The sequence below is a fragment of the Heterodontus francisci genome, unplaced genomic scaffold (assembly GCF_036365525.1).
Source record: "Heterodontus francisci isolate sHetFra1 unplaced genomic scaffold, sHetFra1.hap1 HAP1_SCAFFOLD_176, whole genome shotgun sequence".
NCBI lineage: Eukaryota > Metazoa > Chordata > Chondrichthyes > Heterodontiformes > Heterodontidae > Heterodontus > Heterodontus francisci.
The window spans coordinates 3,435,389-3,507,477 of record NW_027141945.1 but is presented as its reverse complement, the minus strand read 5'-3'; positions in this window follow the sequence as shown (position 1 = coordinate 3,507,477).

Below are 72,089 nucleotides of genomic sequence, written 5' to 3'. Positions count from 1 at the left end.
GGAGCTGTGAGACTGTGGCAGTAAACAGAACTGAACCCGGGACACTGGAGCTGTGAGACTGTGGCAGTAAACAGAACCGAACCCGGGACACTGGAGCTGTGAGACTGTGGCAGTAAACAGAACCGAACCCAGGTCACTGGAGCTGTGAGACTGTGGCAGTAAACAGAACCGAACCCAGGTCACTGGAGCTGTGAGACTGTGGCAGTAAACAGAACCGAACCCGGGTCACTGGAGCTGTGAGACTGTGGCAGTAAACAGAACCGAACCCAGGACACTGGAGCTGTGAGACTGTGGCAGTAAACAGAACTGAACCCAGGACACTGGAGCTGTGAGACTGTGGCAGTAAACAGAACTGAACCCAGGACACTGGAGCTGTGAGACTGTGGCAGTAAACAGAACTGAACCCAGGACACTGGAGCTGTGAGACTGTGGCAGTAAACAGAACCGAACCCGGGACACTGGAGCTGTGAGACTGTGGCAGTAAACAGAACCGAACCCAGGTCACTGGAGCTGTGAGACTGTGGCAGTAAACAGAACCGAACCCAGGTCACTGGAGCTGTGAGACTGTGGCAGTAAACAGAACCGAACCCAGGTCACTGGAGCTGTGAGACTGTGGCAGTAAACAGAACCGAACCCGGGTCACTGGAGCTGTGAGACTGTGGCAGTAAACAGAACCGAACCCAGGTCTCTGGAGCTGTGAGACTGTGGCAGTAAACAGAACCGAACCCGGGTCACTGGAGCTGTGAGGCTGTGGCAGTAAACAGAACAGAACCCAGGTCACTGGAGCTGTGAGACTGTGGCAGTCCCCAGAACCGAACCCAGGACACTGGAGCTGTGAGACTGTGGCAGTAAACAGAACTGAACCCAGGACACTGGAGCTGTGAGACTGTGGCAGTAAACAGAACCGAACCCAGGACACTGGAGCTGTGAGACTGTGGCAGTAAACAGAACCGAACCCAGGTCACTGGAGCTCTGAGACTGTGGCAGTAAACAGAACCGAACCCGGGACACTGGAGCAGTGAGACTGTGGCAGTAAACAGAACTGAACCCGGGTCACGGGAGCTGTGAGACTGTGGCAGTAAACAGAACCGAACCCAGGTCACTGGAGCTGTGAGACTGTGGCAGTAAACAGAACCGAACCCGGGACACTGGAGCAGTGAGACTGTGGCAGTAAACAGAACCGAACCCGGGACACTGGAGCTGTGAGACTGTGGCAGTAAACAGAACCGAACCCGGGACACTGGAGCTGTGAGACTGTGGCAGTAAACAGAACCGAACCCGGGTCACGGGAGCTGTGAGACTGTGGCAGTAAACAGAACCGAACCCGGGACACTGGAGCTGTGAGACTGTGGCAGTAAACAGAACCGAACCCGGGTCACGGGAGCTGTGAGACTGTGGCAGTAAACAGAACCGAACCCGGGACACTGGAGCTGTGAGACTGTGGCAGTAAACAGAACCGAACCCGGGTCACTGGAGCTGTGAGACTGTGGCAGTAAACAGAACCGAACCCGGGTCACTGGAGCTGTGAGACTGTGGCAGTAAACAGAACCGAACCCGGGTCACTGGAGCTGTGAGACTGTGGCAGTAAACAGAACCGAACCCGGGACACTGGAGCTGTGAGACTGTGGCAGTAAACAGAACCGAACCCGGGTCACTGGAGCTGTGAGACTGTGGCAGTAAACAGAACCGAACCCGGGTCACTGGAGCTGTGAGACTGTGGCAGTAAACAGAACCGAACCCAGGACACTGGAGCTGTGAGACTGTGGCAGTAAACAGAACTGAACCCAGATCACTGGAGCTGTGAGACTGTGGCAGTAAACAGAACCGAACCCGGGACACTGGAGCTGTGAGACTGTGGCAGTAAACAGAACTGAACCCAGGTCACTGGAGCTGTGAGACTGTGGCAGTAAACAGAACTGAACCCGGGACACTGGAGCTGTGAGACTGTGGCAGTAAACAGAACCGAACCCAGGTCACTGGAGCTGTGAGACTGTGGCAGTAAACAGAACTGAACCCGGGACACTGGAGCTGTGAGACTGTGGCAGTAAACAGAACCGAACCCGGGTCACGGGAGCTGTGAGACTGTGGCAGTAAACAGAACAGAACCCGGGACACTGGAGCTGTGAGACTGTGGCAGTAAACAGAACCGAACCCGGGTCACTGGAGCTGTGAGACTGTGGCAGTAAACAGAACCGAACCCGGGTCACTGGAGCTGTGAGACTGTGGCAGTAAACAGAACCGAACCCGGGTCACTGGAGCTGTGAGACTGTGGCAGTAAACAGAACCGAACCCGGGTCACTGGAGCTGTGAGACTGTGGCAGTAAACAGAACCGAACCCAGGACACTGGAGCTGTGAGACTGTGGCAGTAAACAGAACTGAACCCAGATCACTGGAGCTGTGAGACTGTGGCAGTAAACAGAACCGAACCCAGGTCACTGGAGCTGTGAGACTGTGGCAGTAAACAGAACTGAACCCGGGACACTGGAGCTGTGAGACTGTGGCAGTAAACAGAACCGAACCCGGGTCACGGGAGCTGTGAGACTGTGGCAGTAAACAGAACAGAACCCGGGACACTGGAGCTGTGAGACTGTGGCAGTAAACAGAACCGAACCCGAGTCACGGGAGCTGTGAGACTGTGGCAGTAAACAGAACCGAACCCGGGACACTGGAGCTGTGAGACTGTGGCAGTAAACAGAACCGAACCCGGGTCACTGGAGCTGTGAGACTGTGGCAGTAAACAGAACCGAACCCAGGTCACTGGAGCTGTGAGACTGTGGCAGTAAACAGAACCGAACCCAGGTCACTGGAGCTGTGAGACTGTGGCAGTAAACAGAACCGAACCCGGGTCACTGGAGCTGTGAGACTGTGGCAGTAAACAGAACCAAACCCATGTCACTGGAGCTGTGAGACTGTGGCAGTAAACAGAACCGAACCCAGGTCACTGGAGCTGTGAGACTGTGGCAGTAAACAGAACCGAACCCAGGTCACTGGAGCTGTGAGACTGTGGCAGTAAACAGAACCGAACCCGGGTCACTGGAGCTGTGAGACTGTGGCAGTAAACAGAACTGAACCCGGGTCACTGGAGCTGTGAGACTGTGGCAGTAAACAGAACTGAACCCGGGACACTGGAGCTGTGAGACTGTGGCAGTAAACAGAACTGAACCCGGGACACTGGAGCTGTGAGACTGTGGCAGTAAACAGAACCGAACCCGGGACACTGGAGCTGTGAGACTGTGGCAGTAAACAGAACTGAACCCGGGAAACTGGAGCTGTGAGACTGTGGCAGTAAACAGAACTGAACCCGGGTCACTGGAGCTGTGAGACTGTGGCAGTAAACAGAACCGAATCCGGGACACTGGAGCTGTGAGACTGTGGCAGTAAACAGAACCGAACCCGGGACACTGGAGCTGTGAGACTGTGACAGTAAACAGAACCGAACCCAGGTCACTGGAGCTGTGAGGCTGTGGCAGTAAACAGAACCGAACCCAGGTCACTGGAGCTGTGAGGCTGTGGCAGTAAACAGAACCGAACCCAGGTCACTGGAGCTGTGAGACTGTGACAGTAAACAGAACCGAACCCAGGTCACTGGAGCTGTGAGACTGTGGCAGTAAACAGAACCGAACCCAGGTCACTGGAGCTGTGAGACTGTGGCAGTAAACAGAACCGAACCCAGGACACTGGAGCTGTGAGACTGTGGCAGTAAACAGAACCGAACCCGGGTCACTGGAGCTGTGAGACTGTGGCAGTAAACAGAACTGAACCCGGGACACTGGAGCTGTGAGACTGTGGCAGTAAACAGAACCGAACCCAGGTCACTGAAGCTGTGAGGCTGTGGCAGTAAACAGAACCGAACCCAGGTCACTGGAGCTGTGAGACTGTGGCAGTAAACAGAACCGAACCCAGGACACTGGAGCTGTGAGACTGTGGCAGTAAACAGAACCGAACCCAGGTCACTGGAGCTGTGAGACTGTGGCAGTAAACAGAACTGAACCCGGGTCACTGGAGCTGTGAGACTGTGGCAGTAAACAGAACCGAACCCAGGTCACTGGAGCTGTGAGACTGTGGCAGTAAACAGAACTGAACCCAGGACACTGGAGCTGTGAGACTGTGGCAGTAAACAGAACCGAACCCGGGACACTGGAGCTGTGAGACTGTGGCAGTAAACAGAACCGAACCCAGGTCACTGAAGCTGTGAGGCTGTGGCAGTAAACAGAACTGAACCCGGGACACTGGAGCTGTGAGACTGTGGCAGTAAACAGAACCGAACCCAGGTCACTGAAGCTGTGAGGCTGTGGCAGTAAACAGAACTGAACCCGGGACACTGGAGCTGTGAGACTGTGGCAGTAAACAGAACTGAACCCAGGTCACTGGAGCTGTGTGACTGTGGCAGTAAACAGAACTGAACCCGGGAAACTGGAGCTGTGAGACTGTGGCAGTAAACAGAACCGAACCCAGGTCACTGGAGCTGTGAGACTGTGGCAGTAAACAGAACCGAACCCAGGTCACTGGAGCGGTGAGACTGTGGCAGTAAACAGAACCGAACCCAGGTCACTGGAGCGGTGAGACTGTGGCAGTAAACAGAACCGAACCCAGGTCACTGGAGCGGTGAGACTGTGGCAGTAAACAGAACCGAACCCAGGTCACTGGAGCGGTGAGACTGTGGCAGTAAACAGAACCGAACCCAGGTCACTGGAGCTGTGAGACTGTGGCAGTAAACAGAACTGAACCCGGGACACTGGAGCTGTGAGGCTGTGGCAGTAAACAGAACCGAACCCAGGTCACTGGAGCTGTGAGACTGTGGCAGTAAACAGAACCGAACCCAGGTCACTGGAGCTGTGAGACTGTGGCAGTAAACAGAACTGAACCCGGGACACTGGAGCTGTGAGACTGTGGCAGTGAACAGAACCGAACCCGGGTCACTGGAGCTGTGAGACTGTGGCAGTAAACAGAACCGAACCCAGGTCACTGGAGCGGTGAGACTGTGGCAGTAAACAGAACCGAACCCGGGACACTGGAGCTGTGAGACTGTGGCAGTAAACAGAACCGAACCCAGGTCACTGGAGCTGTGAGACTGTGGCAGTAAACAGAACCGAACCCAGGTCACTGGAGCGGTGAGACTGTGGCAGTAAACAGAACCGAACCCGGGACACTGGAGCTGTGAGACTGTGGCAGTAAACAGAACCGAACCCAGGTCACTGGAGCTGTGAGACTGTGGCAGTAAACAGACCCGAACCCGGGTCACTGGAGCTGTGAGACTGTGGCAGTGAACAGAACCGAACCCGGGTCACTGGAGCTGTGAGACTGTGGCAGTAAACAGAACCGAACCCAGGTCACTGGAGCGGTGAGACTGTGGCAGTAAACAGAACCGAACCCGGGTCACTGGAGCTGTGAGACTGTGGCAGTAAACAGAACCGAACCCGGGACACTGGAGCTGTGAGACTGTGGCAGTAAACAGAACTGAACCCGGGACACTGGAGCTGTGAGACTGTGGCAGTAAACAGAACTGAACCCGGGACACTGGAGCTGTGAGACTGTGGCAGTAAACAGAACCGAACCCGGGTCACTGGAGCTGTGAGACTGTGGCAGTAAACAGAACCGAACCCGGGTCACTGGAGCTGTGAGACTGTGGCAGTAAACAGAACCGAACCCAGGTCACTGGAGCTGTGAGACTGTGGCAGTAAACAGAACCGAACCCGGGACACTGGAGCTGTGAGACTGTGGCAGTAAACAGAACCGAACCCGGGTCACTGGAGCTGTGAGACTGTGGCAGTAAACAGAACCGAACCCGGGTCACTGGAGCTGTGAGACTGTGGCAGTAAACAGAACCGAACCCAGGTCACTGGAGCTGTGAGACTGTGGCAGTAAACAGAACCGAACCCAGGTCACTGGAGCTGTGAGACTGTGGCAGTAAATAGAACTGAACCCGGGACACTGGAGCTGTGAGACTGTGGCAGTAAACAGAACCGAACCCGGGTCACTGGAGCTGTGAGACTGTGGCAGTAAACAGAACCGAACCCGGGTCACTGGAGCTGTGAGACTGTGGCAGTAAACAGAACCGAACCCGGGTCACTGGAGCTGTGAGACTGTGGCAGTAAACAGAACCGAACCCGGGTCACTGGAGCTGTGAGACTGTGGCAGTAAACAGAACCGAACCCGGGTCACTGGAGCTGTGAGACTGTGGCAGTAAACAGAACCGAACCCGGGACACTGGAGCTGTGAGACTGTGGCAGTAAACAGAACCGAACCCAGGTCACTGGAGCGGTGAGACTGTGGCAGTAAACAGAACCGAACCCGGGTCACTGGAGCTGTGAGACTGTGGCAGTAAACAGAACCGAACCCGGGACACTGGAGCTGTGAGACTGTGGCAGTAAACAGAACTGAACCCGGGACACTGGAGCTGTGAGACTGTGGCAGTAAACAGAACCGAACCCGGGTCACTGGAGCTGTGAGACTGTGGCAGTAAACAGAACCGAACCCGGGTCACTGGAGCTGTGAGACTGTGGCAGTAAACAGAACCGAACCCAGGTCACTGGAGCTGTGAGACTGTGGCAGTAAACAGAACCGAACCCGGGACACTGGAGCTGTGAGACTGTGGCAGTAAACAGAACCGAACCCGGGTCACTGGAGCTGTGAGACTGTGGCAGTAAACAGAACCGAACCCAGGTCACTGGAGCTGTGAGACTGTGGCAGTAAACAGAACCGAACCCAGGTCACTGGAGCTGTGAGACTGTGGCAGTAAATAGAACTGAACCCGGGACACTGGAGCTGTGAGACTGTGGCAGTAAATAGAACTGAACCCGGGACACTGGAGCTGTGAGACTGTGGCAGTAAACAGAACCGAACCCGGGTCACTGGAGCTGTGAGACTGTGGCAGTAAACAGAACCGAACCCGGGTCACTGGAGCTGTGAGACTGTGGCAGTAAACAGAACCGAACCCGGGACACTGGAGCTGTGAGACTGTGGCAGTAAACAGAACCGAACCCAGGTCACTGGAGCTGTGAGACTGTGGCAGTAAACAGAACCGAACCCAGGTCACTGGAGCGGTGAGACTGTGGCAGTAAACAGAACCGAACCCAGGTCACTGGAGCGGTGAGACTGTGGCAGTAAACAGAACCGAACCCAGGTCACTGGAGCGGTGAGACTGTGGCAGTAAACAGAACCGAACCCAGGTCACTGGAGCGGTGAGACTGTGGCAGTAAACAGAACCGAACCCAGGTCACTGGAGCTGTGAGACTGTGGCAGTAAACAGAACTGAACCCGGGACACTGGAGCTGTGAGGCTGTGGCAGTAAACAGAACCGAACCCAGGTCACTGGAGCTGTGAGACTGTGGCAGTAAACAGAACCGAACCCAGGTCACTGGAGCTGTGAGACTGTGGCAGTAAACAGAACTGAACCCGGGACACTGGAGCTGTGAGACTGTGGCAGTGAACAGAACCGAACCCGGGTCACTGGAGCTGTGAGACTGTGGCAGTAAACAGAACCGAACCCAGGTCACTGGAGCGGTGAGACTGTGGCAGTAAACAGAACCGAACCCGGGACACTGGAGCTGTGAGACTGTGGCAGTAAACAGAACCGAACCCAGGTCACTGGAGCTGTGAGACTGTGGCAGTAAACAGAACCGAACCCAGGTCACTGGAGCGGTGAGACTGTGGCAGTAAACAGAACCGAACCCGGGACACTGGAGCTGTGAGACTGTGGCAGTAAACAGAACCGAACCCAGGTCACTGGAGCTGTGAGACTGTGGCAGTAAACAGACCCGAACCCGGGTCACTGGAGCTGTGAGACTGTGGCAGTGAACAGAACCGAACCCGGGTCACTGGAGCTGTGAGACTGTGGCAGTAAACAGAACCGAACCCAGGTCACTGGAGCGGTGAGACTGTGGCAGTAAACAGAACCGAACCCGGGTCACTGGAGCTGTGAGACTGTGGCAGTAAACAGAACCGAACCCGGGACACTGGAGCTGTGAGACTGTGGCAGTAAACAGAACTGAACCCGGGACACTGGAGCTGTGAGACTGTGGCAGTAAACAGAACTGAACCCGGGACACTGGAGCTGTGAGACTGTGGCAGTAAACAGAACCGAACCCGGGTCACTGGAGCTGTGAGACTGTGGCAGTAAACAGAACCGAACCCGGGTCACTGGAGCTGTGAGACTGTGGCAGTAAACAGAACCGAACCCAGGTCACTGGAGCTGTGAGACTGTGGCAGTAAACAGAACCGAACCCGGGACACTGGAGCTGTGAGACTGTGGCAGTAAACAGAACCGAACCCGGGTCACTGGAGCTGTGAGACTGTGGCAGTAAACAGAACCGAACCCGGGTCACTGGAGCTGTGAGACTGTGGCAGTAAACAGAACCGAACCCAGGTCACTGGAGCTGTGAGACTGTGGCAGTAAACAGAACCGAACCCAGGTCACTGGAGCTGTGAGACTGTGGCAGTAAATAGAACTGAACCCGGGACACTGGAGCTGTGAGACTGTGGCAGTAAACAGAACCGAACCCGGGTCACTGGAGCTGTGAGACTGTGGCAGTAAACAGAACCGAACCCGGGTCACTGGAGCTGTGAGACTGTGGCAGTAAACAGAACCGAACCCGGGTCACTGGAGCTGTGAGACTGTGGCAGTAAACAGAACCGAACCCGGGTCACTGGAGCTGTGAGACTGTGGCAGTAAACAGAACCGAACCCGGGTCACTGGAGCTGTGAGACTGTGGCAGTAAACAGAACCGAACCCGGGACACTGGAGCTGTGAGACTGTGGCAGTAAACAGAACCGAACCCAGGTCACTGGAGCGGTGAGACTGTGGCAGTAAACAGAACCGAACCCGGGTCACTGGAGCTGTGAGACTGTGGCAGTAAACAGAACCGAACCCGGGACACTGGAGCTGTGAGACTGTGGCAGTAAACAGAACTGAACCCGGGACACTGGAGCTGTGAGACTGTGGCAGTAAACAGAACCGAACCCGGGTCACTGGAGCTGTGAGACTGTGGCAGTAAACAGAACCGAACCCGGGTCACTGGAGCTGTGAGACTGTGGCAGTAAACAGAACCGAACCCAGGTCACTGGAGCTGTGAGACTGTGGCAGTAAACAGAACCGAACCCGGGACACTGGAGCTGTGAGACTGTGGCAGTAAACAGAACCGAACCCGGGTCACTGGAGCTGTGAGACTGTGGCAGTAAACAGAACCGAACCCAGGTCACTGGAGCTGTGAGACTGTGGCAGTAAACAGAACCGAACCCAGGTCACTGGAGCTGTGAGACTGTGGCAGTAAATAGAACTGAACCCGGGACACTGGAGCTGTGAGACTGTGGCAGTAAACAGAACCGAACCCGGGTCACTGGAGCTGTGAGACTGTGGCAGTAAACAGAACCGAACCCGGGTCACTGGAGCTGTGAGACTGTGGCAGTAAACAGAACCGAACCCAGGTCACTGGAGCTGTGAGACTGTGGCAGTAAACAGAACCGAACCCGGGTCACTGGAGCTGTGAGACTGTGGCAGTAAACAGAACCGAACCCAGGTCACTGGAGCTGTGAGACTGTGGCAGTAAACAGAACCGAACCCGGGACACTGGAGCTGTGAGACTGTGGCAGTAAACAGAACCGAACCCGGGACACTGGAGCTGTGAGACTGTGGCAGTAAACAGAACCGAACCCAGGTCACTGGAGCTGTGAGACTGTGGCAGTAAACAGAACCGAACCCAGGTCACTGGAGCTGTGAGACTGTGGCAGTAAATAGAACTGAACCCGGGACACTGGAGCTGTGAGACTGTGGCAGTAAACAGAACCGAACCCGGGTCACTGGAGCTGTGAGACTGTGGCAGTAAACAGAACCGAACCCGGGTCACTGGAGCTGTGAGACTGTGGCAGTAAACAGAACCGAACCCGGGTCACTGGAGCTGTGAGACTGTGACAGTAAACAGAACCGAACCCGGGTCACTGGAGCTGTGAGACTGTGGCAGTAAACAGAACCGAACCCGGGTCACTGGAGCTGTGAGACTGTGGCAGTAAACAGAACCGAACCCGGGACACTGGAGCTGTGAGACTGTGGCAGTAAACAGAACCGAACCCGGGTCACTGGAGCTGTGAGACTGTGGCAGTAAACAGAACCGAACCCGGGACACTGGAGCTGTGAGACTGTGGCAGTAAACAGAACCGAACCCAGGTCACTGGAGCTGTGAGACTGTGGCAGTAAACAGAACCGAACCCGGGTCACTGGAGCTGTGAGACTGTGGCAGTAAACAGAACCGAACCCAGGTCACTGGAGCTGTGAGACTGTGGCAGTAAACAGAACCGAACCCAGGTCACTGGAGCTGTGAGACTGTGGCAGTAAATAGAACTGAACCCGGGACACTGGAGCTGTGAGACTGTGGCAGTAAACAGAACCGAACCCGGGTCACTGGAGCTGTGAGACTGTGGCAGTAAACAGAACCGAACCCGGGTCACTGGAGCTGTGAGACTGTGGCAGTAAACAGAACCGAACCCGGGTCACTGGAGCTGTGAGACTGTGGCAGTAAACAGAACCGAACCCGGGTCACTGGAGCTGTGAGACTGTGGCAGTAAACAGAACCGAACCCGGGTCACTGGAGCTGTGAGACTGTGGCAGTAAACAGAACCGAACCCGGGACACTGGAGCTGTGAGACTGTGGCAGTAAACAGAACCGAACCCGGGTCACTGGAGCTGTGAGACTGTGGCAGTAAACAGAACCGAACCCGGGTCACTGGAGCTGTGAGACTGTGGCAGTAAACAGAACCGAACCCGGGACACTGGAGCTGTGAGACTGTGGCAGTAAACAGAACCGAACCCGGGACACTGGAGCTGTGAGACTGTGGCACTAATACTTGTTACAAAAACAATACTCTGTTACATTGAGAGGCTGATTGACAGCGTCTCCAGACAGAGTTCATAAAAACAGCGAGTGCTGGAAATACTCAGCAGGTCGGGCAACATCTGTGCAGAGAGAAACAGAGTTAATAAAAACAGAGAGTGCTGGAAATACTCAGCAGGTCGGGCAACATCTGTGGAGAGAAAAACAGAGTTAATAAAAACAGAGAGTGCTGGAAATATTCAGCAGGTCGGGCAACATCTGTGGAGAGAGAAACGGAGTTAACGTTTCAGGTCTGTGACCCTTCATCAGAACTAACAGATATAAGAAATGTAAAAGATTTTAAGCAAGTAAAGCGGGGGTGGGGTAAGAGATAACAAAACAGAAGGTGTTGATAGGACAAGGTCACAGACTAACAGACCAGAAGGTCATGGAGCAAAGACAAACAATATGTTAATGTTTTGCTGAAAGACACTTTAATGTAAAGCTGTGTTATCTTGTACCTCCTGGAGGCAGACACTCTGCTCTCTGACCCATGGTGACTGCACTGTGACCCAGAATATGGTGACTTCACATCTTCTTTCTTTCAGTAGGAGATATTCAATTCAGGAATGTTTTAGCATGGTATAGGATGTGTTCATTTGACACCTGTTAGCTTTGACCATTTGTCCTTTGTCCTTGTCAGACAGTTTCAACACACAAAGACCAAGATTTGTTTTCTTTCAATGCCATTTTGGATACATTGTTCATTTTGTAAATTAAAGGCTGATTTTTTTTCCTGAAAGACAAAGATGGTTTCTGGAGCTCTTTGGAGTTATTTTCACGATTGTTGTATTATCACAGCTGTGGTTTGTGTGACAACTCCATGTGGATGTTAAACTGCAAGGGTGATTGCACTGTCAAAGGACTCTCCAGTCCTTAAACTGTCAGTGTATCCTGCATTGCAAGGTGCTGTCACCGTGCAAGAGGTGATTGAATTACAAAGGACTATGAAACTGTCAGTGTATCCTGCATTGCAAGGTGCTGTCACCGTGCAAGAGGTGATTGAATTACAAAGGACTATTAAACTGTCAGTGTATCCTGCATTGCAAGGTGCTGTCACCGTGCAAGAGGTGATTGAATTACAAAGGACTATGAAACTGTCAGTGTATCCTGCATTGCAAGGTGCTGTCACCGTGCAAGAGGTGATTGAATTACAAAGGACTATGAAACTGTCAGTGTATCCTGCATTGCAAGGTGCTGTCACCGTGCAAGAGGTGATTGAATGACAAAGGACTATTAAACTGTCAGTGTATCCTGCATTGCAAGGTGCTGTCACCGTGCAAGAGGTGATTGAATTACAAAGGACTATTAAACTGTCAGTGTATCCTGCATTGCAAGGTGCTGTCACCGTGCAAGAGGTGATTGAATTACAAAGGACTATGAAACTGTCAGTGTATCCTGCATTGCAAGGTGCTGTCACCGTGCAAGAGGTGATTGAATTACAAAGGACTATTAAACTGTCAGTGTATCCTGCATTGCAAGGTGCTGTCACCGTGCAAGAGGTGATTGAATTACAAAGGACTATGAAACTGTCAGTGTATCCTGCATTGCAAGGTGCTGTCACCGTGCAAGAGGTGATTGAATTACAAAGGACTATTAAACTGTCAGTGTATCCTGCATTGCAAGGTGCTGTCACCGTGCAAGAGGTGATTGAATTACAAAGGACTATTAAACTGTCATTGTATCCTGCATTGCAAGGTGCTGTCACCGTGCAAGAGGTGATTGAATTACAAAGGACTATTAAACTGTCATTGTATCCTGCATTGCAAGGTGCTGTCACCGTGCAAGAGGTGATTGAATTACAAAGGATTATTAAACTGTCAGTGTATCCTGCATTGCAAGGTGCTGTCACCGTGCAAGAGGTGATTGAATTACAAAGGACTATTAAACTGTCATTGTATCCTGCATTGCAAGGTGCTGTCACCGTGCAAGAGGTGATTGAATTACAAAGGACTATTAAACTGTCAGTGTATCCTGCATTGCAAGGTGCTGTCACCGTGCAAGAGGTGATTGAATTACAAAGGACTATTAAACTGTCAGTGTATCCTGCATTGCAAGGTGCTGTCACCGTGCAAGAGGTGATTGAATTACAAAGGGTAATATCTTTGCAAGAGGCTTCTGCTTTCCATCACGTAGCTATTGAACTGCAAGAGTGTTCACACTACAAGAAGATATTACAGTGTAAGAGGCCATTGTAATGTAAAGTGTTATTGTATTAATTATGGATGCTGTATTGTAAGCCCCCAATGTACTGCTTCAGGTTATTGCATTGCAAAGGGCAATTGCACTCCGATGAGCTATTGCTCTGTAAAAGTCCATTACTTTGCCAGTGTGCAATGTTATCAATGGGCGATTGCATGACTTAGCCCTATTGCATTGCAAGTAGTTGTTTCAGTGCATTGCCAAACATTCTTGGTTTTCTTGCGTTGCATGTGGATGTTGTATTGAAAGGGGCCATTGCATTGAAAGGGGCTCTGACATTGCAAGGATAATAGTCTGCAAGGGAGGGACTGTTGGACTGCAAGCGCTATTGCAATGAAATGCGTGTTGCATTGCTGGAGTTTTTGCTCTGCAAATACTTCTTGTATTGCAAGGTGCCTTTGCATTTTCATTGCAAGTGGATGTTGCACACCACGCTCCATTGCAAACTCAAAGACCTTTGCATTGGAAGGAGTTATTGCACTACCAAAGGTCCCTGCATTGCAAGCTGCTATTGCACTGCAAGAGGCTATTGCAATACAAGGATCATGCACACTAATGGTTCCATTACATTGCAACTGGATGTTACATGGCAAGTGTCTATTGTATTGAAAGTCACAATTGCAAAACAAATAGCTATTGCACTGCAGGGAAATTTTGTATTGCGAGATGGTTTCCATTGTGAGAGGATATTATATTTCAATAGGGTATCAAAAGGCAATTTGCTCTTGGACTGCACCTGGCTTTTGTACCATAAGCATGTTATGCAAAGCATAGAACTGTTGCACTGTAAGGGGAAAATACATTGTCAGGGTCTATTGCACATCAAAGAGCTTTTGCACTGCAAGAGGCTATTGAATTGTCATGGTCTGTTGTGTTCAAAAGGCTATAGCATTTCTTCACGTTATTGCTATGTCACTCTTAGAGACTATTACATTGCATGTTGTTTTTACACTGTGAGTGGAGATTGCACTGCATGGGGCGATTGCTTTGTTAGTGGATGTTGTACTGCAAAGGCTATTGTACTACAAGTTTTTGTGTTGCATTGTAAGGGTCTAGTGCACCATAACTTCAATGGGATTTCAAATGCTTGTTGCATTGCAACATTCTATGACATCTCAAGGTGTTTTTTGCACTACAAGGGGCTGCAGCACTGCATGGGAAATTTGCATTACAATTGGATTTTAGATAGCAAGTCCCATTGCATTACATGGGCAAATGCACAGGAAAGGCCTCTGCATTGCAAGATGCTATTGTGCTGCTAGAGGTTCCTGCACTGCGAGGGACAATTACCCTGTCAGAGGTTCCTGTACTGCGAGGTACAATTACCCTGTCAGAGGTTCCTGTACTGCGAGGTACAATTACCCTGTCAGAGGTTCCTGTACTGCGAGGTACAATTACCCTGTCAGAGGTTCCTGCACTGCGAGGTACAATTACCCTGTCAGAGGTTCCTGTACTGCGAGGTACAATTACCCTGTCAGAGGTTCCTGCACTGCGAGGTACAATTACCCTGTCAGAGGTTCCTGTACTGCGAGGTACAATTACACTGTCAGAGGTTCCTGTACTGCGAGGTACAATTACACTGTCAGAGGTTCCTGCACTGCGAGGTACTATTACACTGCAATAGGCCTTTGCATTCCAATAGTCAAGCATGCTAAAAAGGTCCAGGGCATTGTAAGTGAATGGTGTGTTAAACGTTTCTATTACTTTGCACTTATAAATGTCTATGGCACTGCCAGAGTGAGCGTGTTAATATTAATCTGTGTTCTCTGTCAGTGTGTTAATATTACTGAGGACAGTGGGGATGTTTTACACTTCACAGGGTGTATCTGACTGTGGGTCATGATGTACACAGTGTGTCAGTGAGTGTGTTAATATTAATCTGTGTTCTCTGTCAGTGTGTTAATATTACTGAGGACAGTGGGGATGTTTTACACTTCACAGGGTGTATCTGACTGTGGGTCATGATGTACACAGTGTGTCAGTGAGTGTGTTAATATTAATCTGTGTTCTCTGTCAGTGTGTTAATATTCCTGAGGACAGTGGGGGTGTTTTACACTTCACCGGGTGTATCTGACAGTGGGTCATGATGTACACAGTGTGTCAGTGAGTGTGTTAATATTAATCTGTGTTCTCTGTCAGTGTGTTAATATTCCTGAGGACAGTGGGGGTGTTTTACACTTCACAGGGTTTATCTGACTGTGGGTCATGATGTACACAGTGTGTCAGTGAGTGTGTTAATATTAATCTGTGTTCTCTGTCAGTGTGTTAATATTCCTGAGGACAGTGGGGGTGTTTTACACTTCACAGGGTTTATCTGACTGTGGGTCATGATATACACAGTGTGTCAGTGAGTGTGTTAATATTAATCTGTGTTCTCTGTCAATGTGTTAATATTCCTGAGGACAGTGGGGGTGTTTTACACTTCACAGGGTGTATCTGACTCTGGGTCATGATGTACACAGTGTGTCAGTGAGTGTGTTAATATTAATCTGTGTTCTCTGTCAGTGTGTTAATATTACTGAGGACAGTGGGGGTGTTTTACACTTCACAGGGTGTATCTGACTGTGGGTCATGATTTACACAGTGTGTCAGTGAGTGTGTTAATATTAATCTGTGTTCTCTGTCAGTGTGTTAATATTCCTGAGGACAGTGGGGGTGTTTTACACTTCACAGGGTTTATATGGCTGTGGGTCATGATGTACACAGTGTGTCAGTGAGTGTGTTAATATTAATCTGTGTTCTCTGTCAGTGTGTTAATATTACTGAGGACAGTGGGGGTGTTTTGCACTTCGGAGGGTGTAACTGACTGTGGGTCATGATATGCACAGTGTGTCAGTGAGTGTGTTAATATTAATCTGTGTTCTCTGTCAGTGCGTTAATATTGCTGAGGACAGTGGGGGTGTTTTACACCTCACATTGTGTATCTGACTGTGGGTCATGATATACACAGTGTGTCAGTGAGTGTGTTAATATTAATTTGTGTTCTCTGTCAGTGTGTTCATATTGCTGAGGACAGTGGGGGTGTTTTACACTTCACAGGGTGTATCTGACTGTGGGTCATGATATACACAGTGTGTCAGTGAGTGTGTTAATATTAATCTGTGTACTCTGTCAGTGTGTTAATATTGCTGAGGACAGTGGGGGTGTTTTACACTTCACAGGGTGTATCTGACTGTGGGTCATGATATTCACAGTGTGTCAGTGAGTGTGTTAATATTAATCTGTGTTCTCTGTCAGTGTGTTAATATTCCTGAGGGCAGTGGGGGTGTTTTGCACTTCACAGGGTGTATCTGACTGTGGGTCATGATATACATAGTGTGTCAGTGAGTGTGTTAATATTAATCTGTGTTCTCTGTCAGTGTGTTAATATTGCTGAGGACAGTGGGCGTCTTTTACACTTCACAAGGTGTATCTGGCTGTGGGTCATGATATACACAGTGTGTCAGTGAGTGTGTTAATATTAATCTGTGTTCTCCGTCAGTGTGTTAATATTGCTGAGGACAGTGGGGGTGTTTTACACTTCACCGGGTGTATCTGGCTGTGAGTCATGATGTGCACAGTGTGTCAGTGAATGTGTTAATATTAATCTGTGTTCTCTGTCAGTGTGTTAATATTCCTGAGGACAGTGGGGATGTTTTACACTTCACAGGGTGTATCTGACTCTGGGTCATGATATACACAGTGTGTCAGTGAGTGTGTTAATATTAATCTGTGTTCTCTGTCAGTGTGTTAATATTCCTGAGGACAGTGGGGGTGTTTTACACTTCACAGGGTGTAGCTGACTGTGGGTCATGATATACACAGTGTGTCAGTGAGTGTGTTAATATTAATCTGTGTTCTCTGTCAGTGTGTTAATATTCCTGAGGACAGTTGGGGTGTTTTACACTTCACAGGGTGTATCTGACTGTGGGTCATGATATACACAGTGTGTCAGTGAGTGTGTTAATATTAATCTGTGTTCTCTGTCAGTGTGTTAATATTCCTGAGGACAGTGGGGGTGTTTTACACTTCACAGGGTGTATCTGGCTGTGGATCATGATATACACAGTGTGTCAGTGAGTGTGTTAATATTAATCTGTGTTCTCTGTCAGTGTGTTAATATTGCTGAGGACAGTGGGGGTGTTTTACACTTCACAGGGTGTATCTGACTGTGGGTCATGATTTACCCAGTGTGTCAGTGAGTGTGTTAATATTAATCTGTGTTCTCTGTCAGTGTGTTAATATTCCTGAGGACAGTGGGAGTGTTTTACACTTCACAGGGTTTATCTGACTGTGGGTCATGATATACACAGTGTGCCAGTGAGTGTGTTAATTTTAATCTGTGTTCTCTGTCAGTGTGTTAATATTCCTGAGGACAGTGGGAGTGTTTTACACTTCACAGGGTTTATCTGACTGTGGGTCATGATATACACAGTGTGCCAGTGAGTGTGTTAATTTTAATCTGTGTTCTCTGTCAGTGTGTTAATATTCCTGAGGACAGCGGGGGTGTTTTACACCTCACAGGGTGTATCTGACTCTGGGTCATGATGTACACAGTGTGTCAGTGAGTGTGTTAATATTAATCTGTGTTCTCTGTCAGTGTGTTAATATTACTGAGGACAGTGGGGGTGTTTTACACTTCACAGGGTGTATCTGACTGTGGGTCATGATTTACACAGTGTGTCAGTGAGTGTGTTAATATTAATCTGTGTTCTCTGTCAGTGTGTTAATATTCCTGAGGACAGTGGGGGTGTTTTACACTTCACAGGGTTTATCTGGCTGTGGGTCATGATGTACACAGTGTGTCAGTGAGTGTGTTAATATTAATCTGTGTTCTCTGTCAGTGTGTTAATATTACTGAGGACAGTGGGGGTGTTTTGCACTTCAGAGTGTGTAACTGACTGTGGGTCATGATATGCACAGTGTGTCAGTGAGTGTGTTAATATTAATCTGTGTTCTCTGTCAGTGTGTTAATATTGCTGAGGACAGTGGGGGTGTTTTACACCTCACATTGTGTATCTGACTGTGGGTCATGATATACACAGTGTGTCAGTGAGTGTGTTAATATTAATCTGTGTTCTCTGTCAGTGTGTTAATATTGCTGAGGACAGTGGGGGTGTTTTACACTTCACAGGGTGTATCTGACTGTGGGTCATGTTATACACAGTGTGTCAGTGAGTGTGTTAATATTAATCTGTGTTCTCTGTCAGTGTGTTAATATTCCTGAGGACAGCGGGGGTGTTTTACACTTCACAGGGTGTATCTGACTCTGGGTCATGATGTACACAGTGTGTCAGTGAGTGTGTTAATATTAATCTGTGTTCTCTGTCAGTGTGTTAATATTACTGAGGACAGTGGGGGTGTTTTACACTTCACAGGGTGTATCTGACTGTGGGTCATGATTTACACAGTGTGTCAGTGAGTGTGTTAATATTAATCTGTGTTCTCTGTCAGTGTGTTAATATTCCTGAGGACAGTGGGGGTGTTTTACACTTCACAGGGTTTATCTGGCTGTGGGTCATGATGTACACAGTGTGTCAGTGAGTGTGTTAATATTAATCTGTGTTCTCTGTCAGTGTGTTAATATTGCTGAGGACAGTGGGGGTGTTTTACACCTCACATTGTGTATCTGACTGTGGGTCATGATATACACAGTGTGTCAGTGAGTGTGTTAATATTAATCTGTGTTCTCTGTCAGTGTGTTAATATTGCTGAGGACAGTGGGGGTGTTTTACACTTCACAGGGTGTATCTGACTGTGGGTCATGATATACACAGTGTGTCAGTGAGTGTGTTAATATTAATTTGTATTCTCTGTCAGTGTGTTCATATTGCTGAGGACAGTGGGGGTGTTTTACACTTCACAGGGTTTATCTGACTGTGGGTCATGATGTACACAGTGTGTCAGTGAGTGTGTTAATATTAATCTGTGTTCTCTGTCAGTGTGTTAATGTTCCTGAGGACAGTGGGGGTGTTTTACACTTCACAGGGTGTATCTGACTCTGGGTCATGATGTACACAGTGTGTCAGTGAGTGTGTTAATATTAATCTCTGTTCTCTGTCAGTGTGTTAATATTACTGAGGACAGTGGGGGTGTTTTACACTTCACAGGGTGTATCTGACTGTGGGTCATGATGTACACAGTGTGTCAGTGAGTGTGTTAATATTAATCTGTGTTCTCTGTCAGTGTGTTAATATTACTGAGGACAGTGGGGGTGTTTTACACTTCACAGGGTGTATCTGACTGTGGGTCATGATGTACACAGTGTGTCAGTGAGTGTGTTAATATTAATCTGTGTTCTCTCTCAGTGTGTTAATATTCCACCCTAGCCAAATCGCCCCTTTCACATTTTACTCTCTCTCTCCCCCCACAACTCCTCTTGCACCTTCTCCTCCTTTGAGCTCATCACTTTGTTCCCCAAATCCCATCCCCCACTCCCATACACCATTCCCCGATACCACTACCCCCGAACACCCCTCCCTCACTCCCATACCCCACATCCCACCCAGCCACCCCTCGCCCACTCCCCTTCCCCACTCCCCTCCCAACTTCCCTCCTTCATTCCCCTCCCCCACTCCCCAACCCCACCCCCAAACACACTCCCCTATCCCACTGCTTCCCCCACTGCCCTCCCTCACTCTCCTACCACACACCCCTCCCCCACTCCCCTCCCCCACTACCCTCCCCAACTCCCCTCAACCGCTCCACTCCCCAACTCCATCACTATCGCCCCTCCCCCACTCCCCTCCCCCACTCCCCTCCGCCAATCCCCTCCGCCAATAAGCTCCCCCACTCCCATCCACACTCCCCTCCCCAACTCCGCTCCCCTACTCCCCTCTTCCCTCCCCTCCCACACTACCCTCCCACACTCCCCAGCCCACTTCCCTCCCCCACTCCCCTACCCCATTCCAGCTGCCACTCCCCTACCCTACTCCCCTTCCCCACTCCACTCCCCTCTCAATGCCTCCACTCCCCTACCGCACTCCCCTCCCCAGTCCCCTTACCACTCCACTCCCACACTCCCCTACATCATTCCCCTACCCCACTCCCTTACACCACTCCCATCCCCCACTCCTCTACCACACTCCCTTTCCCTACTCCCTTCCCACACTCCCCCTACCGAACTCCCCTCCCACACTCCCCGACCACACTCCCCTACCACGCTCCCCTCCCCCACACCCCTCTCCCAGCCCTGACTCACCTACCGCACTCCCCTACCCCACTTCCTGTCCCCCACTGCCCACTCCCACTCCCTTCACCCACTCCCCTACCCCACTCCCATACCCCACTCCCCTCCCCCACTCCCTGTCCCCCACTCCCCTCCCCCACTCCCCTAACCCACTCCCCTACCCCACTCCCCTTTAACACTCCCCTACCACACCCTCTGTCCCCAATCCCTGTTCCCCCACTCCCTGTCCCCCACTCCCTGTCCCCCACTCCCCTCCCCCACTCCCCTCCCCACTCTCCTACCCCACACTCCTCCCCCACTCCCCGCCACACTCCCCTCCCCAACTCCCCTCAACCGCTCCACTCCCCAACTCCACAAGCATCTCCTCTCTCCCACTCCCTTCCCCAACTCCCCTCCACCAATCCCCTCCACCAATCCACTCCCCCAGACCCCTCCCCACTCCCCTCCCCAACTCCGCGCCCCTACTCCCCTCTCCGCTCCCCTCCCACTCTACCCTCCCTCACTCCCCAGCTCACATCCCTCCCGCACTCCCCTACCCCATTCCTGCCGCCACTCCCCTCCCCCACTCCCCTCCCCTACTCCACACCCGTCTCACTGCCCCACTCCCTTACCCCACTCCCCTCGCCAGTCCCCTTTCTACTCCCCTCCCACACACCCCTACATCACTGCCCTACCCCACTCCCCTACCCCACTCCCATCCCCCACTCCCTTACAACACTCCCCTTCCCTACTCCCTTCCCACACTCCCCCTACCGAACTCCCCTCCCATACTCCCCGACTACACTCCCCTACCACACTCCCCTCCCCCACTCCCCTCCCCCCACCCCAACTCACCTACCGCACTCCCCTACACCACTTCCTGTCCCCCACTCCCCTCTCCCACTCCCTTCATCCACTCCACTCCCCCACTCCCCTCCCCCACTCCCCTATATCACTCCCCTACCCCACTACCTATCCCCCACTCCCTGTCCCCCACTCCCCTCCCCCACTCCCCTACCCCACTCCCCTACCCCACTCCCCTCGACCACTCCCCTAACCCACTCCCCTATATCACTCCCCTACCCCACTCCCCCTGTCCCCATTCCCTGTCCCCCACTCCCCTCCACAACTCACCTCCCCCACTCCCCTACTCCACTCCTGCACCCCACTCCTTACCCCCACTCCTCTACCCAACTCCCCTCCCCAACTCCCCTCCCCAACTCCCCTCCCCCCTCCCCTCCCCCACTCCCCACCCAACTCATTACCCCACTCCCCTACCCCACTTCCCTCACCAACTCCCTTACCACCCACACCTACTCCACTCCCCTCCCATACTCACCTCCCCCACTCCCCTCCACAACTCCCCTCCCTCACTTCCCTCCAGAACACCCCTCCCCAACTCCCCCCAACAGCCCTCCCCCACTTCCCTCCCCCACCTCCCTCCCCCACACCCCTCCCCCACTCCCCTCCCCAACTCCTCTCCCCACTCCCCTCCCCCTCTCCCCGCCCCAGCTCCTCTCGTCCACTCCCCTCCCACATTAACTTCCCCCACTCTCCTCCCCACTCCCCTCCCCAACTAGCCACCCCAACTCTGCTACCACACTCCCCTACCCCATTCGCTGAACCCACTCCCTTACCACACCCCACCACCAATCCCCTCCCCTACTCCGATCCACCACTCCGCTTCCCTCCACCTCTTCACTGCCCTCACCTAAGACAATCCCATCCTCCACTACCCTCCCCACTCCCCTGCCCCACTCCCCGACCCCACACCCCGACCGCAGTGCCCTCCACAACTCCCCTACCCCACTCCCCTACCCCACTCCCCTACCACACTCCCCTATGCCACTCCCCGACCCTACTCCCCTACCGCACTCCCCTCCACAACTCCCCTACCCCACTCCCCTACCCCATTCCCCTCCTCCACACCCCTCCCCACTCCCCTACCTCACTCCCCTCCCCCACACCCCTACCCACCTCTCCTACCCCACCCCATCCCCCACTCACCTTCTCTCCACCTCCTCACTGCCCTCCAATACCCAACGCCCCTACCCCACTCCACTATCCCATTCCCACTCCCCTACCACACTCCCATCCCCCACTCGCCTCCCCCACTCCCCTACATCACTCCCCTACCCCGCGCCCTGTCCCCCACTCCCCTCCCCAACTCCCATCCCCCACTCCCCTATCCCACTCCCCACCCCACTTCCATCGCACACTCCTCTACCCCACTCCCCTCCCCAAGTCCCCTCCCCAACTCCCCTATCCCACTCCCCTCCACAGCGCCCCCGCAACTCCCCTCACAAACTCCCATACCCCACTCCCCTCCACCACTCACATCCCCCACTCCCCTCCCCAACTCCCCTACATCACTCCCCTACCCCGCGCCCTGTCCCCCACTCCCCTCCCCAACTCCAATCCCCCACTCCCCTATCCCACTCCCCACCCCACTTCCATCTCACACTCCTCTACCCCACTCCCCTCCCCAAGTCCCCTCCCCAACTCCCCTATCCCACTCCCCTCCACAGCGCCCCCGCAACTCCCCTCACAAACTCCCATACCCCACTCCCCTCCACCACTCACATCCCCCACTCCCCTCCCCAACTCCCCTGCCTCACTTCCTTTCCCCACTCCCCTCCCCAAATCCTCCCAACTTTCCTCCCCCACTCCCCCACTCCCCGGCCTATCTCTCCTCCCCACTCCCCTCCCAAACTCCCTGACCCCATCCCCTACCCCATTCTCCTACCCCACTCCCCTAACTCACTCCCTTACCACATCCCCTCCACCACTCAGCTTCCCTCCACCACTTCACTGCCCTGCCCAACCACACTCCCATCCCCCAGTACACTCCCCCAATCCCCAACCCCACTCCCCTCCCCCACTCCCCTACTGCACTCCCTGTACAACTCCCCTACCCCACTCCCCTACCACACTGCCCTACCCCACTCCCCTACCCCAATCCCCTACCACACTCCCCTACCCCACTCCCCTCCACCACTCCCATACCTCACTACCCTCTCCTACTCACGTACCCACATCTCCTACCACACCCCTTCCCCACTTCCCTTCCCTCCACTTCCTCACTGCCCTCCACTACCCAACACCTCGACCCTACACACATCCTCACTCCCCTCCCCACTCCCCTTCCCTCCACCTCCTCACTGCGCTCACCTATCCCACGCCCCTTTCCCACTCCCTACATCACCCCCCTCCCCCACTCCCCTCCCCAACTCCCCTCCCAAACTCCCTGACCACATCCCCTACCCAATTCTCCTACCTCAATCCCCTACCTCACACCCTTACCACACACCCTCCTCCAATCACCTCACCCACAACCCTCCACCACTCAGTTCCCTCCACCTCTTCACTGCCCTGCCCAACCACACTCCCATCCCCCAGTACACTCCCCCAATCCCCAACCCCACCCCCCTCCCCCATTCCCCTACTGCACTCCCTCTTCAACTCCCCTACCCCAATCCCCTACCACACTCCCCTACCTCACTCCCCTCCACCACTCCCATACCTCACTATCCTCCTCTACTCCCATACCCACATCTCCTACCACATCCCTTCCCCACTCCCCTTCCCTCCACTTCCTCACTGCCCTCCACTACCCAACACCTCGACCCTACACACATCCTCACTCCCCTCCCCACTCCCCTTCCCTCCACCTCCTCACTGCGCTCACCTATCCCACGCCCCTTTCCCACTCCCTACATCACCCCCCTCCCCCACTCCCCTCCCCCACTCCCCTCCCAAACTCCCTGACCACATCCCCTACCCAATTCTCCTACCTCACTCCCCTACCTCACACCCTTACCACACCCCCTCCTCCAATCACCTCACCCACTCCCCTCCACCACTCAGTTCCCTCCACCTCTTCACTGCCCTGCCCAACCACACTCCCATCCCCAGTACACTCCCCCAATCCCCAACCCCACTCCCCTCCCCCATTCCCCTACTGCACTCCCTCTACAAATCCCCTACCCCACTCCCCTACCACACTGCCCTATCCCACTCCCCTACCCCAATCCCCTACCACACTCCCCTACCCCACTCCCCTCAACCACCCCCATACCTCACTACCCTCCCCTACCCCCGTACCCACTTCTCCTACCACACCCCTTCCCCACTCCCCTTCCCTCCACCTCCTCACTGCCCTCCACTACCCAACACCTCGACCCTACACACATCCTCACTCCCCTCCCCACTCCCCTTCCCTCCACCTCCTCACTGCGCTCCCCTATCCCACGCCCCTTTCCCACTCCCTACATCACTCCCCTCCCCCACTCCCCTCCCCCACTCCCCTCACCAACTCCCCTCACCCACTCCCTACATCACTCCCCTATCCCATTCCTTGTCGCCCACTCCCCTCTCCCACTCCCCTCTGCCACACCCCTAACGCAGTCGCCTTTCCCACTCCCCTACCTCACTCCCCTCCCCCACTCCCCTCTCCCACTCCCCTCTCCCACTCCCCTCCCCCACTCCCCTCCCCCACTCCCCTCACAAACTCCCCTCACCCACTCCTCTACATCACTCCCCTACCCCACTCCTTGTCCCCCACTCCTCTCTCCCACTCCCCGCTCCCACTCCCCTAACATAGTCCCCGACCCCACACCCCTGCCTTACTCCCCTCCCCCACTCCCCGCCCCAACTCCCCTCCCCATTCCCATCCACCACTATTCTACCCCACTCCCCTGCCCAACTCCCCTGCCTCACTCCCCTCCCCCACTCTCCTCAACAACTCCAATACACCACTCTCTATACTCCCCTCCCCCACTCCCCGCCCCAACTCCCCTCCCCATTCCCATGCACCACTATTCTACCCCACTGCCCTCCCCAACTCCCCTACATCACACCCCTACCCCACCCCTTGTCCCCCACTCCCCTCTCCCACTCCCCGCTCCCACTCCCCTAACGTAGTCCCCTACCCCACACCCCTGCCTTACTCCCCTCCCCCACTCCCCGCCCCAACTCTCCTCCCCATTCCCATCCACCACTATTCTACCCCACTCCCCTCCCCGACTCCCCTCCCCAACTCCCCTCCCCCACTCCCTTCCCCCACTCCTCTACCCCACTCCCCGCCCCAACTCCCCTCCCCATTCCCATCCACCACTATTCTACCCCACTCCCCTCCCCTACTCCACTCCCCTCACCCCACCCCCACGGCCCTATGCCACTCCCCTACCCCACTCCCCTTTAACACTCCCCTACCACACCCTCTGTCCCCAATCCCTGTTCCCCCACTCCCTGTCCCCCACTCCCTGTCCCCCACTCCCCTCCCCCACTCCCCTCCCCACTCTCCTACCCCACACTCCTCCCCCACTCCCCGCCACACTCCCCTCCCCAACTCCCCTCAACCGCTCCACTCCCCAACTCCACAAGCATCTCCTCTCTCCCACTCCCTTCCCCAACTCCCCTCCACCAATCCCCTCCACCAATCCACTCCCCCAGACCCCTCCCCACTCCCCTCCCCAACTCCGCGCCCCTACTCCCCTCTCCGCTCCCCTCCCACTCTACCCTCCCTCACTCCCCAGCTCACATCCCTCCCGCACTCCCCTACCCCATTCCTGCCGCCACTCCCCTCCCCCACTCCCCTCCCCTACTCCACACCCGTCTCACTGCCCCACTCCCTTACCCCACTCCCCTCGCCAGTCCCCTTTCTACTCCCCTCCCACACACCCCTACATCACTGCCCTACCCCACTCCCCTACCCCACTCCCATCCCCCACTCCCTTACAACACTCCCCTTCCCTACTCCCTTCCCACACTCCCCCTACCGAACTCCCCTCCCATACTCCCCGACTACACTCCCCTACCACACTCCCCTCACCCACTCCCCTCCCCCCACCCCAACTCACCTACCGCACTCCCCTACACCACTTCCTGTCCCCCACTCCCCTCTCCCACTCCCTTCATCCACTCCACTCCCCCACTCCCCTCCCCCACTCCCCTATATCACTCCCCTACCCCACTACCTATCCCCCACTCCCTGTCCCCCACTCCCCTCCCCCACTCCCCTACCCCACTCCCCTACCCCACTCCCCTCGACCACTCCCCTAACCCACTCCCCTATATCACTCCCCTACCCCACTCCCCCTGTCCCCATTCCCTGTCCCCCACTCCCCTCCACAACTCACCTCCCCCACTCCCCTACTCCACTCCTGCACCCCACTCCTTACCCCCACTCCTCTACCCAACTCCCCTCCCCAACTCCCCTCCCCAACTCCCCTCCCCCCTCCCCTCCCCCACTCCCCACCCAACTCATTACCCCACTCCCCTACCCCACTTCCCTCACCAACTCCCTTACCACCCACACCTACTCCACTCCCCTCCCATACTCACCTCCCCCACTCCCCTCCACAACTCCCCTCCCTCACTTCCCTCCAGAACACCCCTCCCCAACTCCCCCCAACAGCCCTCCCCCACTTCCCTCCCCCACCTCCCTCCCCCACACCCCTCCCCCACTCCCCTCCCCAACTCCTCTCCCCACTCCCCTCCCCCTCTCCCCGCCCCAGCTCCTCTCGTCCACTCCCCTCCCACATTAACTTCCCCCACTCTCCTCCCCACTCCCCTCCCCAACTAGCCACCCCAACTCTGCTACCACACTCCCCTACCCCATTCGCTGAACCCACTCCCTTACCACACCCCACCACCAATCCCCTCCCCTACTCCGATCCACCACTCCGCTTCCCTCCACCTCTTCACTGCCCTCACCTAAGACAATCCCATCCTCCACTACCCTCCCCACTCCCCTGCCCCACTCCCCGACCCCACACCCCGACCGCAGTGCCCTCCACAACTCCCCTACCCCACTCCCCTACCCCACTCCCCTACCACACTCCCCTATGCCACTCCCCGACCCTACTCCCCTACCGCACTCCCCTCCACAACTCCCCTACCCCACTCCCCTACCCCATTCCCCTCCTCCACACCCCTCCCCACTCCCCTACCTCACTCCCCTCCCCCACACCCCTACCCACCTCTCCTACCCCACCCCATCCCCCACTCACCTTCTCTCCACCTCCTCACTGCCCTCCAATACCCAACGCCCCTACCCCACTCCACTATCCCATTCCCACTCCCCTACCACACTCCCATCCCCCACTCGCCTCCCCCACTCCCCTACATCACTCCCCTACCCCGCGCCCTGTCCCCCACTCCCCTCCCCAACTCCAATCCCCCACTCCCCTATCCCACTCCCCACCCCACTTCCATCTCACACTCCTCTACCCCACTCCCCTCCCCAAGTCCCCTCCCCAACTCCCCTATCCCACTCCCCTCCACAGCGCCCCCGCAACTCCCCTCACAAACTCCCATACCCCACTCCCCTCCACCACTCACATCCCCCACTCCCCTCCCCAACTCCCCTGCCTCACTTCCTTTCCCCACTCCCCTCCCCAAATCCTCCCAACTTTCCTCCCCCACTCCCCCACTCCCCGGCCTATCTCTCCTCCCCACTCCCCTCCCAAACTCCCTGACCCCATCCCCTACCCCATTCTCCTACCCCACTCCCCTAACTCACTCCCTTACCACATCCCCTCCACCACTCAGCTTCCCTCCACCACTTCACTGCCCTGCCCAACCACACTCCCATCCCCCAGTACACTCCCCCAATCCCCAACCCCACTCCCCTCCCCCACTCCCCTACTGCACTCCCTGTACAACTCCCCTACCCCACTCCCCTACCACACTGCCCTACCCCACTCCCCTACCCCAATCCCCTACCACACTCCCCTACCCCACTCCCCTCCACCACTCCCATACCTCACTACCCTCTCCTACTCACGTACCCACATCTCCTACCACACCCCTTCCCCACTCCCCTTCCCTCCACTTCCTCACTGCCCTCCACTACCCAACACCTCGACCCTACACACATCCTCACTCCCCTCCCCACTCCCCTTCCCTCCACCTCCTCACTGCGCTCACCTATCCCACGCCCCTTTCCCACTCCCTACATCACCCCCCTCCCCCACTCCCCTCCCCAACTCCCCTCCCAAACTCCCTGACCACATCCCCTACCCAATTCTCCTACCTCAATCCCCTACCTCACACCCTTACCACACACCCTCCTCCAATCACCTCACCCACAACCCTCCACCACTCAGTTCCCTCCACCTCTTCACTGCCCTGCCCAACCACACTCCCATCCCCCAGTACACTCCCCCAATCCCCAACCCCACCCCCCTCCCCCATTCCCCTACTGCACTCCCTCTTCAACTCCCCTACCCCAATCCCCTACCACACTCCCCTACCTCACTCCCCTCCACCACTCCCATACCTCACTATCCTCCTCTACTCCCATACCCACATCTCCTACCACATCCCTTCCCCACTCCCCTTCCCTCCACTTCCTCACTGCCCTCCACTACCCAACACCTCGACCCTACACACATCCTCACTCCCCTCCCCACTCCCCTTCCCTCCACCTCCTCACTGCGCTCACCTATCCCACGCCCCTTTCCCACTCCCTACATCACCCCCCTCCCCCACTCCCCTCCCCCACTCCCCTCCCAAACTCCCTGACCACATCCCCTACCCAATTCTCCTACCTCACTCCCCTACCTCACACCCTTACCACACCCCCTCCTCCAATCACCTCACCCACTCCCCTCCACCACTCAGTTCCCTCCACCTCTTCACTGCCCTGCCCAACCACACTCCCATCCCCAGTACACTCCCCCAATCCCCAACCCCACTCCCCTCCCCCATTCCCCTACTGCACTCCCTCTACAAATCCCCTACCCCACTCCCCTACCACACTGCCCTATCCCACTCCCCTACCCCAATCCCCTACCACACTCCCCTACCCCACTCCCCTCAACCACCCCCATACCTCACTACCCTCCCCTACCCCCGTACCCACTTCTCCTACCACACCCCTTCCCCACTCCCCTTCCCTCCACCTCCTCACTGCCCTCCACTACCCAACACCTCGACCCTACACACATCCTCACTCCCCTCCCCACTCCCCTTCCCTCCACCTCCTCACTGCGCTCCCCTATCCCACGCCCCTTTCCCACTCCCTACATCACTCCCCTCCCCCACTCCCCTCCCCCACTCCCCTCACCAACTCCCCTCACCCACTCCCTACATCACTCCCCTATCCCATTCCTTGTCGCCCACTCCCCTCTCCCACTCCCCTCTGCCACTCCCCTAACGCAGTCGCCTTTCCCACTCCCCTACCTCACTCCCCTCCCCCACTCCCCTCTCCCACTCCCCTCTCCCACTCCCCTCCCCCACTCCCCTCCCCCACTCCCCTCACAAACTCCCCTCACCCACTCCTCTACATCACTCCCCTACCCCACTCCTTGTCCCCCACTCCCCTCTCCCACTCCCCGCTCCCACTCCCCTAACATAGTCCCCGACCCCACACCCCTGCCTTACTCCCCTCCCCCACTCCCCGCCCCAACTCCCCTCCCCATTCCCATCCACCACTATTCTACCCCACTCCCCTGCCCAACTCCCCTGCCTCACTCCCCTCCCCCACTCTCCTCAACAACTCCAATACACCACTCTCTATACTCCCCTCCCCCACTCCCCGCCCCAACTCCCCTCCCCATTCCCATGCACCACTATTCTACCCCACTGCCCTCCCCAACTCCCCTACATCACACCCCTACCCCACCCCTTGTCCCCCACTCCCCTCTCCCACTCCCCGCTCCCACTCCCCTAACGTAGTCCCCTACCCCACACCCCTGCCTTACTCCCCTCCCCCACTCCCCGCCCCAACTCTCCTCCCCATTCCCATCCACCACTATTCTACCCCACTCCCCTCCCCGACTCCCCTCCCCAACTCCCCTCCCCCACTCCCTTCCCCCACTCCTCTACCCCACTCCCCGCCCCAACTCCCCTCCCCATTCCCATCCACCACTATTCTACCCCACTCCCCTCCCCTACTCCACTCCCCTCACCCCACCCCCACGGCCCTATGCCACTCCCCTACCCCACTCCCTCTCCCCCACTCCCCTCCCTCCCCTCCCACACTCCATACCCCACTCCCCTACCCCACACCCCTACCCCACTCTCCACCCCCACTCCCATCCCCAACTCCCCTCCCCACTCCCCTACCCCACTCCCACACCCCACTACCCTCACCCACTCCTCTCACACACTCCCCTCCCCCTCTCCTCTCCGCAACTCCCCGCAACCACCTCTCCCCACGCCCCTCCCCCACTCAGTTCCCCCACTCCCCTACCGCAGTCCCCTATCCAACCCTCCCCAACTCCCCTTCCCAACTACCATCCCCAACTCTCCTCCCTCACTCCCCCACCAATTCCCATACCCAACTCCCCTGCACCACTTACCACCCCACTCCCTTCCCCCACACCCCTTCTCAACACCCCTCCCTCACTCCCCTCCCCAACTCCACTCCCCAACTCCCCTCCCGTACTACACTCCCCCACTGTCCTCCTCAACTGCCCGCACTAACTTCCATACCCGACTCCCCTACTCCACTCCCCTCCTTCACTCCCCTTCTCACATCCTCCCCATCTCCCCTCCCTCACTCCCCTCCCTCAATCCCCTCCCTCTTTCCCCTCCCCCACTCCCCTACCCCACTCCCCTACCCAATCCCGTACCCCACTCCCCTACCCCACACCCCTACCCCACACCCCACCCCCACTCCCATCCCCAATTCCCCACCCCCACTCCCCTCACTCACTCCCCTGCCCCACTCCGCTCACCCACTCCTCTCCCGAACTCTCCAACCCCACCCCCCTCACCAACTCCCATACCCAACTCCCATGCTCCACATCCCACCCCACTCCCCGCCCCACTCCCCTCACCACGCCCCTCCCCCATTCCACTCCCCTCTCCCCTCCCCCACGGACCTTTGCCACTCCCCTACCCCACTCCCAGTCCCCCACTCCCCTCCCTCATTCCCCTCCCCCAGTCCCATTCCCCACTCCACTACCGCACACCCATACCCCACTCCTCACACCCACTCCCATACCCAACAAGCCTCCCCCACTCCCCTACCCCATACCTGCACCCCACTACACTCCCCTCCCCCTCTCCTCTCCGCAACTCCCCGCAACCACTCCTCTCCCCACTCCTCTCCCCCACACCTTCCCCTACTCCCCTACGGCTCTCCCCTCCCCAACTCCCCTTCCCAACTCCCACCCCCAAATCTCCTCCCCCACTCCCCTCACCAACTCCCATACCCAACTCCCCTGCCCGACTTACCACAACACTTCCCTCCCCCACACCCCTTCTCAACTCCCCTCCCTCACTCACTCCCCTCCCCCACTCCCCACCCCAACGCTGCTCCCCCACTGCCCGCACCAACTACCATACCCTGCTCCCCTCCCCCACTCCCCTCCCCCACTCCCCTACCTCACTTTCCTCACCAACACCCCGCCCTCACTCCCCTCCCCCACTCCCCTCCCCAGCTCCCCTCCCCAACTCCGGTACCGGACTCCCATCCCCCACTCCACTCCCACACTCCCCTCCCCCACTCCAGTCCCTAACTCCCCTCCCCCACACCCCTCTTCAACTCCCCTCCCTCACTCCCCTACCCCACTCCCCTCACCCACTCCCCTCCCCCACTCCCCACCTCCACTCACCTCCCCAACTCCCCTCCCCAACTCCCCACCCCAAATCCCCTGCCGCACTCCACTCCCCAACTCCCCTCCCCAACTCCCCTCCCCAACTCGCCTCCCTCATGCCCCTACACTACTCCCCTCCCCAACTCCCCACCCCAACTCCCCACCCCAACTCCCCTACCGCACTCCACTCCCCAACTCCCCTCCCCCAATCCACTCCCCCGCTCCCCTCCCGCACTTACCTCTAACAACTCCCCTGCCCCCTCCCCTGCCCCTCCCCTACCTCGCTCTCCTCCCCACTCCCATCTCCCACTCCCCTACTTCACAACAAATCCCCACTCCCCTACCCCACTCCCCACATCCAATCCCCTCCACTACTACCCTCCCCAACTCCCCTCCCCAACGCCCCTCCCCCACTCCCCAACCCACTCCCCTCCCCCTCCTCTCTGTAACTCCCCTCCCCCACTCCCCTACCGCACTCCCCTTCCTCACACACTACCTCAACTCCCCTCCCTCACTCCCCTCCCCCGCTCACCTCCACAACAACCCTCACTCACTCCCCTACCCCACCTCTCACCCCCACTCCAGTCCCAACCTCCCCTCCCCCACTCACCTCCCCAACTCCACAACCCCAATCACCTCCCACACTCCCCTCCCCACTCCAGTAGCCAAATCCCCTCCCCCACTCCCCTCCCCCACCCCATCCCCCACGCCCCTCCCCAAGTCCCCTCCCCAACTCCTCTCCCACATTCGTACCCACTGCCCTCCCCCACTCCTGTACCCCACTCCCCTCCCCATCTCCTCTCCGCAACTCCCCTCAACAACTCCGCTCCCCAACCCCTGCCGCAACTCCCCTCGCCCACTGTACTACCCCACTCCTCTACCCCACTCCCCTCCCCAACTCCCCTCCCCGAACACTCCTCCCGCACTTCCCTCACAATCTCCCATACCCCACTCCCCTACTCCACTCCACGACATCACACCCCTACCCCAATCCCCTACACCACTCCACTCTCCTAACCCACTCCCTTCCCCCACTCCCTTCCCCCACTCGCTTCCCCCACTCGCTTCCCCCACTCCCCTACCCCCACTCCCCTACCCCCACTCCCCTACCCCTACTCCCCTACCCCCACTCCCCTTTCCCACTCCCCTTTCCCACTCCCCTTTCCCACTCCCCTCCCTCACTTCCCGACCCCACTTCCCGACCCCACACCCCTACCACACTTCCCGACCCCACACCCCTACCACACTTCCCTCCCAAACTCCCCTCCCCACTCTCATTCCCTCCACCTCCTCACTGCCCTGCCCTGTCCCACTCCCCTGTCCCACTCCCCTCCCCCACTCCCCTAACCCACTCCCCTAACCTACTCCCCTAACACACTCCCCTACCCCACACTCCCCTACCCCACACTCCCCTACCCCACACGACCCTCCCCCACACGACTCTCCACCACACTCCCCTCCCCCACTCCACTCCCCTCCCCACTCCCCTCCCCCACTCTCCTCCCCCAGTCCCCTCCCCGATTCCCCTACCTCACTCCCCTCCCCTCTCCCCAACCCCACTCACATAACACACACCCCTCCCCCACTCCCCTACCCCATTCTACTCCCCTTCCCTCCAAATCCTCACTGCCCTCCCCTACACCACTCCCCTACCCCACCCTACACCCCCACTCCCCCACCGCACTCCCCTCCACAACTCCCCTACTCCACTCCCCTACCCCACTCCCCGTCACCACACCCTTACCCCACTCCGCTACCCCACTCCGCTACCCCACTCCCTGACACCACATCCCTACCGCAGTCCGCTCCCCAACTTTCATACCCCACTCCCCTCCCCTCCACCTCCTCACTGCCCTCCACTACCCAACACTCCTAACCCACACACCTCCCCCACTCCACTCCCCAACTCCCATTCCCTCCACTCCCCTCCCCTCTCCCTGCCCCCACTCACTTACGCCACTCCCCTATCCCATTCACTGCCCCCACTCCCCTCCCACACTCCCCTACCACACTCACAAACCCCACTCCCCTCTCCCACTCCTCCACCCGACTCCCCTCCCCCTCTCCTCTCCTCTCCGCATCTCCCCTTCCCCACTCCTCTCCCACACTCCCTGCCTCAACTCCCGTCTCTCACTCCCCTAAACATCTCCCCTTCCCCCTCCCCTCCCCCACTACCCTCCGCCACTCCCCTCCCCCACTCCCCTCCCCACACCCGTGCCCCACACCCCTGACCCACACCCCTACCCCACTCCACTACCCCACTCCGCTACCCCACTCCACTACCCCACTCCGCTACCCCACTCCCGTCCCCAATTACCTACCTCACTCCCCTTCCCCACTCCCCTTCCCCACTCCCCTTCCCCACTCCCCTTACCTCCACCTCCTCACTGTACTCCAGTCCCCATCTCCCCTACCCCACACACCTCCCCAGCCCCTCCCTCACTCCACCTCTCTCCACATCCTCACTTTGCTCCAGTCCCCAACTCCCCTACCCTACATACCTCCCCCACTCCCCTCCCCCTCTCTCCTCCCCTTTCTCCTCCCCCTCTCATCTCTGCAAAACTCCTTCCCCACTCCTCTACCGCACTCCTCTACCCCACTCCTCTACCCCAAGTACCCTCCCCAAGTCCCCTCCCCAGGTCCCCTTCCCAGGTCACCTCCCCAACTACCCTCACCATCTCCCCTTCCCCCACTCCCCTCCCTCACTCCCATTCCTCACTCCCCTATCCCACTCCCTCCCGCACACCCCTCCCGCTCTCCCCTCCCCCGCTCCCCTCCCCCGCTCCCCTCCCCCGCTCCCCTCACCCACTCCCCTCCCCACTCCCCTCACCCACTCCCCTCCCCCACGAACTACCCTCACATCCCTCCCCACTCCCCTCCCCACTCCCCTCCCACCTCCCCTCCCCCACTCCCCTCCCCCACACCCCTCCCCCAACTCCCCTCCCCACACTCCCCTCACCCCCCTCCCCACACCCCACTCCCCCACTCCACTCCACTCCCCCACTCCACTCCCCCACCCCACTCCCCCAATCCACTCCCCCACCCCACTCCCCCACTCCACTCCCCCACCCACTCCCCTCCCCAACTCTCCTCCCAATCCCCTCCCGACTCCCCCCCTCTCGCCTGCCCCTCTCCACTACCCCACTCCCTCCCGTCCACCACTCCGCTTCCCTGCACCTCCTCACTGCCCTCCCCTACAACACTCCCATCCCCCACTCCACTCGCCAACTCCCCTACCCCACACACCTCCCCCACTCCCCTATCCCACTCCCCTATGCCACTCCCCTATCCCACTCCACTTTCCCACATCCCTACCCCACTCCCCTAACTCACTCCGCTCCCGAACTCCACTACCCCACTCCCCTCCCACATTCCCCTACCCCCTCCCCTAGCCACCCCCTCCCACACACCCCACCCCCCCACACTCCCCTCCCCTTACTCCAGTCCACCTCTGCGCTTCCCTGCAACTCTTCACAGCCCTCTCCTGCCACACTCCCATCACCCACTACCCTCACGCACTCTCCTACAGCACTCCACTCCCCATTTCTCACAACAACTCCACTACCCCATTCCAAATCACCACACCCCTACCCCACTCCCCTATCCCACTCGTTACCGCACTCCCCTACCGCACTCCCCTTCCCCACTCCGCTCCACCATTCCCATCCCCCACTCCCCACCCCCACTCCCCTAACTCACTCCACTCCCCCACTCCCCTCCCCCACCCCACGCACATCATCCACTCCCCTACCCCGATTACCCTACCTCACTCACATAACACACACCCCTCGCCCACTCCCCTCCCCCAATACGCTATCCCACTCCCCTTCCCTCCAAATCCTCACTGCCCTCCCCTACACAACGCCCCTACTCCACTCCACACCCCCACTCCCCTACCGCACTCCCCTACCGCACTCCCCTACCGCATTCCACGACCGCACTCCCCTCCACCACTCCCCTTCCACACTCCCCTCCCTCACTACCCTCCCCCACTAACCTCCCCAACTACCCTCCCCAACTACCCTCCCCAACTCCCCTCCCCAACCCCCCACCCCAACTCCCCACCCCAACTCCCCTTCCACACTTCCCCTTCCACACACCCCTCCTACACTCCCCTCCCACATTTCCCTCCCACACTCAACTCCCCCACTCAACTCCCCCACTCAACTCCCCAACTCCCTACCCGACTACCCTCCCCAACTCCCCCCCAACTCCCCTCCCCCTACTCCCCTCCCCCACTCCCATCCCCCACTCCCCTCTCCCACTCCCCTCCCCCCACTCCCTCCCCCCACTCCTCCACCCCACTCCCCTCTGTCTCTCCTCACCGCATCTCCCTTCCCCACTCCTCTCCCACACTCCCTGCCTCAACTCCCCTCCCCCACTCCCCTAAACCAGACCCCTTCACCCTCCCCTCCCCAACACCCTCCCCCACTCCCCTCCCTCAATCCCCTCGTCAACTCCCCTCCCTCACTCCCATCCCTCACTCCCCTCCCCCACTTCCCTACCCCACTCCCCTCCCCAACTTCCCTACCCCACTCCCCTCCCCAACTCCCTTCCCCAACTCCCCTCCCCAACTCCCCTCCCCACTCCACTACCCCACTCCCCTCTCCCACTCCACTCCCCAAATTCACTCCCCCAACTCCTCTCCGCCCACTCACTTCCCCCGCTCCCCTCCCCCACACCCCTCCCCCGCTCCCGTCCACCACTCCGTATCCCTGCACCTCCTCACTGCCCTCCCGTACCCACTCCCCTCCCCCACTCCCCTACCCACTCCCCTCCCCATTCCCCTCCCCCACTCCCCTCCCCCACACCCCTACCCCTACCCCACTCCGCTCCCCAACTCCCCTACCTCTCTCCCCTCCCCCTCCCCACTCCCCTCCCCCACTCCCCTTCCCCACTCCCCTTCCCCACTCCACTTTCCCACTCCCCGACACCACTCCCCTTACCCACATCCCTTCCCTCCAAATCCTCACTGCCCTCCCCTACACCACTCCCCTCCCCCACTCCCTTTTCCTCCACCTCCTCACTGTCCTCCAATCCCCTCCCCTACTCCCCTTCCTTCTCCTCCACACTGCCCTCCCCTACCCAACTCCCCTACTCCACTGTCTTGCCCACTCCCCACGCCACTCCCCTTCACTCCACCTCCTCACTGCCCTCCCCCACTTCCACCAGTCCCCAACCCCACTCCCCTCCCCAACTCCCCTCCCCCTCACACCACCCCCAGATCCCTCCCCAACTCCCCTCCCCAACTCCCCTCACCCACTCCCCTCACCCACTACCCTCCCCCACTCCCAAACACCCCACCCCAAATCCCCTCCCCCACACCCCTGCACCTCTCCCCTATGCCACTCTCCTCCCAATTCCCCTATCACACTCCCCTCCAAAACTCCCCTCCCCCAATCCCCAACTCCCCTCCCCACTCCCATCCCCCGCTACCCTCCGCCACTCCCCTCCCCCACACCCCTACCCCACACCCCTGCCCCACACCCCTGCCCCACTCCACTACCCCACTCCACTACCCCACTCCAGTCCCCAATTTCCTACCTCAGGCCCCTCCCATTCTCCCCTAGTCACCTCTCCTACCCCACTCCCCTTCCCCACTCCCCTTCCCTCCACCTCCTCACTGCACCCCTGTCCCCAACTCCCCTACCCCAAACACCTCCCCCAGGCCCCTCCCTCACTCCACTTCTCTCCACATCCTCACTGTGCTCCAGTCCCCAACTCCCCTACACCACACATCCCCCACTCCCCTACATCACTCCCCTACATCACTCCCCTACATCACTCCCCTCCCCCACTCCACTCCCTCCCCCACTCCCCTCCCCCTCCCCCTCCCCCTCCCCCTCTCTCCACCCCCTCTCTCCTCCCCGTCTCATCTCTGCAATACTCCTTCCCCACTCCTCTACCCCACTCCTCTACCCTACTCCTCTAGCCCACTCCTCTACCCCAAGTCCCCTCCCCAAGTCCCCGCCCCAAGTCCCCTCCCCAAGTCCCCTCCCCAAGACCCCTCCCCATGTCCCCTCCCCATGTCCCCTCCCCATGTCCCCTCCCCAGGTCCCCTCCCCAGCTCCCCTCCCCAACTCCCCGCACTATCTACCCTCACCATCTCCCCTCACCATCTCCCCTCACCATCTTGCCTCACCAACTCCCTTCCCCCACTCCCCTCCTCCCACTCCCCTCCCGCACTCCCCTCCCGCACACCCCTTCCACTCTGCCCTCCCCCGCACCCCTCCCGCACTGCCCTCCCCACTAGCCACCCTCACATCCTTCCCCACCCCACGCCCCCACTCCACGCCCCCACTCCACACCCCCACTCCACTCCCAGACCGACTCCCCTCCCCAACTCTCCTCCCCAATCCCCTCCACACTCCCATCCCCAACTCTCCTACCTCACACCCCTCCCCAATCCCCTTCCCTCCACCTCCTCACTGCCCTCCACAACCCAACTGCCCTACCCCACACACCTCCCCCACTCCCCTATCCCACTCCCCTTCCCTCCACCTCCTCACTGCGCTTCCCTATCCCACACCCCTATCCCACTCCCCTTCCCCCTCCCCTCCCCCACACCCCTCCCCCACTCCCCTCCCCCACTCCCCTCCCTCAATCCCCTTGTCAACTCCCCTCCCTCACTCCCCTCCCTCACACCCCTCCCTCACTCCCCTCCCCCACTTCCCTACCCCACTCCTCTCCCCAACTCCCCTCCACAACTCCCCTCCCCCGCTCCTCTCCCCCACACCTCACACCCGCTCCCCTCCCCCGCCCCCTCCCCCGCTCCTGTCCACCACTCCGTATCCCTGCACCTCCTCACTGTGCTCCTGTACCCCACTCCCCTCCCCCACTCCCTTCCCCCACTCCCCTCACCCACACCCCTACCCCACACTCCTACCCCACTCCGCTCCCCAACTCCCCTAACCCTCTCCCCTCCCCCCTCCCCACACCCCTCCCCCACTCCCCTCCACCACTCCCCTTACCCGCATCCATTCCCTCCAAATCCTCACTGCCCTCCCCTGCACCACTCCCCTCACCCAATCCCTTTTCCTCCACCTCTTCACTGTCCTCCAATCCCCTTCCCTACTCCCCTTCCTTCTCCTCCACACTGCCCTCCCCACCACACTCCTATCCCCCACTCCGCTCCCCAACTCTCCTACCTCACACCCCTCCCCAACTCCCCTTCCCTCCACCTCCTCACTGCCCTCCTCAACACAACTCCCCTACCCCACACACATCACCCACTCCACTCACCCACTCCCCTTCCCTCCACCTCCTCACTGCGCTCCCCTATCCCACTCCCTTATCCCACTCCACTATCCCACTGCCCTATCCGACTCCACTTTCCCACTTCCCTACCCCACTCCTCTAACTCACTCCCCTCCCCAACACCATTACCCCTCTCCACTCCACCATTCCCCTAACCCCCTCCCCTAGCCCACTCCGTCCCACACTCCCCTTCCCCCACTCCAGTCCACCTCTGCGCTTCCCTGCACATCTTCACTGCCCTCCCCGACCACACTCCCATCCCTCACTACCCTCACGCACACCCCTACCCCACTCCCCTACACCACTCCCCTACCCCACTCCCCTACCGTACTCCACTAGCGCACTCCACTAGCGCACTCCACTACCGCACCCCTCTCCACCACTCCCCTACCCCACTCCCAATCACCACACACAAACCCCACTCCCCTACCCACTCACCTCCCCCACTCCGCTAACCCACTCCCCTCCCCCACTCCCCTCCCCCGCTCCCCTCCCCCGCTCCCTGACATCACACCGGCTCCCCCACTCCCCTCACCCACTCCCCTCCCCCACTCCGCCCCACAACCCTCCCCCTTTCCCCTCCCCCACTCCCCTCGCCCACTCCCCTCGCCCACTCCCCTCCCCCACTCCACTCCCCCACACCCCTCGCCCACTCCACTCCCGACACTCCTCCCCCACTCCACTCCCCTCCCCCACTCCCCTCCCCCTCACCCCATCCCCACTCCCCTCCCCCACTCTCCTCCCGTCCAACACTCCACTTCCCTGCACCTCCTCATAGCCCTCCCCTACAACACTCCCATCCCCCACTCAACTCCCCAACTCTCCTGCCTCACACCCCTTCCCCACTGCCCTTCCCTCCATCTCCTCACTGCCCTCCTCAACCCAACTCCGCTACCCCACACACCTCACCAACTCGACTCACCCACTCCCCTTCCCTCCACCTCCTCACTGCGCTCCCCTATCCCACTCCCCTATCCCACTCCACTATCCCACTGCCCTATCCGACTCCACTTTCCCACTTCCCTACCCCACTCCCCTAACTCACTCCCCTCCCCAACTCCACTACCCCTCTCCACTCCACCATTCCCCTAACCCCCTCCCCTAGCCAAACCCTCCCACCCTCACCTCCCCCCACTCCAGTCCACCTCTGCGCTCCCCTGCATCTCTTCACTGCCCTCCCCTAACACACTCCCATCCCCCACTACGCTCCCGCATTCCCCTACCCCACTCCCCTACCGCACTCCACCCCCCCCACTCCCCTACCGCACTCCCCTCCACAACTCCCCTACACCACTCCAAATCACTACACCACTCCTCTACCCCACTCCCTACCTCAACTCCCCTCCCCACTCCCCTAAACCACTCCCCTTCCCACTCCCCTCCCCACTTCCCACCCCCACTCCCCTCCCCTCCCCCCAATCCCCTCCCCCACTCTCCTCCCCCACTCCGTATCCCTGCACCTCCTCACTGCCCTCCCGTACCACACTCCCCAGCACCACTCCACTCCCCCACTCCACTCCCCCACTCCACTCCCCCACTCCACTCCCCCTCTCCCCTCCCCCACTCCCCTCACCCCCTCCCCTCCCCCACTCCTCTACCCCACCCCACTCCCCTCCCCCACTCCCCTACCCCACTCCCCTACCCCACTCCACACCCCACTCCCATACCTAACTCCCATCCACAACTCCCCTACCCCACTCACCTACACCACTCCGCTCCCCTCTCCCCTCCCCCTCTCCCCTCCCCCACTCCCCTCCCCCACTCCCGTCCCCCACTCCCCTCCCGTCCAACACTCCAAATCCCTGCACCTCCTCACTGCCCTCCCCTACCACACTCCTAACCCCCACTCCGCTCCCCAACTCTCCTACCACACACCCCTCCCCCACTCCCCTTCCCTCCACCTCCTCACTGCCCTCCACAACCCAACTCCCCTACCCCACACACGTCCCCAACTCCAGTCACCCACTCCCCTTCCCTCTACTTCCTCACTGCGCTCCCCTATCCCACTCCACTTTCCAACTTCCCTACCCCACGCCCCTAACTCACTCCCCTCCCCAACTCCACTACCCCTCTCCACTCCACCATTCCCATGCACCCCTCCCCTAGCCACCCTCCCCTAGCCACCCCGTCCCACACACCCCTCCCCCCACTCCAGTCCACCTCTGCGCTCCCCTGCACCTCTTCACTGCCCTCCCCTACCACACTCCCATCCCCCACTACGCTCCCGCATTCCCCTACCCCACTCCCCTACCCACTCCCCTACCCACTCCCCTAAACCACTCCCCTTCCCCCTCCCCTTCCCCTCCCCTCCCCCACTCCCCTGCCCCAATCCCCTCCCCCACTCCCGTCCCCCACTCCCCTCTCCCACTCCCATCACAAACACCCCTACCCCACTCCCCTACTCCGCTCCCCTCCCCCACACCCCTCCCCCACACCCCTCGTCAACTCCTCTCCCACACTCCCCTCCCCCACTCCCCTCCCTCACGTCCCTCCGCCACTCTCCTCCCACAATCTACTCCCTCACTCACCTCCCCAACTCCCCTCCCCTAACCCCTCCCACACTAACCTCCCACACACCCCTCCCCACTCCCCTCCCCTCCGACACTCCCCTCCGCCTCTCTCCTCCGCCACTCTCCTCCTGAACACCCCTCCCCCACTTCCCTTCCCCACCTCCTGCCCCACTCCACTCTCCTCACCCATTCCCATCCTCCACTCCCCTCCCCCACTCCCGTCCAACACTCCGCATCCCTGCACCTCCTCACTGCCCTCCCGTACCACACTCCCCTCCCCCACTCCCCTACCCTACTCTCGTACCCCACTCCACTCCCCCACTCCCATACCTCACTCCCCTTCACAACTCCCCTACCTCGCTCCCCTACCCCTCTCCCCTACCCCGCTCCCCCACTCCACTCCCCCACTCCGCACCCCCACTCCGCACCCCCTCTCCTCACACCCACTCCCCTCCCCCACTACCCTTCCCAACTCCACTACCCCACTCCCATCCCCCATTCCCCTCTCCCACTCCCCTAGCCCACCCCCTCCCACACTCCCCTCCCCCCACTCCAGTCCACCTCTGCGCTTCCCTGCACCTCTTCACAGCCCTCCCCTACCACACTCCCATCCCCCACTACCCTCCCGCACTCCCCGACCCCACTCCCCGTTCGCACACCCCGGCCCCACTCCCCAGCCCCACGCCCCAGCCGCACTCCCCAAACCCCACTCCCCAAACCCCACTCCCGAAACCGAACTCCCCAAACCCCACTCCCCAAACCCCACACCCCCAACCGCACTCCCCCAACCCCACTACCCCAAACCCCACTCCCCAACCCCACACCCCTCCCCCACTCCCACTCCCCTCCCCCACTCCCTGACACCACACCCGCTGCCCCACTCCCCTGCCCCACTCCCCTCACCCACTCCCTGACACCTCACCCGCTGCCCCAACCCCCTGCCCCACTCCCCTGCTCCACTCCCCTGCCCCACTCCCCTGCCCCACTCCCCTCACCCACTCCCTGACACCTCACCCGCTGCCCCACTCCCCTGCTCCACTCCCCTGCTCCACTCCCCTGCCCCACTCCCCTGCCCCACTCCGCTACCGCACTCCACTACCCCACTCCGCTACCCCACTCTGCCACCCCACTCTGCTACCCCACTCCGCTACCCCACTGCACTACCCCACTCCCCTCCCACACTCCCCTCCCCTACCGCTGTCCGCTCCCCAACTTTCCTAGCCCACTCCCCTCCCCTCCACCTCCTCACTGCCTTCCACTACCCAACTCTCCTACCTCACACACCTCCCCCACTCCACTCCCCAACTCCCATTCGCTCACCTCCCCTCCCCCACTCCACTCCCCTCTCCAAGCCCCCACTCACTGACGCCACTCCCCTACCCATTCCCTGTCCCCCACTCCCCTCCCTATTCCCTGTCCCCCACTCCCCCCCCTCACTCCCCTACCGCACTCACAAACCCCTCTCCGCTCTCCCACTCCTCCACCCCACTCCCTTCCCCCTCTCCTCTCCGCAAATCCCCTTCCCCCTCCCCCTCCCCAACTCCCCTCCCCAACGCACCTCCCCCGCTCCCCTCCCCCACTCCCCTCCCCCACTCCCCTACTCCACTCCCCTCATTCCACTCCCCTCCGCCACACCCCTCGTCAACTCCCCTCCGCCACACCCCTCGTCAACTCCCCTCCCCCACTCCCCTCATCAACTCCCCTCCCCCACTCCTCTCCCACACTCCCCTACCAGATCCCCTCACCCGCCCCCTCCCCCACTCCCCTCCCCCACTCACCTCCCCCTCTCCCCTCCCCCTCTCTCCTCCCCCTCTCTCCTCCCCACTCTCCCCTCCCCCCCACTCTCCTCCCCCACTCTCCCCTCTCCCACTCCCCTCCGACCCAACTCCACTCCCCACTCCCCTTCCCTCCACCTCCTGACAGCACACCCCTACCAGACTCCACGACACCACTCTGCACCCCCACTCCCCTCCTCTACTCCCCTACCCCACCGCACATCCCTCCCAAACTCCCCTACCAGACGCCCTCCCCCACTCCCCTCCCCTCCCCCACTCCCCTCCCCCTCTCCCCTCCCCAAATCGCCTCCCCCACTCCCCTTCCCTCCACATCCTTACAGCCCTCCTCTACTCCACTCCCCTTCAACACTCTGATCCCCCACTAGCCCCACCAATCCCCTACCCCGCTTCTCTCCAAAACTCCCCTACCCTCTCCCCACCCCCACTCACCTACACCACTTCCCTCTCCCACTCCCTGACATAACTCCCCTACCCCACTCCCCTACCCCACTCCCCTACCCCATTCCACTACCCCAGTCCCGTCGCCAATCCCCTACCTCACACCCCTCCCATACTCCCCTACCCACCTCTCCTACCCCACTCTCTTACCCCACTCCCCTTCCCTCCACCTCCTCACTGCACTCCAGTACCCAACTCCCCGACGCCACTGCCCTCCCCCACTCCCCACGACACTCCCCCACTGCCCTACCTCGCTCCATTCCCCCAGTTATCACCCCCACTACCTTACCCCACTCCCCTCTGCACTCCCCTCCCAATCCCCTCCCCACCCCTGTCCCCACTTCCCTCCCCCACTACCCCACCCCACTCACCTAACACACACCCTACCCCACTCCACTCCCCCATTCCCCTCTCCCACTCCCCTTCCCTCCATCTCCTCACTGCACCCCTACCCAACTCCCCTCCCCACTCCCCTTCCCTCCACCTCCTTACAGCCCACCCCTACCACACTTCCCGACACCACACTGCACCCCCACCCCGTCCTCCACTCCCCTACCCCACTACCCCACCGCACATCCCTCCCAAACTCCCCTACCAGACGCCCACCCCCACTCCCCTCCCCCAAACCCCTCCCCACACCCCTCCCCCACTCCCCTCCCCTACTCCCCTCCCCCACTCCCCTCCCCCACTCCCCTCCCCAATCCGCACCCCCACTCCCCAAGCCAACTCCCCTCCCCCACTCCCCTCCCCAACTCCCCTTCCCTCCACCTCCTTCCAGCGCTCCCCTACTCCACTCCCCTACACCACTCTGATCCCCCACTAGCCTCACCACTCCCCTCGCCCACTCCCCTCCCCAACTCCCCTTCCCTCCACCTCCTTCCAGCGCTCCCCTACTCCACTCCCCTACACCACTCTGATCCCTCACTCACCTACACCACTCCCCTAACCCACTCCCTGTCCCCCACTCTCCTCCCCCACTCCCCTCCCCAACTCCCCTCACCCAGTCTCCTCCCACACTCCCCTCCCTCACTCCCCTACAACTCTAACCTCCCCCACTCCCCTCCGCACTCCCCTCCGCACTCCCCTCCCCACTCCCCTCCCCCACTCCCCTCCCCCACTCCCCTCCTCACTCACTTCCCACACTAACCTTCCCCACTCGCTCCCCCACGCCCCTCCCCACTCACCTCCCACACTAACCTCCCCCACTCGTCTCCCCACTCCCCTCCCCACTCCCCTCCCGCTCTTGCCTCCCCCAATCCCCTCCCCCACTCCCAACTCCCCTCCCCACTCCCCTCACTCACTAATCTCCCCCACTCCCCTCCCACACTAACCTCCCCCACTCCCCTCCCAACTCCCCAATCGCACTCCCCTCCACAACACCCCTACCCCTCTCCCCTACCCCAAACCCGACCCCACACCCCTACCCCACACCCCTACCCTACTCCCCTACCCCAGTCCACTACCCCAGTCCCATCGCCAATCTCCTCTCTCACACCCCTCCCATACTCCCATACACACCTCTCCTACCCCACTCCCCTCCCCACTCCCCTCCCCACTTCCATCCCCCACTTCCCTCCCCCACTCCCCTCCCCTTTCTCCTAACTCACTCCCCACCCCATACCCATACACCACTCCCCTCCCCCACTGCCCTACCTCACTCCACTCCCCCAGTTAACGCACCCACTACCTTACCCCACTCCCCTCCCCACTCCACTCCAAACGTCCCTCCCCCACTCCCCTCCCCATTCCCCAACCTCACTCACCACCCCATACCCATACCTCAATCCCCTCTCCCACTCCCCTTCCCTCCATCTCCTCACTGCCTCCCTACCAAACCCCCCTCCTCACTCCCCTTCCCTCCACCTCCGAACAGCACACCCCGACCACACTCCCCGACACCACTCTGCACCCCCACCCCCTCCTCCACTCCACTACCCCACTATCCCACTGCACTTCCCTCCCAAACTCCCCTACCAGACGCCCTCACCCACGCCCCTCCCCCAGGCCCCTCTCCCACGCCCCTCTCCCACTCTGCTCCCCAACTGTCCTCCCCAACTCCCATCCCCCACTATCCTCCCCACCCCAACTCCCCTACCACAATGCCCTACACCACGCCCCTCCCCAACTCCCCTCCCCAACTGTCCTTCCCTCCACCTCCTTACATCCCTCCCCTACTCCACTCCCCTACACCACTCCCGTACCCTCTCCCCACACCACTCACCTACACCACTCCACTAACCCACTCCCTGTCCCCAATCCCCTCCCTCACCCCACTCCCCCACTCACCTCCCCAACACCCATCACTCACTCCCCTACAAACTACGCTCCCCAACTCCACTACCGCACTGCCCTCCACCACTCCCCGCCACAACTCCCCTCCCCCACTCCACAGCTCCCCCACCCACTCCCCGCCCCCACTGCCCTACCTCACTCCACTCACCCAGTTGCCGCCCCCACTACCATGCCCCACTCCCCTCCCCACTCCCTTCCCCCACTCGCCTCCCCATACCCCTACCTCACTTCACTCCCCCACTCCCCTACCCCACTCACATAACACACACCCCTCCCCCACTCCCCTCCCCCATTCCCCTCTCCAACCCCCTTCCCTCCATCTCCTCACTGCCCCACTACCCAAATCCCCTCCCCACTCCCCTTCCCTCCACTTCCTTTCAGCCCACCCCTACCACACTCCCCGACACCACTCTGCACCCCCACCCCCTCCTCCACTCCCCTACCCCACTACCCCACCGCACTTCCCTCCCAAACTCCCCTACCAGACGCCCTCCCCCACTCCCCTCCCCCACACCCATCCCCACACCCCTTCCCCACTCCCCCACTCCCCTCGCCCACTCCCCTCCCCCCCTCCCCCTCCCCCACACTCCTCACCCACTACCCTACCGCTATGGCCTACCCCACGCCCCTCCACAACTCCCCTCCCCAACTCCCCTTCCCTCCATCTCCTGACAGTCCTCCCCTACTCCACTCCCCTACAGCACTCTGCTCCCCCACTAGCCCCACCACTCCCCTACCCCACTCCCCTCCAAAACTCCCATAACCTCTCCCCACCCCCACTCACCTACACCACTCCCCTAACCCACTCCCTGTCCCTCAATCCATTCCCTGACTACCCAAACCCCACTCGCCTCCCCCACGCACCTCCCCAACTCCCCTCCTCCACACCTCGACCCCACTCTCCACCCCTCTCCTCGAGGCAATACCCCTCCCCACACCTCGCCCCACTCCCTGCCTCCACTCCCCCACCCCACACTCCCCTCCCCCACTCCCCTCCACCACTCCCCTCCCCCACTCCCCTCCCCCGCTCCCCTCCTAAACTCCCCTCCCCCACACCCCTCCTCAACTCCCCTAACTCCCCTTCCCCACTCAACTCCCCTACCACGCACTCTTCCCCACACTCCTCCCCACACCTCTCCCCTACTCCCCACTCCCACTCCCCTCCCCCACTCCCCTCCCCACTGCCCTCCACCAAATCCCCCACCACACTCCCCTCCCACACTCCCCTCCCCCAAATCCCCTGCCCCAATTCCCCTACCGCACTCCCATCCCCCACTCCCATCCCCCACTACCCTCCCCAACTACCCTCTCCCACTACCCTCTCCCACTCCACTGCCCCACTCCACTCCCCCACTCCACTCCCCCACTCCACACCCCCACTTCACTCCCCCCTCCCCACCCCCACTCTCCTCCCCCACTGCCCACCCCCACTCCTCACCCCCACTCCACACGCCCACTCCCCTCCCCACTCCCCTCCCGCACTCTCCTCCTCCACTCTCCTCCCTACTCTCCTCCTCCACTCTCCTCCCAAACTCTCCTCCCCCACTCCCCTCCCCCACTCTCCTCCTCCACTCTCCTCCCCACTCTCCTCCCAAACTCTCCTCCCCCACTCCCCTCACCTAATCCCCTACCCCACTCCAATACGCCACTCCCCTACTGCGCTCCACTCCCCCACACCCCTCCTCAACTCCCCTCCCTCACTCCCCTAACTCACTACCCTCTCCAACACTTCTCCCCCACTCCCCTCCCCCACTCCCCTCCCCCACTCCCCCACTTCCCCACTCCCCTCCCACACTAACCTCCCCCACATTCCTCCCCACTGTCCTCCCCCACTCCCCTACCCCAAATCCCCTACCCCAAATCCCCTACCCCAAATCCCCGACTCAAATCCCCTCCCCCAAATCCCCTACACCAAATCCCTACCCCCAAATCCCCTCCCCCAAATCCCCTCTCCCAAATCCCCTCCCCCACTCCACTCGCATACCGCACTCCCCTCCACAACTCCCCTTCCCTCCACCTCCTCACTGCCCTCCTCAATACAACTCCCCTACCCCACACACATCACCCACTCCACTCACCCACTCCCCTTCCCTCCACCTCCTCACTGCGCTCCCCTATCCCACTCCCCTATCCCACTCCACTATCCCACTGCCCTATCCGACTCCACTTTCCCACTTCCCTACCCCACTCCTCTAACTCACTCCCCTCCCCAACACCATTACCCCTCTCCACTCCACCATTCCCCTAACCCCCTCCCCTAGCCCACTCCGTCCCACACTCCCCTTCCCCCACTCCAGTCCACCTCTGCGCTTCCCTGCACATCTTCACTGCCCTCCCCGACCACACTCCCATCCCTCACTACCCTCACGCACACCCCTACCCCACTCCCCTACACCACTCCCCTACCCCACTCCCCTACCGTCCTCCACTAGCGCACTCCACTAGCGCACTCCACTACCGCACCCCTCTCCACCACTCCCCTACCCCACTCCCAATCACCACACACCAACCCCACTCCCCTACCCACTCACCTCCCCCACTCCGCTAACCCACTCCCCTCCCCCACTCCCCTCCCCCGCTCCCCTCCCCCGCTCCCCTCCCCCGCTCCCTGACATCACACCGGCTCCCCCACTCCCCTCACCCACTCCCCTCCCCCACTCCGCCCCACAACCCTCCTCCTTTCCCCTCCCCCACTCCCCTCGCCCACTCCCCTCGCCCACTCCCCTCCCCAACTCCACTCCCCCACACCCCTCGCCCACTCCACTCCCGACACTCCTCCCCCACTCCACTCCCCTCCCCCACTCCCCTCCCCCTCACCCCACCCCCACTCCCCTCCCCCACTCTCCTCCCGTCCAACACTCCACTTCCCTGCACCTCCTCATAGCCCTCCCCAACAACACTCCCATCCCCCACTCCGCTCCCCAACTCTCCTGCCTCACACCCCTTCCCCACTGCCCTTCCCTCCATCTCCTCACTGCCCTCCTCAACCCAACTCCGCTACCCCACACACCTCACCAACTCGACTCACCCACTCCCCTTCCCTCCACCTCCTCACTGCGCTCCCCTATCCCACTCCCCTATCCCACTCCACTATCCCACTGCCCTATCCGACTCCACTTTCCCACTTCCCTACCCCACTCCTCTAACTCACTCCCCTCCCCAACACCATTACCCCTCTCCACTCCACCATTCCCCTAACCCCCTCCCCTAGCCCACTCCGTCCCACACTCCCCTTCTCCCACTCCAGTCCACCTCTGCGCTTCCCTGCACATCTTCACTGCCCTCCCCGACCACACTCCCATCCCTCACTACCCTCACGCACACCCCTACCCCACTCCCCTACACCACTCCCCTACCCCACTCCCCTACCGTACTCCACTAGCGCACTCCACTAGCGCACTCCACTACCGCACCCCTCTCCACCACTCCCCTACCCCACTCCCAATCACCACACACCAACCCCACTCCCCTACCCACTCACCTCGCCCACTCCGCTAACCCACTCCCCTCCCCCACTCCCCTCCCCCGCTCCCCTCCCCCGCTCCCCTCCCCCGCTCCCTGACATCACACCGGCTCCCCCACTCCCCTCACCCACTCCCCTCCCCCACTCCGCCCCACAACCCTCCCCCTTTCCCCTCCCCCACTCCCCTCGCCCACTCCCCTCGCCCACTCCCCTCCCCCACTCCACTCCCCCACACCCCTCGCCCACTCCACTCCCGACACTCCTCCCCCACTCCACTCCCCTCCCCCACTCCCCTCCCCCTCACCCCACCCCCACTCCCCTCCCCCACTCTCCTCCCGTCCAACACTCCACTTCCCTGCACCTCCTCATAGCCCTCCCCTACAACACTCCCATCCCCCACTCCGCTCCCCAACTCTCCTGCCTCACACCCCTTCCCCACTGCCCTTCCCTCCATCTCCTCACTGCCCTCCTCAACCCAACTCCGCTACCCCACACACCTCACCAACTCGACTCACCCACTCCTCTTCCCTCCACCTCCTCACTGCGCTCCCCTATCCCACTCCCCTATCCCACTCCACTATCCCACTGCCCTATCCGACTCCACTTTCCCACTTCCCTACCCCACTCCCCTAACTCACTCCCCTCCCCAACTCCACTACCCCTCTCCACTCCACCATTCCCCTAACCCCCTCCCCGAGACAAACCCTCCCACACTCACCTCCCCCCACTCCAGTCCACCTCTGCGCTCCCCTGCATCTCTTCACTGCCCTCCCCTAACACACTCCCATCCCCCACTACGCTCCCGCATTCCCCTACCCCACTCCCCTACCGCACTCCACCCCCCCACTCCCCTCCCGCACTCCCCTCCACAACTCCCCTACACCACTCCAAATCACTACACCACTCCTCTCCCCCACTCCCTACCTCAACTCCCCTCCCCACTCCCCTAAACCACTCCCCTTCCCACTCCCCTCCCCACTTCCCTCCCCCACTCCCCTCCCTCACGCCCTCCGTCACACTCCTACCACACTCTACTCCCTCACTCACCTCCCCAACTCCCCTCCCCCGCTCCCCTCTCACACTAACCTTCCACACACCGCTTCCCACTCCCCTCCCCTCCGACACTCCCCTCGCCCTCTCTCCACCGGCACTTTCCTCCCGAACACCCATCCCCCACTTCCTTGCCCCACTCCCCTACTCCAATCTCGTACCCCACTCCACTCCCCCACTCCCATACCTCACTCCCCTCCACAACTCCCCTACCCCGCTCCCCTACCCCACTCCCCCACTCCCCCACTCCTCACCCCCACTCCGCACCCCCACTCCCCACTCCCCTCATCCACTACCCTACCCAACTCCACTACCCCACTCCCATCCCCCATTCCCCTACCCCACTCCCCTACCCCACTCCCCTCCCCCACTCCCCTACCCCACTCCCCTACCCCACTTCCCTACCGCACTCCACTACCGCTCTCCACTCCCCCACTCCCCTATCGCACTCCCCTTCCGCACTCCCCTTCACATCTCCCCGATCCCACTCCCCGACCCCACTCCCCAGCCCCACGCCCCAGCCCCACGTCCCAGCCCCACTCCCCCAACCCCACTCCCCCAACCCCACTCCCCCAACCCCACTCCCCAACCCCACTCCCTGACACCACACCCGCAGCCCCACTCCCCTTCCCCACTCCCCTCCCCCACTCCCCTCCCCTGCCCCAGTCCCCTGCTCCACTCCCCTGCTCCACTCCCCTGCTCCACTCCCATGCCCCACTCACATGCACGACTCCCCTGCCCCACTCCCCTGCCCCACTCTGCTACCCCACTCTGCTACCCCACTCCGCACCCCCACTCCGCTCCCCACATTCACCTCCCCTATCGCAGTCCACTCCCCAACATTCCTAGCCACTCCCCTCCCCTCCACCTCCTCACTGCCTTCCACTACCCAACTCTCCTACCTCACACACCTCCCCCACTCCACTCCACAACTCCCATTCCCTCCACACCCCTCCCCCACTCCACTCCCCTCTCCAGGCCCCCACTCACTGACGCCACTCCCCTACCCATTCCCTGTCCCTCACCCCCCACCCTCACTCCCCTACCGCTCTCACAAACCCCACTCCCCTCTCCCACTCCTCCACCCCAACTCCCCTCCCCAACTCCCCTCCCCAACGCCCCTCCCTCGCTCCCCTCCCCCGTCCCCTCCGCCACTTCCCTCCCCCGCTCCCCTCCCCCACTCCCCTCCCCCACACCCCTCGTCAACTCCCCTCCCCCACTCCCCTCCCACACTATCCTCCCCCACTCCCCTACTCCGCTCCCGTAACCCACTCCCCTCCCCCACACCCCTCGTCAACCCCCTCCCCCACTCCCCTCCCCCACTCCCCTCCCCAACTCCCTTCCGCCACTCTCCTCCCACACTCTACTCCCTCTCTCACCTCCCCAGATCCCCTCCCTGCTCCACTCCCCCGCTCCCCTCCCCCGCTCCCCTCCCACACTAACCTCCCCCACACCCCTCCGCACTCCGCTCCCCTCAGACACTCCCCTCCCCCTCCCTCCTCTGCCACGCTCCTCCCCAACACCCCTCCCCAACTCCCCTCCCCCACTCCCCTCCCCCACCCCCTCCCCTGCTCCACTCCCCTACACAACTCTCCTCCCCCACTCTACTCCCCCACTCTCCTCCCCCACTCCCCTCCCCCATTCCCCTACACAACTCTCCTCCCCCACTCCGCATCCCTGCACCTTCTCACTGCCCTCCCGTACCACACTCCTCACCCCCACTGCACTCCCCCACTCTACTCCCCCACTGCACTCCCCCACTCCACTCCCCCACTCCCCTCCCCACTCCCCTACCCCACTCCCCTCCCCCACTCCACACCCCCACTCCCATACCTAACTCCCATCCACAACTCCCCTACCCCACTCCCCTACCCCACGCCGCTCCCCAAATCCGCTCCCCCACTCCACTCCCTACACCCCTCCCCAACTCTCCTACCTCACACCCCTCCCCCACTCCCCTTCCCTCCACCTCCTCACTGCCCTCCACAACCCAACTCCCCTACCCCACACACGTCCCCAACTCCAGTCACCCACTTCCCTTCCCTCCACCTCATCACTGCGCTCCCCAATCCCATTCCCCTATCCCACTCCCCTAGCCCACCCAGTCCCACACTCACCTCCCCCCACTCCAGTCCACCTCTGTGCTTCCCTGCACCTCTTCACTGCCCTCCCCTACCACACTCCCATCCCTCACTACCCTCACACACACCCCTACCCGACTCCCCTACACCACTCCCCTACCCCACTCCCCTACCGTACTCCACTAGCGCACTCCACTCCCGCACTCCCCTCCACCAATCCCTTACCCCACTCCCCATCACCACACAACAAACCCACTCCCCTACCCCACTCACCTCCCCCACTCCGCTAACCCACTCCCCTCCCCCGCTCCCCTCCCCCGCTCCCCTCCCACGCTCCCCTCCCCCACTCCCTGAAACCACACCGGCTCCCCCACTCCCCTCCCCCTTCCTCTCCCCCACTCCCCTCGCCCACTCCCCTCGCCCACTCCCCTCCCCCACTCCCCTCCCCCACTCCACTCCCCCACACCCCTCGCCCACTCCACTCCCGACACTCCTCCCCCACTCCCCTCCCCTCCCCCTCACCCCTCCCCCACTCCCGTCCCCCACTCCCCTCCCGTCCAACACTCCGCTTCCCTGCACCTCCTCACTGCCCTCCCCTACCACACTCCCATCCCCCACTCCGCTCCCCAACTCTCCTACCTCACACCCCTCCCCCACTCCCCTTCCCTCCACCTCCTCACTGCCCTCCTCAACCCAACTCCCCTACCCCACACACTTCCCCAACTCGACTCACCCACTCCCCTTCCCTCCACCTCCTCACTGCGCTCCCCGATCCCACTCCCCTATCCCACTCCCCTATCCCACTCCCCTATCTCACTCGACTATCCCACTGCCCTATCCGACACCACTTTCCCACTTCCCTACCCCACTCCCCTAACTCACTCCCCTCCCCAACTCCACTATCCCTCTCCACTCCACCATTCCCCTAACCCCCTCCCCTAGCCAACCCCTCCCACACTCCCCTCCCCCCACTCCAGTCCACCTCTGCGCTCCCCTGCATCTCTTCACTGCCCTCACCAACACACTCCCACCCCCCACTACGCTCCCGCATTCCCCTACCCCACTCCCCTACCGCACTCCACGCCCCCACTCCCCTACACCACTCCAAATCACCACACCACTCCTTTCCCCCACTCCCTAACTCAACTCCCCTCCCCACTCCCCTAAACCACTCCCCTTCCCACTCCCCTCCCCCACCCCCTCCCCCACTCCCCTCCCCCACTTCCATCACAAACTCCCCTACCCCACTCCCCTACTCCGCTCCTCTCCACCACACCCCTCCCTCACATCCCTCCCCCACACTCCTCCCCCACACCCCTCGTCAACTCCACTCCCACACTCTCCTCCCCCAGTCCCCTCCACCACTCCCCTCCCTCACGCCCTCCGCCACTCTCCTACCACACTCTACTCCCTCACTCACCTCCCCAACTCCACTCCCCCGCTCCCCTCCCACACTCTCCTCCCGAACACCCCTCCCCCACTCCCCTCCCCCAGCCCCTCCCCCACTCCACTCTCCTCACCCACTCCCATCCCCCTCTCCCCTCCTCCACTCCTGTCCACCACTCCGCATCCCTGCACCTCCTCACTGCCCTCCCGTACCACACTCCCCTCCCCCACTCCCCTACTCCAATCTCATACCCCACTCCACTCCCCCATTCTCGTACCCCACTCCACTCCCCCACTCCCATACCTCACTCCCCTCCACAACTCCCCTACCCCGCTCCCCTACCCCACTCCCCCACTCCCCCACTCCGCTCCCCCACTCCGCACACCCACTCCCCACCCTACTCCCCTCACCCACTACCCTACCCAACTCCACTACCCCACTCCCATCCCCCATTCCCCTCCCCCACTCCCCTACCCCACTCCCCTACCGCACACCACTACCGCTCTCCACTCCCCCACTCCCCTATCGCACTCCTCTCCACATCTCCCCGATCCCACTCCCCGACCCCACTCCCGACCCCACTACCCGACCCCACTCCCCGACCCCACTCCCCAAACCCCACTCCCCAAACCCCACTCCCCAACCCCACTCCCTGACATCACACCCGCTGCCCCACTCCCCTTCCCCAGTCCCCTGCCCCAGTCCCCTGCTCCACTCCCCTGCTACACTCCCCTGCTCCACTCCCCTGACCCACTCCCCTGCCCCACTCCGCTACCCCACCCTGCTACCCCACTCCGCTACCCCACTCCCCTCCCCTCCCGCAGTCCACTCCCCAACTTTCCTAGCCCATTCCCCTCCCCTCCACCTCCTCACTGCCTTCCACTACCCAACTCTCCTACCTGACACACCTCCCCCACTCCACTCCCCAACTCCCATTCCCTCCACTCCCCTCCCCCACCCAACTCATCTCACCAAGCTCCCACTCACTGACGCCACTCCCCTACCCATTCCCTGTCCCCCACTCCCCTCCCTATTCCCTGTCCCCCACTCCCCTCCCGCACTCCCCTACCGCTCTCACAAACCCCACTCCCCTCTTCCACTCCTCCACCCCACTCCCTGCCCCCTCTCCTCTCCACAAATCCCCTTCCCCCTCCCCCTCCCCAACTCCCCTCCCCAACGCCCCTCCCTCGCTCCCCTCCCCCACACCCATCGTCAACTCCCCTCCCCCACTCCCCTCCCCCACTCCCCTCCCCCACTCCCGTAACCCACTCCCCTCCCCCACACCCCTCGTCAACCCCCATCCCCCACTCCCCTCCCCACTCCACTCCAAACGTTCCTCCCCCACTCCCCTCCCCATTCCCTTACCTCACTCACCACCCCATACCCATACCTCAATCCCCTCTCCCACTCCCCTTCCCTCCATCTCCTCACTGCCCCCCTACCAAACCCATCTCCTCACTCCCCTTCCCTCCACCTCCGAACAGCACACCCCGACCACACTCCCCGACACCACTCTGCACCCCCACCCCCTCCTCCACTCCACTACCCCACTACCCCACTGCACCTCCCTCCCAAACTCCCCTACCAGACGCCCTTACCCACGCCCCTCCCCCAGGCCCCTCTCCCACGCCCCTCTCCCACTCTGCTCCCCAACTGTCCTCCCCAACTCCCATCCCCCACTATCCTCCCCACCCCAACTCCCCTACCACAATGCCCTACACCACGCCCCTCCCCAACTCCCCTCCCCAACTGTCCTTCCCTCCACCTCCTTACATCCCTCCCCTACTCCACTCCCCTACACCACTCCCGTTCCCTCTCCCCACACCACTCACCTACACCACTCCACTAACCCACTCCCTGTCCCCAATCCCCTGTCTCACCCCACTCCCCCACTCACCTCCCCAACACCCATCACTCACTCCCCTACAAACTACGCACCCAACTCCACTACCGCAATGCCCTCCACCACTCCCCGCCACAACTCCCCTCCCCCACTCCACAGCTCCCCTACCCACTCCCCGCCCCCACTGCCCTACCTCACCACACTCACCCAGTTACCGCCCCCACTACCTTGCCCCACTCCCCTCCCCACTCCCTTCCCCCACTCGCCTCCCCATACCCCTACCTCACTTCACTCCCCCACTCCCCTACCCCACTCACATAACACACACCCCTCCCCCACTCCCCTCCCCCATTCCCCTCTCCAACCCCCTTCCCTCCATCTCCTCACTGCCCCACTACCCAAATCCCCTCCCCACTCCCCTTCCCTCCACCGCCTTTCAGCCCACCCCTACCACACTCCCCGACACCACTCTGCACCCCCACCCCCTCCTCCACTCCCCTACCCCACTACCCCACCGCACTTCCCTCCCAAACTCCCCTACCAGACGCCCTCCCCCACTCCCCTCCCCCACACCCATCCCCACACCCCTTCCCCACTCCCCCACTCCCCTCGCCCACTCCCCTCCCCCTCCCCCACACCCCTCACCCACTACCCTACCGCTATGGCCTACCCCACGCCCCTCCACAACTCCCCTCCCCAACTCCCCTTCCCTCCATCTCCTGACAGTCCTCCCCTACTCCACTCCCCTACAGCACTCTTCTCCCCCACTAGCCCCACCACTCCCCTACCCCACTCCCCTCCAAAACTCCCATAACCTCTCCCCACCCCCACTCACCTACACCACTCCCCTAACCCACTCCCTGTCCCTCAATCCATTCCCTGACTACCCAAACCCCACTCGCCTCCCCCACGCACCTCCCCAACTCCCCTCCTCCACACCTCGACCCCACTCTCCACCCCTCTCCTCGAGGCAACACCCCTCCCCCACACCTCGCCCCACTCCCTTCCTCAACTCCCCCACCCCACACTCCCCTCCCCCACTCCCCTCCACCACTCCCCTCCCCCACTCCCCTCCCCCACTCCCCTCCTAAACTCCCATCCCCCACACCCCTCCTCAACTCCCCTAACTCCCCTTCCCCACTCAACTCCCCTACCACGCACTCTTCCCCACACTCCTCCCCACACCCCTCCCCTACTCCCCACTCCCACTCCCCTCCCCCACTCCCCTCCCCACTGCCCTCCACCAAATCCCCCACCACACTCCCCTCCCACACTCCCCTCCCCCAAATCCCCTGCCCCAATTCCCCTACCCCACTCCCATCCCCCACTACCCTCCCCAACTACCCTCCCCCACTACCCTCTCCCACTCCACTGCCCCACTCCACTCCCCCACTCCACTCCCCCACTCCACACCCCCACTTCACTCCCCGCTCCCCACTCCCACTCTCCTCCCCCACTCCCCACACCCACTCCTCACCCCCACTCCACTCCCCCACTCCACACCCCCACTTACCTCCCCGCTCCCCACCCCCACTCTCCTCCCCCACTCCCCACCCCCACTCCTCACCCCCACTCCACACCCCCACTCCCCTCCCCACTCCCCTCCCGCACTCCCCTCCCCCACTCCCCTCCCCCACTCTCCTCCCCCACTCTCCTCCTCCACTCTCCTCCCCACTCTCCTCCCAAACTCTCCTCCCCCACTCCCCTCCCCCACTCTCCTCCTCCACTCTCCTCCCCACTCTCCTCCCAAACTCTCCTCCCCCACTCCCCTCACCTAATCCCCTACCCCACTCCAATACGCCACTCCCCTACTCCACTCCCCTACTGCGCTCCACTCCCCCACACCCCTCCTCAACTCCCCTCCCTCACTCCCCTAACCCACTACCCTCTCCAACACTTCTCCCCCACTCCCCTCCCCCACTCCCTTCCCCCACTCCCCCACTTCCCCACTCCCCTCCCACACTAACCTCCCCCACATTCCTCCCCACTGTCCTCCCCCACTCCCCTACCACAAATCCCCTACCCCAAATCCCCTACCCAAAATCCCCGACTCAAATCCCCTCCCCCAAATCCCCTACACCAAATCCCTACCCCCAAATCCCCGACTCAAATCCCCTCCCCCAAATCCCCTCCCCCAAATCCCCTCCCCCACTCCACTCGCATACCGCACTCCCCTCCACAACTCCCCTACCCGACTCCCCGAACCAGCCCACCGTCAACACACCCCTACCACACTCCCGTCCCCCACTAACCTCCCTCACACTTACCTCCCCACACTCCTCCCCACACTCCTCCACACAGTCCTCCCCACTAACCTCCTCCACACCCCTCCCCCATTCCCTTACCCCAAATCCCCTTCCACAAATCCCCTACCCCAAATCCCCTCCCCAAATCCCCTCCCCCAAATCCCCGCCCCCACTCCATTCGCTTACCGCACTCCCCTCCACAACTCGCCTACCCGACTCCCCTATCCAACCCCCCGTCATCACACCCCTACCACACTCCCCTCCCCCACTCCGCTACCCGACTCCCATACCCCACACCCCTACCCCACTCCCCGACCCCACTCCCCGACCGCACTCCACGACCCCACTCCATGACCGCACTCACCCGACCCCACTCACCCGATCACACTCCCCAACCCCACATCCCAACCCCACTCCTCACTCCCATGCCCCTCCCCTAATCCCCTCCCCCACACCTCTACCCCACTCTCCTCACCTCTCCTCTCTGCAACACCCCTCCCCCACTCCCCTCCCCCACTCCCCTCCCCCACTCCCCTCCCCCATTTCCCTAATCCACTACCCTCCCCAACTCCCCGCACCAACTCCCCTCCCCCACTCCCCTCCCCCACTCCCCTCCCACACTAACCTCCCACACTAACCTCCACCACCCTCCTCCCCACACTCCTCCCCACACTCCTCCCCCACTCCCCTCCCCCACTCCCCTCCCCGACTCCCCTCCCCCAAATCCCGTACCCCAAATCCTCTACCCCAAATCCCCTACCCCAAATCCCCTACCCCAAATCCCCTCCCCCACTCCACTCGCTTACCGCACTCCCCTCCACAACTCCCCTCCCCGACTCCCCTACCCAACCCCCCGTCACTACACCCCTACCACACTCCCCTCCCCCACTCTCCTCCCCCACTCCCCTACCCCACTCCGCTACCCCACTCCCAGACACTACTCCCCTACTCCACTCTGAACTCCACTCCCCTACTCCACTCCACTCCCCCACACCCCTCCGCAACTCCCCTCCCTAATACCCCTCCCTAACTCCCCTCCCCAACTCCCCTCCCTCACTCCCCTCCCCACTCCCCTCCCCCACTCCCCTCCCCAATCCCCTCCCCCACTCCCCTCTCGCTCTCCCCTCCCACACTAACCTCCCACACTAACCTCCCCCACACTCCTCCCCACACTCCTACCCACACTCCTCCCCAAAGTCCTCCCGCACTCCCCTACACCAGGTCCCCTACCCCAAATCCCTTCCCCCAAATCCCCTCCACCAAATCCCCTCCCCCAAATCCCCTCCCCCACTCCACCCGCATACCGCACTCCCCTCCACAACTCCCCTCCACAACTCCCCTCCACAACTCCCCTACCCAACCCCCGTCACCACACCCCCTACCACACTCCCCTCCCCCACTCCCCTCCCCCACTCCCCTACCCCACTCCCCTACTCCACGCCCCTACTCCACTCTACACTCTACTCCCATACTCCACTCCACTCCCCCACACCCCTCCTCAACAACCCTCCCTAACTCCCTTCCCTAACACCCCTCCCCAACTCCCCTCCCTCCCTCCCCTAACCCACTACACTCCCCCATTTCCCTAACCCACTACCCTCCCCAGCTCCCCTCCCCCACTCCCCTCCCCCACTCCCCTCCCCCACTCCGCTCCCACACTAACTTCCCACACTAACCTCCCACACTAACCTCCCCCACACTAACCTCCCGCACACTCCTCCCCACACTCCTCCCCAAAGTCCTCCCCCACTCCCCTACCCCAAGTCGCCTACCCCAAATCCCTTCCCCCAAATCCACTCCCCCAAATTCCCTCCCCCAAATAACCTCCCCCACTCCACCCGCATACCGCACTGCCCTCCACAACTCCCCTACCCGACTCCCCTGCCCAACCCCCCGTCACCACACCCCCTACCACACTCCCCTCCCCCACTCCGCTCTCCCACTCCCCTCCCACACTAACCTCCCCCACACTCCTCCCCCACTCCCCTCCCCCACTCCCCTCCCCCAAATTCCGTACCCCAAATTCCATACCCCAAATCCCCTACCCCAAATCCCCTACCCCAAATCCCCTCCCCCAAATCCCCTCCCCCACTCCACTATAAACCGCACTCCCCTCCACAACTCCCCTACCCGAGTCCCCTACCCAACCCCCCGTCACTACACCCCTACCACACTCCCCTCCCCCACTCGCCTCCCCCACTCCCTTCCCCCACTCCCCTATCCCACTCCCCTACCCCAACCCCAGACCCCACTCCCCTTCTGCACTCCCCTACTCCACTCTGAACTCCACTCCCCTACTCTACTCCACTCCCCCACATCCCACCTCAACTCCGTCCCTAACTCCCCTCCCTAACGCCCCTCCCAAACTCCCCTCCCTCACTCCCCTAACCCACTACCTCCCCCATTTCCCTAACCCACTACCCTCCCCAACTCCCCTCCCCCACTCCCCTCCCCCACTCCCCTCCCCCACTCCCCTCCCACACTAACCTCCCACACTAACCTCCCCCACACTCCTCCCCACACTCCTCCCCACACTCCTCCCCACTCTCCTCCCCAACGTTCTCCCCCACTCCCCTATCCCAGGTCCCCTACCCCAAATCCCTTCCCCCAAATCCCCTCCCCCAAATCCCCTCCCCCAAATACCCTCCCCCACTCCACCCGCATACCGCACTCCCCTCCACAACTCCCCTACCCGACTCCACTACGCAACCGTCCGTCACCACACCCCCTACCACACTCCCCTCCCCCACTCCCCTCCCCAACTCCCCTCCCCCACTCTCCTTCCCAACTCCCCTACCCCACTCCCCTACCCCACTCCCAGACAGCACTCCCCTACTCCACTCCCCTACTTCACTCTGCACTCCACTCCCCTACTCCACTTCTCTCCCCCACACCCATCCTCAACTCCCCTCCCTAACTCCCCTCCCTAACACCCCTCCCCAACTCCCCTCCCTTGCTCCCCTAACCCACTACCATCCCCCATTTCCCTAACCCACTACCCTCCCCAACTCCCCTCCCACACTCCCCTCCCACACTCCCCTCCCCCACTCCCCTCCCACACTGACCTCCCACACTAACCTCCCCCCACACTAACCTCCCCCACACTCCTCCCCACACTCCTACCCACACTCCTCCCCAAAGTCCTCCCCCACGCCCCTACCCCAGGTCCCCAACCCCAAATCCCTTCCCCCAAATCCCTTCCCCCAAATCCCCTCCCCCAAATCCCCTCCCACAAATACCCTCCCCCACTCCACCCGCATACCGCACTCCCCTCCACAACTCCCCTACCCGACGCCCCTACCCAACCCCCCGTCACCACACACCCTACCACACACCCCTCCCCCACTCCCCTACCCCACTCCCTACCCCACTCCCCTAACCCACTCCCCTACTCCACTCCCCTACTCCACTCTACACTGCACTCCCATACTCCACTCCACTCCCCCACACCCCTCCTCAACTCCCCTCCCTAACTTCCCTCCCTAACACCCCTCCCCAACTCCCCTCCCTCCCTTAACCCACTACCCTCCCCCATTTCCCTAATCCACTACCCTCCCCAACTCCCCGCCCCAACTCCCCTCCCCCACTCCCCTCCCCCACTCCCCTCCCAGCCTAACCTCCCACACTAACCTCCACCACACTCCTCCCCACACTCCTCCCCACACTCCTCTCCCAATCCCCTCCCCCACTCCCCTCCCCCACTCCCCTCCCCCAAATCCTGTACCCCAAATCCTCGACCCCAAATCCCCTACCCCCAAATCCCCTACCCCAAATCCCCTACCCCAAATCCCCTCCCCCACTCCACTCGCATACCGCACTCCCCTCCACAACTCCCCTACCCGACTCCCCTACCCGACTCCCCTACCCAACCCCCCGTCACTACACCCCTACCACACTCCCCTCCCCCACTCTCCTCCCCCACTCCCCTACCCCACTCCGCTACCCCACTCCCAGACACCACTCCCCTACTCCACTCTGCACTCCAGTCCCCTACTCCACTCCACTCCCCCACACCCCTCATCAACTCCCCTCCCTTACTCCACTCCACTCCCCCACAACCCCCTCCTCAACTCTCTCCCTAATACCCCTCCCTAACTCCCCTCCCCAACTCCCCTCCCTCACTCCCCTCCCCCTCTCCCCTCCCCCACTCCCCTCCCCAATCCCCTCCCCCACTCCCCTCTCGCTCTCCCCTCCCACACGAACCTCCCACACTAACCTCCCCAACACTCCTCCCCACACTCCTACCCACACTCCTCCCCAAAGTCCTCCCGCACTCCCCTACACCAGGTCCCCTACCCCAAATGCCTTCCCCCAAATCCCCTCCACCAAATCCCCTCCCCCAAATCCCCTCCCCCACTCCACCCGAATACCGCACTCCCCTCCACAACTCCCCTCCACAACTCCCCTACCCGACTCCCCTACCCAACCCCCGTCACCACACCCCCTACCACACTCCCCTCCCCCACTCCCCTCCCCCACTCCCCTACCCCACTCCCCTACTCCACTCCCCTACTCCACTCTGCACTCTACTCCCATACTCCACTCCACTCCCCCACACCCCTCCTCAACTCCCCTCCCTAACTTCCCTCCCTAACACCCCTCCCCAACTCCCCTCCCTCCCTCCCTTAACCCACTACCCTCCCCCATTTCCCTAATCCACTACCCTCCCCAACTCCCCGCCCCAACTCCCCTCCCCCACTCCCCTCCCCCACTCCCCTCCCAGCCTAACCTCCCACACTAACCTCCACCACACTCCTCCCCACACTCCTCCCCACACTCCTCTCCCAATCCCCTCCCCCACTCCCCTCCCCCACTCCCCTCCCCCAAATCCTGTACCCCAAATCCTCGACCCCAAATCCCCTACCCCAAATCCCCTACCCCAAATCCCCTACCCCAAATCCCCTCCCCCACTCCACTCGCATACCGCACTCCCCTCCACAACTCCCCTACCCGACTCCCCTACCCGACTCCCCTACCCAACCCCCCGTCACTACACCCCTACCACACTCCCCTCCCCCACTCTCCTCCCCCACTCCCCTACCCCACTCCGCTACCCCACTCCCAGACACCACTCCCCTACTCCACTCTGCACTCCAGTCCCCTACTCCACTCCACTCCCCCACACCCCTCATCAACTCCCCTCCCTTACTCCACTCCACTCCCCCACACCCCTCCTCAGCTCCTCTCCCTAATACCCCTCCCTAACTCCCCTCCCCAACTCCCCTCCCTCACTCCCCTCCCCCTCTCCCCTCCCCCACTCCCCTCCCCAATCCCCTCCCCCACTCCCCTCTCGCTCTCCCCTCCCACACGAACCTCCCACACTAACCTCCCCAACACTCCTCCCCACACTCCTACCCACACTCCTCCCCAAAGTCCTCCCGCACTCCCCTACACCAGGTCCCCTACCCCAAATGCCTTCCCCCAAATCCCCTCCACCAAATCCCCTCCCCCAAATCCCCTCCCCCACTCCACCCGAATACTGCACTCCCCTCCACAACTCCCCTCCACAACTCCCCTACCCGACTCCCCTACCCAACCCCCGTCACCACACCCCCTACCACACTCCCCTCCCCCACTCCCCTCCCCCACTCCCCTACCCCACTCCCCTACTCCACTCCCCTACTCCACTCTGCACTCTACTCCCATACTCCACTCCACTCCCCCACACACATCGTCATCAACCCTCCCTAACTCCCCTCCCTAACACCCCTCCCCAACTCCCCTCCCTCCCTCCCCTAACCCACTACACTCCCCCATTTCCCTAACCCACTACCCTCCCCAGCTCCCCTCCCCCACTCCCCTCCCCCACTCCCCTCTGCCACTCCGCTCCCACACTAACCTCCCACACTAACCTCCCACACTAAACTCCCCCACACTAACCTCCCCCACACTCCTCCCCACACTCCTCCCCAAAGTCCTCCCCCATTCCCCTACCCCAAGTCCCCTACCCCAAATCCCTTCCCCCAAATCCACTCCCCCAAATTCCCTCCCCCAAATAACCTCCCCCACTCCACCCGCATACCGCACTACCCTCCACAACTCCCCTACCCGACTCCCCTACCCAACCCCCCGTCACCACACCCCCTACCACACTCCCCTCCCCCACTCCACTCTCCCACTCCCCTCCCACACTAACCTCCCCCACACTCCTCCCCCACTCCCCTCCCCCACTCCCCTCCCCCAAATTCCGTACCCCAAATTCCGTACCCCAAATCCCCTACCCCACATCCCCTACCCCAAATCCCCTCCCCCAAATCCCCTCCCCCACTCCACTATAAACCGCACTCCCCTCCACAACTCCCCTACCCGACTCCCCTACCCAACCCCCCGTCACTACACCCCTACCACACTCCCCTCCCCCACTCGCCTCCCCCACTCCCCACCCCCACTCCCCTATCCCACTCCCCTACCCCACTCCCAGACCCCACTCCCCTTCTCCACTCCCCTACTCCACTCTGAACTCCACTCCGCTACTCTACTCCACTCCCCCACATCCCACCTCAACTCCCGTCCCTAACTCCCCTCCCTAACGCCCCTCCCAAACTCCCCTCCCTCACTCCCCTAACCCACTACCCTCCCCCATTTCCCTAACCCACTACCCTCCCCAACTCCACTCCCCCACTCCCCTTCCTCACTCGCCTCCCCCACTCGCCTCCCCCACTCCCCTCCCACACTAACCTCCCACACTAACCTCCCCCACACTCCTCCCCACACTCCTCCCCACTCTCCTCCCCAAAGTCCTCCCCCACTCCCCTACCCCAGGTCCCCTACCCCAAATCCCTTCCCCCAAATCCCCTCCCCCAAATCCCCTCCCCCAAATACCCTCCCCCACTCCACCCGCATACCGCACTCCCCTCCACAACTCCCCTACCCGACTCCCCTACGCAACCGTCCGTCACCACAACCCCTACCACACTCCCCTCCCCAACTCCCCTCCCCCTCTCCCCTCCCATACTAAACTCCTCCACACTCCACCCCACACTCCTCCGCACACTCCTCCCCCACTCCCCTCCCCCACTCCCCTCCCCCACTCCCCTACCCCAAATTCCTTACCCCAAATTCCGTACCCCACATTCCGAACCCCAATTCCCCTACCCCAAATCCCCTACCCCAAATCCCCTCCCCCAATCCCCTCCACAACTCCCCTACCCGACTCCCCTACCCAACCCCCCGTCACCACACCCCTACCACACTCCCCTCCCCCACTGCCCTTCCCCACTCCCTGACCCCACTCCCCGACCCCACTCCCCGACCCCACTTCCCGTCCCCACTCCCTGACCCCACTCCCCGACCCCACTCCCCGACCCCACTCCCCGACACCACTCCCCGACCCCACTCACACGACCTCACTCACCCGACCCCACTCACCCAACACCACTTACCCGACCCCACTCACCCTACCCCACTCCCCACTCCTCATCCCACTTCCCAACCCCTCTCCCCAACCCCACTCCACACGACCATGCCCCTCCCCTAATCCCCTCTCCTAATCCCCTCCCCCACTCCTCTACCCCTCTCTCCCCACCTCTCCTCTAACCCACTCTCCTCACCTCTCCTCTCCGAAACACCCCTCCCCAATTCCCCTCCCACACTCCCCTCCCCATCTTCCCTCCCCAAACCACTACCCCACTCCACACCCCCACTGCACTCCCCCACTCCACACCCCCTCTCCCCTCCCCCACTCCCCTCCCCAAATCCCCTCCCCCACTCGCCTACTGCTCTCCCCTCCACATACCCCCTCCACAACTCCCTTACCCGACTCCCCTACCCAACCCTCCGTCCCCACTCTCCTACCACACTCCCCGACCACACTCCCCTACCACACTCCTCTACCCCACTCTCCTCCCCTCTCCTCTCCGCAACACCCCTCCCCACTCCTCTCCCCCACTCCCCTCCCACACTCCCCTCCTACACACTCCTCCCCACACTCCTCCCCACACTCCTCCCCACAGTCCTCCCCCAGTCCCCTACCCCAAATCCCCTATCACAAATCCCCTCCACCAAATCCCCGACCCCAAATCCCTACCCCCAAATGCCCTCCCACAAATCCCCTCCCCCAATTCCCCTCCCCCACTCCACTCGTATACTGCACTCCCCTCCACAACTCCCCTACCCGACTCCCCTACCCAACTCCCCGTCACCACACCCCTACCACACTCCCCTCCCCCACTCCCCTATCCCACTCCCCGACCCCACTCCCCGACCCCACTCCCCGACCCCACACCCCGACCCCACTCACCCGACCCCACTCACCCGACCCCACTCACCGGACCCCACACACCGGACCCCACTCACCCGACCCCACTCACCCGACACCACTCACCCGACACCACTCACCCGACCCCACTCCCCACCCCCACACCCCAACCCCACTCCCCACCCCCATGCCCCTCCAATAATCCCCTCCCCCACTCCTCTACCCCACTCTCCTCCCCCACTCCTCTCAGCAACACCCCTCCCCCACTCCTCTCCCCCACTCCCCTCCCCCACTCACCTCCCTCACTCCCCTCCCCCTAATCCCCTCCCCCACTCCCCTCCCCCAAATCCCCTACACTAAATCCCCTACCACACTTCCCTCTCCCAAAACCCCTGCCCCAATTCCCCTACCGCACTCCCATCCTCCACTCCCCTCCCCCACTCCCCTCCCCCACTCCCCTCACCCACTCCCCTCCCCCTCTCCCCTCCCCCACTCTCCTCCCCCACTCCCCTCATCCACTCCCCTACCCCACTCCCCTACCCCACTCCCCTGCCCCACTCCCCTACTCCACTCCCCTACACAACTCCCCTACTCCACTCCACTCCCTCACACCCCTCCTCAACTCCCCTCCCTAACTCCCCTCCCCTACTCCCCTCCCCTACTCCCCTCCCTCACTCCCCTAACCCACTTCCCTCCCCCATTTCCCTAACCCACTACCCTCCCCCATTTCCCTAACCCACTACCCTCCCCAACTCCCCTCCCACACTCCCCTTCCCCACTCCCCTCCCCCACTCCCCTCCCACACTAACCTCCCACACTAACCTCCCCCACACTCCTCCCCACATTCCTCCCCACACTCCTCCCCAAAGTCCTCCCCCACTCCCCTACCCCAGGTCCCCTACCCCAAATCCCTTCCCCCAAATCCCCTCCCCCAAATCCCCTCCCCCACTACACCCGCATACCGCACTCCCTTCCACAACTCCCCCACCCGACTCCCCGACCCAACCCCCGTCACCAACCACACCCCCTACTACACTCCACTCCCCCACTCCGCTCCCCCACTCCCCTCCCACACTAACCTCCCCCACACTCCTCCCCACACTCCTCCGCACACTCCTCCCCCACTCCCCTCCCCCACTCCCCTCCCCCACTCCCCTATCCCAAATTCCGTACCCCAAAACCCCTCCCCCAAATCCCCTCCCCCACTCCACTCGCATACCGCTGTCCCCTCCACAACTCCCTTACCCGACTCCTCTACCCAACCCCCCGTCATCACACCCCTAACACACTCCCCTCCCCCACTCCCCTCCCACACTCCCCTCCCCCACTCCCCTACCACACTCCTCTCCCCCACTCCCCTAACCCACATCCCTACTCCACTCCCCGACCCCACTCCCAGACCCCACTCCCTGACCCCACTCCCCTAACCCACATCCCAACTCCACTTCCCGACCCCACTCCCTGACCCCACTCCCTGACCCCACTCACTGACCCACTCACCGACCCACTCACCCGACACCACTCACCCTACCCCACTCCCCACTCCCCATCCGACTCCCCAACCCCACTCCCCCACTCCTCTACCCCACCCCCATGCCCCTCACCTAATCCCCTCCCCTAATGCACTCCCCCACTTCTCTACCCCACTCTCCTCCCCTCTCCTCTACCCCACTCTCCTCACCTCTCCTCTCCGCAACACCCCTCCCCCATTCCCCTCCCCCACTCCCCTTCCCCTCTCCCATCCCCAAACCACTCCCCCACTCCACACCCCCACTCCACTCCCCCACTCCGCACCACCTCTCCCCTCCCCATTCCCCTCCCCCACACCTCTCCCCCACTCCCCTCCCACACTAACCACCAACACACTCCGCCCCACTCCCCTCCCCCACTCCCCTCCACCACTGCCCTCTCCAAATCCCCTCCCCCAAATCCCCTCCCCCAAATCCCCTACCCCAAATCCCCTCCACCACTCGCCTACTGCTCTCCCCTCCACAACCCCCCTCCACAACTCCCTTACCTGACTCCCCTACCCAACCGCCCGTCACCACTCCCCTCATCAACTCCCCTCCTCACTCCCCTACCCAAACCCCGACCCCACTCCCAGACCCCACTCCCCGACCCCCCTCCCCCACCCCGCCCTCCCTAATCCCCTCCCCCACGCCCCTCCCTTAATCCCCTCCCCCACTCCTCTACCCCAATCTTCTCCCCTCTCCTCTCCACAACACCCCTCCCCCACTCCTTTCCCCACTCCTCTCCCCCACTCCTCTCCCACAGTCCACTCCCCCACTCCCCTCCCCAAATCCCCTCCCCCAAATCCCCTACCCCAAATTCCCTACCCCAAATCCCCTCCCCCACTCGCCTACTGCTCTCCCCTCCACAACCCCCCCCACAACTCCCCGACCCGACACCCCTACCCGACTCCCCTACCCAAGCCCCCGTTACCACTCCCCACCACACTCCCCTACCACACTCCCCTACCACACTCCCCTCCCCCACTCCGCTCCCCCACTCCGCTCTCACACTCCCCTACCAAACTCGCCGGCACCACACCCCTACCCCACTCCCCTACCCCACTCCCCTACCCACGCTGCTCCCCAACTCTCCTACCCCACACTCCTCCCCGCTCCCCTTCCCTTCACCTCCTCACTGCCCTCCACTACCCAACTCCCCTACCCCAGACACCTCTCCCACTCCACTCCCCCACTCCCCTTCCCTCCACCTCCTCACTGCGCTCCAATCCCTCACTCCCCGTCCCCACTCCCGACCCCACTCCCGACCCCACTCCCCGACCCCACAATCCGACCCCACTCCCCCACGGCCCGTCCCCCACGCCCTCCCCTAATCCCCTCCCCCACTCCTCGACCCCACTCTCCTCCCCTCTCCTCTCCGCAACACCCCTCCCCCACTCCTCTGGCCCACTGCTCTCCCCCCACTCCTCTCACACACTCCCCTCCCCGCCTCAACTCCGCTGCCTCACCTCCCCTGCCTCAACTCCCCTCCTCAACTCCCCTGCATCACGCCCCTCCCCACTCCCCTCCCCACTCCCCTCCACACTCCCCTCCCACACCCCTCCCCCCCCACTCCCCTCCCCCACTCCCCTCCCCACCTCCCCTCCCCCACTCCCCCTCCCCACTCTCATTCCCCGTTCCTCTCCCCCACAACCCTCCCCCACTCCCCTCCCCCACTCCCCAGGTTCCCACTCCCCTCCCCCACTCCCTCCCCCACTCCACTCCACCACAACACCCCTCCCAAACTCCTCACCTCACTCCCTGCCTCAACTCCCCTCCCCCACCCCCCTACTCCACACCCCTACCCCACTCCCCTCCCCAACTCTCCTCCCCACTCCCCTCACCTAATCCCATACCCCACTCCCCTACTCCACCACCCCATCCCCCACTCCCCTCCTCAACTCCCTTCCTCACTCCCCTCCCCCACTCCCCTCCCTCACTCCCCACCCCACTCCCCTCCCTCACTGCCCTAACCCTCTACCCTCCCCAACCCTCCTCCCATACTCCCCGCCCCCACTCCCCTCCCCCACTCCCCTACCACACTAACCTCCCCCACACCCCTCCTCACACCCCTCCCCACTCCCCTCCCCCACTCCCCTCCCCCACTCCCCTCTGCAAATCCCCTACCCAAAAACCCTACCGCACTCCCCTCCCCCACTCCCCTCCCCCACTCCCCTCCACGACTCGGGTCCCCAACTCGCCTCCCCCACTCGCCTCCCCCACTCCCCTACCCCACCCCCTCCCCCACTCCCCCTCCCGTCCACCACTCCGATTCCCTGCACTTCCTCACTGCCCTCCCCTACCACAACACCTATCCCCCACTACGCTCCCTCACTCACCTACCCCACTTCCTCCCCCAATCCACTCCCCCACTCCTATTCCCCACTCCTCCCCCCACTCGTCTCCCCCACTCCCCTCCCCCACTCCCCTCCCCAAATCCCCTCCCCCAAATCCCCTACCCCAAATCCCCTACCCCAAATCCCCTCCCCCACTCGCCTACTGCTCTCCCCTCCACAAATCCCCCTCCACAACTCCCCTACCCGACTCCCCTACCCAAACCCACGTCAACCACACCCCTACCACACTCCCCTATCACACTCCCCTACCACACTCCCCTCCCCCCCACTCCGCTCCCCCACTCAGCTCTCCCACTTCCCTACCAAACTCCCCGGCACCACACCCCTTCCCCACTCCATTACCCCCACTCCCTACTCTACACCCCTACCCCACTCCGCTCCCCAACTCTCCTACCCCACACTCCTCCCCGCTCCCCTTCCCTCCACCTCCTCACTGCCCTCCACTACCCAACTCCCCTACCCCAGACACCTCTCCACTCCACTCCCCCACTCCCTTCCCTCCACCTCCTAACTGCGCTCCCCTCCCTCACTCCCGACCCCACTCCCCTGCATCACACCCCTACCCCACTCCCCTAACCCACTCCGCTCCCCAACTTTCCTAACCCACACTCCTCCCCCGCTCCCCTTCCCTCCACCACCTCACTGCCCTCCACTACTCAACTCCCCTACCCCAGACACCTCCGCCACTCCACACCCCCACTCCCCTTCCCTCCACCTCCTCACTGCTCTCCCCTCCCCCACTCCCCGACCCCACTCCCCCACCCCTCTCCCCGACCCCTCTCCCCAACCCCACTCCCCGTACCCCCTCCCCCCACGCCCCTCCCCTAATCTCCTCCCCCCACGCCCCTCCCCTAATCCCCTCCCCCACTCCTCTACCCCACTCTTCTCCCCTCTCCTCTCCGCAACACCCCTCCCCCAATCCACTCCCCCACTCCTTTCCCCCACTCCTCTCCCCCACTCCTCACCCCCACTCCCCTCCCCCCACTCCCCTCCCCACTCCCCTCCCCCAAATCCCCTCCCCCAAATCCCCTACCCCAAATCCCCTACCCCAAATCCCCACCCCAAATCCCCTCCCCCACTCGCCTACTGCTCTCCCCTCCACAAACCCCCTCCACAACTCCCCGACCCGACTCCCCTACCCGGACTCCCTTACCCAAACCCCCGTCACCACTCCCGCACCACACTCCCTTACCACACTCCCCTACCACACTCCCATCCCCCACTCCGCTCCCCAACTTCGCTCTCCCACTCCCCTACCCTACTCCCCGGCACCACACCCCTACCCCACTCCCCTACCCCACTCCCCTACCCCACTCCCCTACCCCACTCCCCTAACCCACGCCGCTCCCCAACTCTCCTACAATACACTCCTCCCCGCTCCCCTTCCCTCCACCTCCTCACTGCCCTCCACTACCCAACTCCCCTATCCCAGACACCTCTCCCACTCCACACCCCCACTCCCCTTCCCTCCACCTCCTCAGTGCGCTCCCCTCCCTCACTCCCCGACCCCACGCCCCGACCCCACTCCCCGAACCTCACTCCCCGACCTCACAACCCGATCTCCACAACCCGACCCCACTCCCCCACGCCCGTCCCCCACGCCCTCCTCTAATCCCCTCCCCCACTCCTCTACCCCACTCTCCTCCCCTCTCCTCTCCGCACACCTCTCCCCCACTCCTCTGCCCCACTCCTCTCCCCCACTCCTCTCCCATACTCCCCTGCCCGCCTCAACTCCCCTGCCTCAACTCCCCTCCTCAACCCCCCTGCCTCAACTCCCGTCCTCAACTCCCCTGCATCACGCCCCTCCCCACTCCCCTCCCCCACTCCCCTCTCCACTCCCCTCCCCCACACCCCTCCCCCACTCCCCACCCCCACTGCCCTCCCCCACTCCCCTCCCCAC